This window comes from Athene noctua, chromosome 11 (genome assembly GCF_965140245.1).
Source record: "Athene noctua chromosome 11, bAthNoc1.hap1.1, whole genome shotgun sequence".
In the NCBI taxonomy this organism is placed as follows: domain Eukaryota; kingdom Metazoa; phylum Chordata; class Aves; order Strigiformes; family Strigidae; genus Athene; species Athene noctua.
This window is the reverse complement of record NC_134047.1, coordinates 12,919,124-12,985,780: the sequence shown is the minus strand read 5'-3', so window position 1 is coordinate 12,985,780 and position 66,657 is coordinate 12,919,124. Positions and strand designations below refer to the sequence as shown.

Sequence of the window (66,657 nt, the reverse complement as noted above, 5' to 3'; positions counted from 1 at the left end):
GCCCTTCACTTCAGGGGAGGCACTTCCATTTGAAGTAATGTAATTGCAAGGAGAATCAATCTCATGCATTTCAGAGACTCAAGGTCTGCACAGGGGGATCACCAAGGGCAACATCATGTCCCTAAAACACTGCACCCTTGTCATCATTTAGCACATGGCTGCCAAACACCACTTTCTGCTGAAAGAGTAAAGCAGAGAAACTCTTCTAGCCCTGGCTGTTACTAAAGAGGAGCGGAGAAATGGATGCTCCAAGGACAGCATGAAAGTCAGGGACCTCTCAGGGAATGGGTTTCTTCATTAACAGCAAGAAAGGCAGAGCACACTTTAAAAAGCCTGGAAAGAAGGAAGTCTTAAGAACAGTTGTCTTCCAGGACTGGCAGAACATGAAAAGGGACCTTCTATCTTTCTCACATCGGACTAGGACAACACCAGAGGGTCAGAGACATTAGATACCACAGGAAATGTAGTGTATATGTATAGAAATGTTAGTATACAAGTATATTAATGTAAACCATAGCTTTGTCTTTTATTTCCCAGTAAGGAGAGTAGGATAGGAACACACTTTTTTTTTTTTTTTCCCCTGTAGAAAAGGCTTTTCATACTCTTTGTTCAGCTGAAAGTAACCATGCAGACAACTTACCTTGAACTGGAGATTTCCAGGGCTGTTGTGTCACCACAGTTCACAGCACTCCCATACTGCAAACAAAGCTCAGCAAGTACATCTATGGTGCTCAGCAGCTTGAACAGTTAGGGACAATCAGTCCCAAACAAGTCTTTGTGGTTTTATCCCAATTAAGCTCTTAGATAAACCACTATTTCCAAAGTCTAGCTGGATGTCACTCATACCAGCAGGCACAGAAACCCTGATGGGTGTTTTTCTTCCTCATAATTACAGCAGTATATTCAGTTTTTAATAACAAGGCATTTCAAAATCACAGCTGTGGCCAGAGGCAGAAGGTTTTTTGCCAGCATGTGGCAGGCCTGTGTGACATCTGGAAGAGCACCACGCCAAAGGGCCACTGAAATGCAGCACCACCAGGTCCAGAGGCTAAAAGACTGTCCAGTAAGTCTGCAGGGGAAATTGATTTACTTCATTTTAGGCTCTTAATGGAGACAATCAGATCAGGAGCATCAACTCTCTAGTTTCTAGAAGAGGCTTAGGGATAAAGACTCCAGATTTCTCTTAGGAATTCATGCAATACGCAGTGTGTATGTGTGTGCGCGCATGCACGTGTGTGTAGGGGGCATGAAACGGGGTCTTTTTGCTAATATATACAGCTACAACTACAGTTCCATACTACTTTGAAGCTGGCAAAAGTCTAACCCTTACTACTGCAATAGGTAGCAGCTTTTCCAAGCTAGCAGCTACAGGTTAAATACTGATAAATTCATGATGCTTCAGGAAAAAGTCACCAAACTCAGTCACACTGGCAAGACCAGCCTCATCTGGAAACAGCACAGTTAACCTGTATATCTCTGGAGCAAGCCCTGCATGTACTTAAGCCAAAACCAAGTCCCTTATCTTCATCAGTTCAGGAACAGAAGCCAAGAGGCGCATTTTTTCTGCTGTAGCAGGTTAAAACCAGGAGGGTCTGGCTTGAACCCCTCCACCCTGCTGAAGACCCCCTAACCGTGCTGCCGATCTGTACTCCCTCCTCGGACCAGAAGCCAAAGGTGCAGTTAAGGCTGCCATCCAGGTGTGCTGAAGCCAGCCCAGCCCAAAGCAGGAGGAATGTCCTGTTGCTCTGTTTCAACAACACAACCTTCTCCAAGGACACACACCCGCTCCTGCAGTGGGGGGAGCAGGTCGGAAGAGCCTTGTTTCTCCATCTCCAGTTAGGAAACGTTATCTTTCTGTAAAAGCTGTAGGTAAATTTCAGCTTGGACTATCTGACTTTACCAGGATATGGATTCTCCCTGAATCTCCTTTACAAGAAAAGCACAAGCACCTCTCAAAGATGTTTCACAGTTAGCACTGGTTGATACTTGTTTCACTGCTGTTTATCTGCCTCCCTTATATTCTTAGTGCACTGCAAAGCAGATCATTGGGATCAGCGAGACATGCGAATTACATCACACAAGGAAGCTTCAGCCACAGAAACCACTCACAAGCTGGAGAGAAGGCCTAACAGCAAAAGATTTAAAGGACTCAGACCATTTAGGTAAAAAAAAAAAAAAGAAAAAAAGAAAAAAGTGACAACCATAGTGTAAAAGGAACCATCCAGGAGGGAACATGGCAAGTATGAAGGGCACTTGCACACAAGAAATAAAAATAGGAAAACTGAGGACTGAGCTGCAATCTAGACACTTTCCAATGAGAGTTTTGTGTTTGGGGGTGGGCTGTTTGGGGTTTTTTTGGAAGAGCAGTGAAAATTAAACCCTGCCAACGCTCTGAAACATCAACAGATGAGCTCCCTGTTTCCTGAAGCTGTCCCAGAGGGGATCCCTTAGCCAAACCCCAGTAGATGAGCCATACAGAGGTAAGAGGAGGAAAGCTCACAGCGATGTAGAAGGTCAGGCTAGCAGGTTCAGCTGGCTGTGAACTGCAGTTATGCCTATACTGTAGTCTCTTCTTGCTAGGGTAAATCAGCCTGCTCTAAGCTCTCTTCTGCCATGGGCACACTGCTACCACTTCCAGAAACAGCCCATTTAAAATCACTATGTGTAACTCTACAGTATGATCTTTTACAGAGGTGCAGTACACATACCTGTAGAAACAGTGATGTCTCTGAGGCAGTAACCTGCTCACAATATCCAGGCAGCCAATTTTACGGGAAGGTGATTGTACCAAGTAGCATATCAATTCTTGCCATTCCTATGACCGCAGTGGACTTCTGCCCAGAGGCATGCAGCCTCTCTGACCACTCCAGCTTGTATTTGAAGTTACTACAATGTATTCTTAAAGTTCTTTTAAATATTTTCTAGCCATGAAAAATGAGTCAACACCACTCCAGAGCACCGAACTCCATTGAACAGTTCCCATTTTTTCGATAACACTTTTCTCCTGTGTAACTATCTGTCTCCCATCCTTGCACTGAAGGTGGAAGGAAGGTGACTAACCCATCAATCCTTTGGGCCTTTGCCAAGGTGACAGAAAACCAAAGCCTCAGTAGAGACTGAACAGAGCTGTGATGAGTAGAAGGGTGTAAAACCACTACACCCATTTGTTACAAGGGAATCAAACTGGTTTTTCATGAGGTGTCATTACAAAGCACTGCCAAAATGCTAGACCTCACCTTCCTAATAGCAGGTAGCAGAACAGAATCATATATTCTTGACTACTTAGTGCTAGAATACAATAATCTCACCCATGGTCACGAAGACACACCTGCACAGGAGTTCAGGAGCTCTCAGTGCTGAGACAAAATGATCTTGTCAGCAAACACAGGGCAAAAGAGAGGCTGTGGCTAAGTGCCACAATGCCTGATGGCATTGCTAAGACAGTAAAACAACATGTGCAATCAGGTAACAGAAACACCTCAAACATGCTCTGTTGCAAGTAGGGAGATGCTTATTTATTTCTCATCACCAGCTCAGCAAGCTTCTTCTGGGCTCTGAGGCAAACAAGTTGCTTTCCTTCTCCCATAATAAGGACCAAGTTGCACCATCACTTACATCTGTGGACCTGGCACTTCCCAAAGACTTGCACAAGCATTAGCGAAACTTGGTAAACAATTCTCTCAAGGAGCAGAGTCCAGCCCACTCAGGCCATGTTTGGCTCTGCAGTGCCAAGGTGTGGAAATTCATACTAGTGCTTGGTGATCACTAGCATCAGCAGATTTGAATAACGTATGCAAAGATGTACCGAATCAAAAGGTGCCACTTTCAAATGCAGCCTTTTGTGAAACTGTGAGCACTGCAATGCATCCTAAGTCCCTGTATTTGTAAGTCACTGAAGGTATTGAGCTTCCACAGCGGTAACAACATGCTTGCATGATGCAAACATTATCTTCCACCTGAAAGCTCCTACATATCCACTTCAGGCTTAAGTTTGCCTCCATGCCTTTTTGCTCACTGGACATGCAAGACAATTTTGACCTGCTTTTTCATCGATTGCTCCTCTTACCTGTTTCAAGTAATCACAACCAAGCCACTCCTTTTCTTTTCTGGTGCTGAGGGGTACCTGGACAAGAGCTTCCTCCACACTAAGGGCAAGACTGAAATGTATTTCTTAGATTGTAGCACTCCTCCTGTGCATGTATCCCCTTTGCAGCCTCTGTAAGAGGGGAAATGGAGTTCCTGGTTAACTTAACTCAACCTAGAAAAGCACTTTTATTCTTTTCTCTCTTTCCCTCCCTCTCCTTTCTCTAGGGTAAGCAACAAGAAGATATCTCCTTTATCTCTCCCACTGCTTGTCAAACCAAAACCCATCTCAGATCAGCAAAATTAGGAGCTGCAGTAAGAAAAAGCCAGGAAAGCAAAGTGAGAGAGATAAGAAGTTTGACAAGAGTGCTACAGGAGTCTTTGAAGTCTTTAGCAGCTCCTGTTGAGCATTACTAAGAGCAACAGACTGCAACTGAATTTGACCCTAGATATTTGGAAGATTATTTTGATAATGGCAATTTTGCTTCGTAGCCTCCTGCTTGCTTGCTGACACACACACAAGATAGTTTGTGAAGAGGTGGCATGATGAATAAATCAGTCAGGAAAGTACAGAGGGATCTCATTGACTTGCCCAGAAAACACAAGATGGGACTTACACAGGTGCTTTTTAGGATGAGAAAATGAGTTGAGAGGAGGCGGCTTGACTGGGGATAGGAGAGGCTATGGATAAAGCAAGGTTCCTCCTCCGTTGTGGCCGGGGGTACAGGCACAGCAGTGTCAGGCTCCACTACAGCAACAATGCCTGTTTACTTCTCTTTTGAAAAACAGAAGCTAGTCAGCCTGCCAGAAGAGAAGCTGGGAACTGACCTAATTATATAGGGAGTACCAAGTCAAACCAACTTCAGCATGATGCAATGCTTCTTTCCATGCCCAGCTCTGGGAAAATGCTTAACCCCATACAAACAAATGTCTGGTTTATCCTTCTTGTATTAACCAGACATGTGAGGGAAACCATATTGCCTGCTGCTTTTTATCCAGAAGACTTGAACTTCCAGTGCCTCTTGTTTCGGTAGTACCTTCTGGTTGTTACTTTCACCTCTTACCTTGACAGTCCTCCACACACAAGGATGAGTAACCCTCCACTGGAACTGTGTCCAAGGACAGAGACAGCATTTTTGGGACTGATTGAAGCTCTAAGGCAGATCTAGCTGGGAAATGCCATCTAGAGGCCAAAATGTGCTTTAACCTATACTTTTATGTTGGACTTCAAGTAACCCTAGTGCTTGCTCCTTCCACTTAGTCAATCCTGTTCTCACACCACCTCTCTGTACAAGGGCAGTGTTATCCCCGCTTTGCAGATGAAGAGCTGAAGATCTCTGCTGCGCTGCATGATGAGTCCCAAAAGCAGTACCACCTTTTCTGAGCAGCACTGCCTCTGAACTTTCTGTACTTACCAGCTACCTCTCCTACACACAGCAGAGGTGCATCTGAATTGTCCATTTTCACAAAAGACCATTCTTCTAGTAACAAGTTACAAGTTTATTGTCAGTTGACTACATTACAAAAACCAGAAGTGGGCCCAGCTTTATGGAAAGGAGCAAGGAACATACATACTCCAGTCCTAACTCACCCAGTGCAATGCCTGGCCTTTTACAAAACCTTGAGAATAAAGCCGCCTCCCCGCCAGATGTGGTTTCATCATATGAATTTTTTTTTTAAATATAGATGGAGCACTTACACAAACTTACAGAAACAGTGGGGAAAGAAAGGGTCTTTCCATTAACACTGAATTTGTGCAGCACATTGATGCATCACACAGAGGCCAACACAGCTCAGGTCTTTGGAAGCAGCATCTGTTTCCCACTGAAATGGGATCTGGGAGGACACAAGCAAATTCCAGAAAACCTAGGAAATACAGGGCTTTTTTTGGAACAACACACTGCTGAAGAGTTGCACTCTAGAATTCAAGCTTTAAATATTTAACCCTACAGGTGGGGGGGGGGCGGGGGGGGGGGGGGGGGGAAGAATAGAAAAGAAGAAAGGCCAAGGTGGCCAACTGGTGCAAACCAAAACTATGTGAACTGCTCCAAGGAACTTACTAGTACTTACTTCAAGATCAAGCAAGGCAAAGGTTGGTAAAACTAGCTAGCTGTTAAAGCAGCAAATAAAAATTTAAAAAAAAATAAAACCCAGCATAAAATCCTCCAGAAAACAGCCAGAAGTTAAAATAAAACTAATAACTATAGGATTCTAGCAGTATATTGAGGTCCCAGATGAGGTAAAGGCTCATTGAGTGAGGCACTTCCCATACTTCTGAAATTTGAAGCACCAAAACTCCTGAGGAACCAGGAACTGGCAAGGAGGGAAGTTCCAGCTCTAACCTAAACTCTTCATTTAAAAACAAAACAGAACTGAAGCACTTAGAAAGATTATAGGGTGAATCACACTTAATATAAATGTCAAACTAAATAGCTTGGTGAATACATTATTGTGATAACCATTTTCTTGTGGAAAGGAGTTCTTTCATATACTAAGTGGTCAAAGCAATAAAAACCACCAGTACCAGCAATAACATGACAGACAAGATGAGAGCTTTGTGCAGTAGGATCTTCCAACCAATGTAGTTCTTATGAGAAGCAATGAGCTATGGTAAAATAGTATGTGCTGACTGACAACAGCCACAGCAAAGATTTCTCCCCCCACAAAGGGAATGATTAAAACCCTGTTTATGCTGAGATGTTCAGAATGTGATCTGCCCTTTCAAAGACAGAACACAAAATTAGGAAGTCATCTCTTCTTGATTTATTTGGGTTATTTTTGAATAGAAAGAAATAGGATCCTGCAGAAACAAAGGCACATGTTTCCTTACAAAGAGAGGCCTTTTCTCAGGTTTCATTCTGATGCCTCAGTAAGAAGCCAAATCACCCACCAATCATGGAGGGAATAACAAAATTAATTGCAATGATTTAAGAGATGGTGGACAAACTTCTTTTTGGCATGAGCCTCTCTTTCATTACTCTTGTACAGAAAAAAGCCGAACACAGAGAGGAACCAGTCGTGAGAAGTATTTCATTAACCAGTCTGCCGCTATGAGAAGAGGCAGCTGTTATCACCAGAGCAACAAAACAGAGGACAAGGGCGGAGAGAAAAGACGAAGGAATGCTGATGTGCTGGGCTGGGATTGAAGAGGACACAGGAGGGTGTTTATTCATAGTCCATAGGGTTCAGCAGCTGTTTCAAAACAAGAAGTCACATCAAAGAAAAGAACTGTTAGCACAGCTCCAACATGAGTTCTTTTCAACCCAGATAAAGCTGTCTTGATAATGGTGAGGAGGAGGAAGGACTTTGGGAAAATTCCCTGTTCCAGAGAATTAGTGAAATTTGCTTCAGTGTTCACATTAATATGTCAAAGCAATTATGAAAATCGAGTAGAAAAAAATCCATCTCGGACTTCTCAGGCCTTAGCCCGGCGTAGGTGGGGGTAGCTCTGCAGAGTCCTGTCTATTGCTTCATCCAAGCTCACCACTGGTTTGTAGCCCATGTCTCTTTTGGCCCGTTCACAGCTGTAGTAGTGAAACGTTCCAGCTAATGCAACCCGCATAGGGGTAAAAGTGGGCTTGATGGTGACCAGTGGACTTAGAAGCCACAGCACTAGAGACAGGAATAGGGCCAGGTAATATGCCAGCCAATAGGGAATATGGTACTTGGGAGGATCGTAGTTCAGGCCAGTCAAGATACGGGACATGAAAGCCCAGAAAGGAACTGGTTCATCATTTGTGATATGAAATGCCTGAAAGAGAGGAAGACAAAAAGCCAGATGATAAAATCATTACAGTTTCCACAAAATTGTCTCTGTGATGGCCCATCTCATGTTCGTGCTGAGAAGACTGACGTCCCTGACTTGACTGAGAACACTTTTTCATGAGAAACTGCTTTGCATTAACCACCTAAATCTGAAAAGTGATGAACCCCTTCTTTGCTGAGGAAGCCAACTACTTCCAATGCTCCAGACATAAAATTACTCATAGATGGTCAAACTGAATGATGCAACACAATGCAAACACATTAAAACATCCTAGCTGTATGTACACTGCATGCCCAGAGCACGGTGGTGCCACAAAAAATATATACAAGTTTCTTCTGTTCTGAACTCTGTAGTAAAAGCTAAATAACTATGCTTCTTATGTACGCATCTTGGCTGCCCTCACTTCTGCCTGGATATAGAACTTCTTTCCTTTCCTGGATTAGAACTTCTTCCACAAGAAGTTCTATAGCATGAAGTTAAAGTATTTTCATACATCACAGCCCATGTGGCTGCAAACAATGGCCACCAGACAGGCAACCATTCATTATACCCACAAACAGAAAAAAACAGACCCATTTGTGTGTGCTAGTTCAACTCAACTCCAAGATACATATTCAGCACAGATGAAAATGAGCATGAATTACGGAGCACACATGAAGCCAAGCAAGGCTTGCAGATGAAGCCTGGCTAGGGGACACCCACTCCTCTCCCCTTGCTAGGTCCTTCCTTACCTTTCCACACAGAGGAGAGTCTTTCTGAAGATTTTCTGCAGCTAGGATGTGTCCATGGACCACGTTTTCCACATAAGTGAAATCTACCAAGTTCTTTCCATCCCTGCACAGACAAAATGAAGGCGGTTAGCCCTAAGGCAAGTTTGGCTGAAAATGTGCTTGTGGCAAAATGAAGGACTTTCACACAAGATATAGTTATTCCTAGTTTCCTCTTCGCCCACTCTCTTGTGCTGCAACTTCAGGCTATACCCTGTCAGAGAGATGAAATTGCTACGTATTATTTTGGAGACAGAGAAAAGGCTGTTATTATCTCAGCTCTTGCCAAGGCCCTCAAAGTTTACAGTCCCGTAACAGTACCATTTTTAAATCTCACAAGTTACCAAGTTGACAGGTGTTGCAGATCCTACAGGTCTCAGGATCAGCAGTGATCCACAGAAGCAGAACAAACAGAAACAGAGAGGTAAGTAGCACAAAGAAAGTCATTTAAGGACAAGCTTTCAATAACTGATTTCTTAGATGATGAAATTCTAACTTACTTCCTTAATAAGACAACTTCACATGTAGCTGAAACAGATTTAGGCCACTGTGTTAAATCTATTTCTACACAGGTACAGCAAATGAAAATGGATCTGCACATCACTTTCAACAGTCCAGCAAAATCAAACAAGTGGTTTGTTACAAAACTCATTTGGCCATAAAACCAGAATTGCCGCAATCTAACATTCTGAGATAGAGTAATTTTCATCTCCTGTGTTCATGGATGAATTGCTATTTTATTTGCCTTCTTGGAAGGGATATACAGGTCTGTATGGTAGGAAAATTCAAATGAGGAATGCATGTTGGAGCTGGAACAGAATGCAGACTTGCACAGAGTGGAAACCTTGAGTTTGTGTAGGTCTGCTGTTCATAGATCAGTTTGAGAGATCAGTTCAGAAGGGAACTGTAAGGAAGAATAACAACAAAACCAACCCCAAAACCCCAACACCAAAAAAACCCACAACCCTATTCCCTTTCTTCCTTCTACCCCAAGCACATATTCACATGTGCACATATACACACAAACCAGCTGCTTACATGTAATAAAAATCTATAATCAATTAAAAAGCACATTTCTTTTCAAGCCCATAATACAATTGATAAAAGTATCCTTAGTAGTAGATTGAACTATTTCTTGCTCTATAATTTCAGTGGTCCACTAGAAGCTCTGCAAGATTCAGTATCTTTGATCTTATAATCAGAAATATTAAAACACTGCCATATAGGCTTTTTAATTGCAGGAACCTCAAATACCGGAAGTATATATTAATTAAATTAACAGCAAGTAATCTGAGCTCCCTCATATTTAAAAGGGCAGCTCTTTAGACAATGCAGAGACAACTCAAATGTCAGCTTTCCCCACTGGTATTCTTCTTGCATTAAGAATACTTACCATGTGAGTGCACGAGTCCCTAACACAGCAGGATTTTTAAAAAAAAGAATCCTGGATCACAAGTTAAAAATGAAAGAAACATACTTTTTTCCATGCCATAGCAACACTACAGATTCAGTATTATTCCCTTCCAAAAGGGCTCTGTAGATTCAGCATCAATTTTAACAAAAGCTATAAAATGACTGAGCCTTGCTCACCCAATTATGAACTTCATTTTGCCACTCTTAGCTGCTTGGATGAGGATGGGAACCAGCTGAGGGTCTCTAGGACCAAATATTCCATGGGGACGAATAGCAGTAGTGAAGAAATTGTTGCCTGGGTCATTTGCACTGAGCACCTCCTGTAGGGAAAAAAGATAACCAAATCAGGAGAGAAAAGCTGGGAAGAAAAATATGGCTTAGTAATATATTCCATGACCATCACTAAAGCGGGTGGGTGTTTGCCCATCTCTTTGGAAAGGTATCAGTGGAAGAACTATTGCCCACTCATATCTTTACAAGTGATCCTTCCTTTGTTCCCATCTCTTCTCCCATTTCTCTTTAATGAGAAAAACAGACAAAAATCTGTTCTCATTATTGAACACTTAATGAGCTGACAGGCAAAAGAAGGGAACTCTTCGCCTCTCTCATTTAACACCACAGAACCAGAGGAGCTTTAAAAGTTTCTTCACTCCATGAATTCTTTATGGACATGCTGGAGAAAAGAAGGACACTAAGCACTTCAATGTCTGTCTCTCTCATCAAACAGTGGAAGATTTCCATCACAGGCCTTCTCAATCTCCATCTTCCTGACAGCACCAAGTGCTAAGCAGATTTAGCAAGGCATCTCTGAAGAAGATTTAATTCTACTGGGAGTTTCCAAACAACATGTTCTACTAATTTTTAACAGCTGCTGGATTTTCTATTAAAAATCCAAGAACAACACACACAAATAAAGGCTGAATACTTTCACTGTTTCACCCAAAACAAAGACATAATTACAAGCATATTGGGCTAGACTTGATTGCTACTCATAAGCTTCCACTTTATTCGTTCACTTTACTGCAAAGTGGTTACGCTTGTGAATGAACAGATGTTTTTATGCTGCGTTTTCAATTAAGCTCTTTTCAAGGAACATAAGAAAAATTCTTAAAGGCTAATATCCGACTTTAGAGGACACACTGTCAGCTTCAGTATGAAAGCAAGTCTAAATTCTTCTTGCACAAAAAGTGTATATTCTTTCCACAACTGAAATGCAAGCTGCTGAAAAGTTTGATAAAATGTTTGTTCGCTTTGATTGTTATAACATATTTAAACCACAAATACTGCAGCATTAAGAACCTGAAACAGAACAGATACTGGTGATCTGCAAATGTTCAAAGTAGAGGACATTCAGATGTAGGGGAAATTGTACATCTTTTTTAACAAGAATATCTTCAGTGTATGGCCGATAGCATTAGCTTATGACATGCTATTCAGGTTGCATTTCCATCTCATCTTCTCCTTCCCCAGTGACTTGTTCACAATCCCAACTGTAACTTCAGGCTGCAAATCGGGTAAATGAGGTTCTGAAACAGCCTTCCAGTAGGAGCAGAGAAGGCAAAAATCTCCCCTCAACTGGTCTTAAAACAACACTAGATGAGTTAAGAAACAGGATTATCACATGGCTCTTGCAACAAGTGACACCTCTGCCAGTTCTTCTACTCTTTGTCTAGAAACAACCTCTGTAGTGTAACACACTACTTCATTCAACTTTCTTGGTAATTTATGTCATAGCTCTATTTTATTCTCTTTAATTAAGTGAACACGCTACTTAGGAGTTTCATCAGCCAAGGAAGACATAACTGAGTACTTATGTATTTGAACCGCTTAGCGGCTAGGGAAGCATCCCCTGGACCAACCCATCAGCATGCCTACGGAGAAGTAATGCAAGCAGGTGGAAGATGCAAGCGGCAGCCACCCGTCGTACTTCTCTGTAAGAGAATAAATGAACACACAGCTCGCTAGCCTCCGTGCTGAGAATAAGAGGGCTAAAATCAGACAGATTTGTCTAAAAGAAGGGAATTTTCTACTACACTCCAAAAACTCTAGCAGGTGTTACTACATATGCATGATTCTGTGCAGATTTTCTTTGCAACTATAAGAATGAGATGACTTCTTTTCAATGAAAGAGAAATTTTGGAGAACAAGAGATCTGTTCAGTCTTGAAGGGTCTGCTGGGTCCTCTACGGCATGCCCTGCTTTTAGAAGGGCAGTTTTAAGCATCAGAAATAACAGCGTTAACCATACAATACCTTCTCCTGTAGGATCTTCGTCTCTGTGTAATAGTCGATAGGTTTTTTGGCGTAAGGGAGATCTTCTGATCCATTTTTTATGTCTGTGCCCTCAAAAACTACACTTGCACTGCTAGTTAACACCAGTTTCTGCAATAGATGTGAAAGAAAACAGTTGTTTAAAGCCTAAGACAAAAGGATCGTTATTTATGAAGACTGAGTAAAAACAATAATAATGTTTAATCAACTGATTCTACAGATAATAAACAAAGACTAGAAGACCATGGGCTAAGAAAACATGATCTGAAACTGCAGGTAAGAAAACTCCCACTCTTAATTGACTTTGTCCTATTGTTTAGTGCTACCTAAAGGAGATTAAAACACTTCAATAAACACCCAAGGCAGCCAGTCAAGGGGAAAACATCTCCAGGAAAATCAGAGTGCCCACTTGGCTTGGTACATTTTAACACTTAACATGCAATTAGTATTTTTAAGATGTATTTGCTCATCTTGACAGTAACAACATCACGGTAGTTTAAACCGAAAAAGAATTCTTATCTTGGATGTTTTTGTTGGATAAAAACATACCCTAGTGGATTCAAAACAGGAAGTCAGTAATGTATCTGAGTAATCAGAAACATGTTTTTGAACAAGATCCACATTGTAATACAAAAATGACAAGATCCAACAAGTTCCAACAAGACTTAACTCCTCGTTCTGACAGAATCCAGGCTAAGCCTGAAGGTAAACACCACGTGATCCATTTCCTACACAGTTTATTACATGAGGGGTGGAAAACAACCCTAACAAACAACAAACTGTGGGGCTGGGAGTCTTACGAGATAGACATTATTTAATTCTAAACATTATTACTTCTGTATTCATACATGGACACTGTGCAAAATGCATGCTTTGGAGGCAACATCTCCGCCCAGAAAGTAAGAGATCTTCACATGCATTGTGCTTCAAAATTTGCTAGGAATTCAAATTAAAACTCACGTGATATCAAAATATCATAAAGTGAAAAAAAAACCCAACCACAATCTTGCCTGGACAGCAGCCTGGTTTCCTCTGGCTCGCTCTTTTGCGGGCAAATGACTTTCTAAACCAAATCATACTGAGATTATGGCACAAATGTGTTCCTCCTCATTATATGTCAAAGAATTCACATAGGTAATAGATGCCATGAATACTTCCACTGCTGGAAAAGCTATCTTTAGTGCTGTCCCCCTATTAAAACATGAAAGAATCTACTTGCCAGTTGTGGTTCTCCCATGTGTGATTCTCAGATGTCTAGCAGGACAAATTTTAACAAATGCTTTTCCTGCAGTCAGGAAAATTGCAATGTGTAGGTTTTCTGCGGCAAACATGGACTGAGCTAACACCAGACACTAAGCAGGAGACCAACAGAGTCTCTCTGTTCTAAAAATTTTCACAGAGCATGCAGGAATTCAGCATCTCAAAGACCTCTGCCCCTCTATCAAACTAGACTGAAATTGGTCCGTGCTGTAAAGGTTACAAGAACACATCAGGATCTTACAGACTCCATGTGCTTTTCTACCCTTACCTGCACTCCAGCTTCTTTGCAGGCTTCAACGACTGCTTTGGTTCCCATAAAATTCACTTTATAAAACAGTTCCCTGTTGTCACTTGAAGGTGCTGGTGATGCACAGTGAAATGCCACTGACACACCTTGTAAAGCTGGGAGCAAAGCCTAGAAGATACATCACACGAGACAGCAATGAAGCAACAGCAATAGTGTGTACTCAGGAAAAAAAAAAAAAAGGAAATAAAACACTGTTCTTTTTCTCACGGAAGCAAAACCGCTAAATTTCAAGTCATGTTCCTTCCATAAAGGTAAGCAGCTGGAGTAGGATTAGCATCCAGGATCTTCACAATGTCCTCTCCTTTTTGCTAGGCAAAAATGCATGACATTACCTTTTCTTTCCAAGGAAGAACCTAGGAACCTTCAGAGACCTGGAGGCTATCTAGACTTAACTACTTGCAACAGTCTCAAGTGCAGGTATGAGACTCAAAATTACCTGGAGACAGGAGTTAGAAAACTCAGCAAGCAGGAGGTTTAACAGCCAGCAGCACCCCATGGCACTACCTGTGTATGAGATGACGGTCATAAAGCTCTGAGACATGACACTTCATAGTGGTGGATAGATGTTTTTGCCAAGGCTCACATGTGTGACCGAGTTAAAGCAAGAGGTCTCAGCATGCCTCAGCTGTTAGGAATAATGCATCCTGCCATTCTCATGCAGCTGAGGTTAGCAGGGGGACCCACATTCAATTACCAACAGTGACTGTAATTAGATTGTATAACTTAGCTAACAGTAATGCAAATCATAGTACAGAAACAAGTTCTGTTCTTTTCAGCTTCAAGCAGATGTCAAGTATATTCCTTTAAATGTTCTAGATGAGGGTTCCACAGAAAACTGCTTAGGCTACTGACTTCATAGAGAAAGGCTGGGGGGCATATCTGCACACCCTCTTACAACCTGTGAAATGCCTTCAGGTGTTTCACTGCTTCAGGCAAAGCTCAGTAAGCTGTAAACTCTTTGAAGGAACACGTATTAAACAGACATCCTTTCTATCCACTCATGTCAGGTACTGTTATTAGTCTGTACCTCTTTGTCACAAAGGTCCCCCAGGAAGAACTGCACTCGGTCATTATCAAATCTCTTCTGAATATCGAACACGTTGACTGTGTAACCTTTCTTCAGGAGCTGCTCCACCATGTGCTGGCCTAAGAATCCTGACCCACCGATCACTGTACATTTCTTACCAGCCTGCAGAGAGAGAGGGAAAAGCACTTCAGTGAGCAGATTCAAACTGTCCAAGTAAACTGATCTGAATTTCCCGAGATCTTAATGTGCTGGAATTTTGCACAACTAGTTATTAGTTTGTTTGAATGGAGGAGTCTAAATTCAGGTATCAAAAGACTCTTCAATATGTTATCACAGTTACTTAAAAGTTCAGACACACTAACGGTCCACACAGCTCACATGCTGGTTTGTATTTTAGCAGGACTCTGCCTCATAACCAAGTGGCTCACGTAGTAGGGAAGAAAAAGAGGACTGGCTCTGACAAACTCTGCCCTGATGGTCAAGCAAACAGTATTTGCTTCAGCCACATGGCACAGATAATTTGGAATACTAATACCATCAGCGATAGCAAGGACAAAACCATTTTCAGAGCATGTGAAAGTTAGGCTTCTCCAAGCCAAGAAATCAATCAGGTAAGGGCAAGGATTATCCTTTCTAGTTAGTCATTAGTTCTTACTTTCTTTTTTTGCCTTTTAAAAATCAATGGCTAGAGTCACTAGTTAACAGATTCCAATCTGATCACTCATTTAACTGGGCTGAGATCAAAAACATTATCAACACAGAACATACAAGCAACAACTGTGAGGAAGCTTTTGTACACAGATTGCTCTGTCCTGGTTGGAAATATGCTCCTTACGGTTGGTACACAAAAACTCACCTCTGCAGTTATACTATTGAGCTGAAGGGAATTTTAACCCAGTGAAGCCACACAAAGACAACAATTGTTCAGAAGTTTCTAATTGCTACATCCTTAAACAAAGTTTCTACTGCAAAGTGCCAATTATCCACAATAGAAAGTCGAGTTCACTGCAGTTGCTCAGTTACATTAAAGCATTACAAGTTATTTAGAATAGTGCATGAAATGTACAGTCTGATTAAAATAATTTTTAAAAGTTCCAGTGGGTTGGCCCAGTCATCTGTTTGGTTTTGATAGTTGCAAGAGAACAGATGACATAGGGAGAACATGTGAGTCTAAAGACTCTCTGCAGTTCACTCTCCTTGTATTCCTCTGCTACAACAGTTTTGCATTTCCTTTACTTGTCAGCTTCCCAGTTCTCTAAACTCAGTCACATTCCTCTGCTGTGTCCTCTCTGCATTGAGGTGTAGAGCCTTTTCAGCTTCTCCTCAAAAGGCAGTCACTCTGTTCCACCAATATTTTCACTTGCCTTCCCCTGTACCCTTTCTCATTCCAGTGCATTCCTCATGAAATGAGAGCACCCAAACTGCACACTGCACTCAGATGTGCCAGACCAAAGTTTTACAGCGGCAGAATGACGCCCTCTGTCTGGCTCTGAATATCAGAATCATTTTCTACCAGTACAGATGAGATAATCTAGGTTTTTCTGTACAGTAGTTTTCTACTCACCCAAGCATAAGGGCAGTATTCTAACTGGTGATGAGAAGCAGACTATTTAAATAATCTTTAGTGCACATTTATAATACGCAATACGATCTAGTACACACATCTCTTGGGAAATTACTAAACAAACCAACTCAATGACCAGAATCAGTATAACTGCAGCTAACAGTGCTGCACCTTGTTTAAATACTTGCTTTACAAAATGCAAGTAGAAAGCCAGGCTACGCACAACTACATTGATTTTAGGATATGAATTACTACATATCTAGTGTTGTGCTGTGAAGATACAACTGCTTGTTCACACTCTCTACAGTGACACTACTTTTTTGTTTCTTAAATATCTGAGATCCACTGGTCCTTCATAATCTCCATATGAATTAACGAAAAGATAGTTCAGATGGCAGAAATTTCTCTATGAAGAAGATCCACAGCCAATGCAACAAGAACATCTTAATAAGTTGTACTCCTAAAAGTAACGTCCAAACACCTCTCTGAGCTAAGAAAACTGTTACTCCTTCCGTATTCTAATCTCCTGTATTCAATGTAGTAATCCTAGAAGGAGGTTACAATGGCTCGGTAGATTTCAGGGGCCTCAACTGGGCCTTTATCTGCACTACAACATGGAATAATGTTACAAGGCATGTAGAAATTAACTTGGAGTAACTAAATCTCCAGACCAATTGATTTGGCAGCACTGACAAAGCCACTGGTGTTCCTGGGGGAGTTGGAGAATTCCTGGATGTCTTGGGAACTGACAGCAACAAACTACTCCTTAGTAAATCACATTTCCCCCAGCAATATCTCTGGAGTAGGCATTAAGGCAGAAACAGTCTCACGTCTTCTCTGGTAATGTTCATAAGAAATATCTATGCAAATACATTTCTGCAAGATAAACCTTCATAAAGCATCATTTAAGTCCTCAACTTACCGATCTGAGGTGTGTGGCCATTTCTCAGATGACTTACTATCAACCTGATTCCTTCAAAAATGGAGAATATTATTTCATTCACAATACAATACTTAAACGTGCCATTAAAACAAACTAAGCCTTTTTTAAAAACACCTTTCTAGTTATAGAAATCAAGGTTTGCAGCCATTGTACTAAAGCAGAAGTGTGAAGAGTGAGCTAATTCTCCCTGTCCTGCTGAACAATTTATTACAACAGCGGTATCAAATAACTTTCTCAAATGCATAATTTTAATATGATAAAATATCCTTGATAACAAAGGCACCATCTCATTTTAGCAAGTATTAGCTTCATGTACTTCCTTTAAGTCTGAATATTTACACTCCAAATAACATGAACACAACTGCAGTTTTTGGCAATGTCCTCTTCAAAAATATAGCTGCTCTAGGATGTTGGGAACAAAAAATTAAAACTGAAGTTCAAGCATTTCAGCAGCACCATGCCTGCCTGTTCCACAGCAGCACAGCACAGAAGAAACGCTGGTGCTCAGTGGTGCTCATGAGCAAAGAGAGGGGAGCCTGTGGTGAGATTTTCCAAGTTTTCAAATCGCAGGCCACCACTTCCATTAAAATACACTCATTAAAATACACTGTTCCTCCCAACAATAGCAAATAAAATTCCCAATTCAGCTAGGATTCTACTGTGTGGGGTATAATCAAAAGACAGAAAAAGACAACATGCCTATTTCAATCTGTTTTCAACATAAAGTGAACACAAAGACTTCTGATGGCTTTACAGTCACTTTAAACCATCACTATGATCAACTGCTGCTTTAGAGGCTGATTTGATTCTCCTTATTCCTAGTCAGTGCTTCCCACTACCTCCTGCTATTCACACAGTAAGATGGATGAAGGCCATGACTAGCTGAAAATTAATCATTTTCTGCTTGAGTTAGTTTTCAGCCAGAGCAGCTCTCTGACCCATCTCACTTCACAAACACTAGTGCCAACACAGCTGAATGAGATCCAGGAACAGCTACGCCAATGTTGCTATAAAATTATCACAGTATCATGCCACACGCAAGCAAATACATCCGCTGGACTGACTCACTCTGCAAGGTACAGAGTTTAGCACTCTTCAGTTTTTATTTTTCTGAAAAGCCCCTTGAAATGGCAAGGAAAGAGCCAAAAAGGGCAGGTCCAGCAGAAACACCAAGCTGGTTTGGAAGCATGGGCACAGGATGAAGAGTTGACCCCTCTTCTACCCTAACGTCTCCCTTAACCCAGGCTTTACCCCTCATCAAAATTAAATTTATGAACGGCTCCATCTCCAGTTTCCCTCCAGCTCTTTCAGCCTCATCATCCCAGAGTCCCCCTTCCCACTTCAGCCACTCTCCATACAGCTCCAACTTCTCCCACCCCACTACAGCTTGCCCTTCCTCACACTGCCCATCCCTGAAGCTTCCCACACCCCCAGCTTCCCTCCCCACACACCCCGCAACCCACCCCTTCCTCCCCCACAGCCTCCCCTACACCCCCCTCAGCCCCGCAACCCACCCCTCGCCCCAGCCCACCTCATAGCCCTGCAGGCTCTGCTGCCCCCAGCCTGCCCCTCCACAGCCCCACGGCCTTCCGCACGCCCCAGGCCCTCCCCACTCACCGCACCGCCGCCGGCCTCAACCCTCCACAGCCCGCACTCACGCCCGCCCAGGCCCCGCCCCGGCTCGAGCCCGTCCCTCCCGCCCACCAATCGGCGCGGACGCTTCCAGCAGACCCCGCCCACCCCGCCGGCTCCCGCCTCTTCACCTCCCGCGCGCCCTGGGCTGAGCATCGCGCTAGCCGAATATCGCTCGCTGATTGGTCCGCGGCCTCCTCCCTTCGGCCAATCGCGTTGACGGAAGGAGGAGAGGCTCTGCTCTCCCGTCAGTCGCCTCTTGGTTCCGCCCCAGCCACCTGTTGGCCAATAGCTGCCGCCAGAGCACCCGCCGCGCCCGGCTCTCCGCCAAATAGGAGCGCGGGTTGCCATAGCAGCGGCGTAGGGGCACTAGCCAATGGGGGAGGGTGGTATTGGGCCTGGGCCTGCCAGGACTGGCGCGGTCCCAAGGCACCGGCTGCCGGAATGGTGAGTGCGGCCCGGCCCGGCCCGGTGCGGCGGGGCGGGGCGTTTCCCCTCCCTCACCTCCACGGCCGTGGAACTATCAGGGGAAGCCCTTGTCAGCCCGGAGCAACCCCGGGGCCGCGATGTGGGCTGGGGGCTGAGGCGGCCGCTGTCCTACGGGCCTCACCTGCCCTTCCCGGGGCGGTGCGTCGCCGCCGCGGCGGCCTGATCTTCCTTTGCTCTTGTGTTGCTGTGCCAAGGCCTCCAGCTTTAAGAAGCCCTCGCTAGGAGCCGCGTCCCAGAGGAAGAAAGCGAGCCCCAAGCTGGAACTCACTGAGGAGCAGAAGCAGGAGATCCGGGAGGCTTTCGACCTGTTTGACACAGACGGCACCGGGAGCATAGATGTTAAGGAGCTAAAGGTAAGAACTTTCCTAGTGCTAAAAGCACAGTTCTACTGAGGTAATAAAATAATAGGGGCATACACCCTAAATGACCTTAAACAGGAGAGATTCCCCCACCCACCCCCCAGCATAAAACCTTGTTGTCAACAGGTACGTTTTTCTCTTTAATTACAGCTCTTTACTGTTGTTATCATGTCTTTAGGACTGAGCTGACCAAAACACATTGATAGTTCTGTATTTTTTGTACTGTCGTCTTCTCTGTTACTAAAACATCAAGAAGAGTTTGTGCATATAAAAAAGGTGGGGTTTCTTCCCCTCATGCGTTGTTGAGGTTTGCATGCTTTGCAAATTAGGTTATACAAGCTATGGAATACACCAGTTATTAATTTTAATGCTTTTATTTATTGCAAAACATTTTCAGTCCCTCCCCACTGCTGTCCTTTGGGAATAGTAATAAATAAATTAGGAATTACTTTGATTTCAGAATTTGTCTTTCCTGTTTGCTAGCTGGATGTCCATATTATTTAAGACCATAGGGAGAAAACGTGATTCCAAACTTGCTGCTTGTCCAAAAGGATATCTTGTATAAAGATGAAAGGAGGAAAAACTGAAGTGTGTAGGTGTGCTTACAGGTGTCTGCAAGTGAACGCATCCTTGGATATGCTGCTTAGTGTTATGCTCACAAAGCATTTGAATTGTGTTTTCCCAGCATTCATTGAAAAACATTTTTGTCACAAGAATGAAAAATTAACTGATATAAATTCTCTGTGGTCTACCAGCTTAAGACCTTCCATGTTTGTGCCATCACATCAGGTTGTCAGAGTTTGATAGACTTGCAAGCATGATGGAAACTTCTTTCATAGAGTCACTTATCTGAAGTTATTTTGTTGAGACATTTCTGGATCTCCCATTTAGCCATCTTGCTTACAACAGGGCCTGAAATAAGCGCTTTTTTTTTTTTGGTAATTGTTCGGTGTCTTGTTTTTCATTGCAAATGGAATACTAGTAGCAATTCCCTTGACGGGAGGGGAATAACATTCAATTTTCCAGTAGTTTTCCTATCCATAGCATTCTGTGACAGTTTGGGAATTTTTCTTGCAAAATATTAATTGAAGCGTGACTTTTATGCTCTGAGTGCCCATCACAAGAATTTTTAAAAGTATATACCAAAACAGGTATGCTATGACTTTATTAAAAAAATCCAAGCTTTCTTAGAGAAAGTATTTATCCCAACCAAGACTCTGTTATATAGCCTTACCCTCCAAATTCTTGCCAGTTCTGAGCTATGGGTGGCAGATATGATGGTAAGCATGTATTTAGGAAATTTCTGAATTAACTGAAGGACAACTCCAGAATATGAGTGATTGCATTCCCATTTTCTGCATCTTGATGTGCTCTTGTGTGTAGAGAAGCATTGCTCTAAGTCTGTCCTTACTGTTTTTCTTGAAACATAGAATGCATGTTTTAACATGGTGTGGCATCAAGTTCAACTTTCTTCCTGTACCTGTGGTTTTGTTTATAGTTTTGTATGATTTATAAGGGGTTTTTTTTTCTTATAGGTGGCCATGAGAGCACTAGGGTTTGAACCTAAAAAAGAAGAGATAAAGAAAATGATAGCAGATATTGATAAGGAAGGAACAGGAAAAATCAGCTTCCATGACTTCTTGGTAGTGATGACACAAAAAATGGTATGTAAATTTTAAAAGTCAAAGTGAAAGCAATTTTGAAAATGGCTGAGTATCTTTGATCTCCTTCTGATTTTAATGGAAGATGAAAGCAATATTTTAATCTTAACAGCAAAGTATGTAAAAGTTAGAATTGCAAGACAGGGACTATCCTACCTCATTTTTCAAGGTAAGGTTGAAAAAATTATATGTCATTAACAAGTTTCTTTAACAATCAGTTTTGTGTGTATGTGAGAAAAGGGGAAAAGTGAAATCAAGCCTCTTTATCACAGATTAAAACCAGCTCTGGCCTGCAGAAAGCTGTCAGGAGTATTGACACGTGACATGGATGACTGTGTAGCACTGCACTGTATTTTCTTGAATATTAAGATATTTACAGATTAAATCTTTGGTTTTAAAAGTCTTAAAACATGTTGAGTAAAAGCAGGTATTTAATAGTGGAAGATCCTGATACCAAAATCCTAAAGACTTATGGCTAGCTATGAAAGAAAAAAAAATTCCCTGAAACCCTGAGGTTCAGGAAGCATCACTGTGTCTCTCTCTACCTTCAGCATTTTTATGTATACTTCCTGTTCTCTGGGATGCTTTAAATTTGCTCTTAAGAGACTGTTTCTCGGTCTTTCTAAGGCATGTCCTTTATAACTTTGAGTGTTACCTACAACATAACTACTACTTTTTTTCCTTAAACTTATGGTTATTTCCTTAAGGCTGAGAAAGATTCCAAAGAGGAGATTCTCAAAGCTTTCAAACTCTTTGATGATGATGAAACTGGCAAAATCTCTTTCAAAAACCTTAAACGTGTTGCCAAAGAACTGGGGGAAAATCTCACAGATGAAGAGCTGCAGGTTTGTACCTGGTATATGAAACCATATCACACACGCTGTCTGCCCCCTTGTGTGTAGTGAACATAGAATGGGCCAGATTCTGCTGTGCCTGTGGAATAGGAAGGCAGTCACAGAATGTTCATGTTCACTTGCTTTTGTATTTACATTTGTTTAAAACCTGTGTAAATAGTCACAGTTTAATTCTCCTTCTCCACGAAGAGCTGAACCATCTCTGATGGGTCTGCTAAGGACTAGAGCTAGCAGCGAGAATAAGGAATGGGAATCTCTGTCTCTGTGGCGGAAGGAAGCCCTCTCAGCGTCAGTTTTTAGATAAAGGCAGCGATCTCAGTTTTAGGTGCTGTCCTCTAGCGTCCTGTGGGATCTTTACGCTTGAACTGTTAGGAAAATCTGCCCGGTCTTTCTTGGCAGAAACGGAAGAGCTGCTGTCCATTTGTGATTGGGAAATGGATTCTGAGGTCAAAGGTGGGTTCAGCATACGTGGCTGGCAAAATCGCATCAGCAGCGTTGCAGTTTTATAGGGTTACGGTGATGTAAAAGGAACAACTCTGCTCCAATCACTTTGTTTCTTCCAGGACAGTTCCTATAATACAACATTTTCTATACAGATTTTTGTATAAATATATAGTTAAAAAACCATACTAGTGTCTAATCTAGTATTTTGTAGCATAGCAAGTCTGACATCCAGCTAACACTGTCCCCTCCAATACAATTTACTAAAAAGTGTTTCTAATTCTGTATTAATGTAATAATTCTAATCTGCATCTAATTTCTGAACACAAATATCTTTCAGGAAATGATCGATGAAGCAGATAGAGATGGGGATGGGGAAGTGAATGAACAAGAATTCTTGCGGATCATGAAGAAGACCAGCCTTTACTGAAACAGAATTTTATTTATTTTTGCACCTTTATATATGTTTGGTTAGTTTTTTACAGCCTTTTATTTCTTCTGAGACAGCAGAAAATACAGGTCAATATTTTTTTTTAAGTGTATGATCTTAAACGTGTTTGAGGACAGTTACCAACTGCTACCTTGTTTACAGGTAGCAACATAGTTGCTTGTTTGTGCTCATAAGATGTTTACACTGGTTTTGATACACAAATCACATTTTTCAGTGACAGTATTCAGGTCCTTCTTTGACTAAAAAACATGTTGAATGATTGTGGTTTGGTAAAGAGAGGACTGAAAACCAGATAGTGTAAATTTGTTTCCCAGCAGTTGAAGTTTTTGGTGTAATGTCTTGTTTTGGGCCCAGCTACAGTGAACTCTTTATATGACGTATTTGCAAGGATCAGCTTTTTATACTTTCTTATGGTGATTACTCCCCTTTTTTAGTATTTTCTTTAAACTGAAAGAAAAAATGTAAGTAAATAGACTGCTGCATCTTAATTCACACGTTTAAAGAAATCTCTTTGCAAAAGAAGAGGGAAGATACTGGTGCTGCTGCTGAAAGCTCTGTATGTTTGCAGGAATATTCAGTGGCTGCCAATATGATTGTATTTAAAATAAAGTGTCTTTATTTTAAGCCATCAGAGTTGTGGAAAGAAGTACACAAAAAAGCAAACAAATCCCCTGCTACTGCATGGCCTCTGATGTGCTGACAAATAATAAAACGGTTTTCCAGGTACTTAAAGCTGAAACTCTTCAAGTCCTCAGAAGGGCCCTAGTTACTAAATGTTTCACTCCAGAGGCAGCAGCTGTAGCAGAGTCTGTCTTTGAAGTGGTGTCCATCTGAGGTAAGAGCATTGCTGCAGGATGGCTTTTGTCTTGTGCTGAAGGAAACAACTGCCAGTGCTTTGTTCCGCTCCTCCCTCTGGTATCCTTCAGCTTGACTCTCAGGCAAGGGCAGGACAGAGTCATCTTTCCAGAAATCTAGACATCTTCCTGACTCAAACCCAAATTTATTCCTTTGTGATTATTGCCATCTCTTGTGCCTGTGTATGGTAAAACACCCCCATTACAGAAAACTGTAAAGAAGTAAAATCAGATTTCTAATTTTAACACCATGTGACAAGGGGTACATCAAAAACTCTTGACTGTTTATCAGCCAAGGTGAATTTACTAAGTGCATGGTGGGGATCGTTCGCTCTCAGCACTAGCGCTCAGCTCTCCACAGCACCTCAGGCCCGCGCACTCCGACATTTTCTCTCGCAAGGCCTCGCCTCGGCGGCACATGCAGGGACCAGGCCCGGGCCGCCCCGCGGGGCTTATCCCGCCCCCGCGCTGCGTCTCGGCCAATCAGCCTCGCGGTTTCCCTGAGGAGCAGGAGCGCTAGCCAATGAGCGTGGTTGCACGGAGCACGGCCGGCGGTGGGATGGTGAGCGGGGTGGCAGGGCCTGCCCTGCCTCTCCCCGCCCTGCCCCGGGTCTCCTCAGCGCGGGCTGCCCCGGCCGGGGCTGCCCTGCGGGGGTCAGGGAGCGGGTGCTCGGCCTCTCCGCCTGCGAATCCCACCACACACACCCCGAAACGCTTCAGGCGGGTTGCAGCACTGCTGAGGGAAACGGGGGCGGTGGCTCCGTGGGCTCCGAGGGAGGGCGGGAGGGAGGTGGGGTGGCTGCTGCCGGTCCCGGTCCCCGCGCCGGCCTCTTCGAGGGCTCTGGACCTCTCTTCCCCAGGCTTACGGCAGGGAGGGAGGCGCCGCCGGGGGGAGCTCCCCGACAGAGAAACCAACCGCCGCGTCCCCGGTCACCGAAGATCAGAAGCGGGAACTGCGAGAGGCCTTTGAGTTGTTCGATCCCGAGGGCTCGGGCCTAATAGATGTCAGCGGTTTGAAGGCAAGAAGCTGTAAAAATGCAGCGTGCTTAGTGGTGAAAGCAAAGGCTGTGAGGTTTAGTGACTCCTCTCTAGTCCTCATGCCCCCCCGCAATCCCATGAAGCCCCGCGTAGCCGCATTGCTTCTTTCATATGCCTGGGCTGTGGAGGAGAAAATGGTCGGGAAGCGGAGCCTCTGGTCACAGTGAGCATTTAGCAGGTGAAGTTGTGCCACCACTCTAGAGGCACAACCTTCTACTTTCCTACCCTGGTTGGGAATCTCTTCTGTCGCATTTTCACTGATTCACCAAGATAGCATTAAACTGTGCTGCAGGGACTTTGTTTAGGCAGGCTCAAAAAATGGCATGGATGTGGACTTTATCCTTCATAACCCATTTCACATGGAAGGTCGTATTACTGCAGTATTGCCTATAGTATTACCACTGTGCCTGCAGCAGGAGTAGTGGGAGTTTATAGCAGCATGTAGAGCTTGTCATCACTCTGCTGCTGATTGAGTTCAGCCCAGATCAGTAGGAGGTTAAGGTCCTTTTTCTGTGATGTTGCAGAACAAATCTCAGAAGTCTTCTACCTTGTCTTTCTTTACAGTGACCCCCATCCTTAAGAAATTGAGGAGGAATGACATTTTGCAGGCAATTCTCACAACCCCTGTCCTCTTAGTGGCCTTTACAAACATGGTACAAGTTTCTGTAGCTGAAGGCTGTTCAGTCTGCTGCCTTCGGGATGTGTTTGCACAGTCTGAGTAACCCAGATCAGAAGCCAGAATCCCCTCAGGCTGGTAGAAATGACACGGTTGCTTTGGAACCACAGTTGCTTAAATTACTGTAGTCAAACAGAAATTACTGGCAGTAAACATACATGTTGCAAATGGGTCTAATCATTTACAAACACCTGATAAACGCTGCTCAGCAGCAGGACATCAATTGGTGTTTGCCACCTGTTGCATTTGGACCACTTGCTGTGCTAACACACTTTGCTGTCTGAACTCCCAACTCGTTACACAGCCATCAGGGGTGTAAGGTCTGTGCCAACTTGCTAGCCAGGTATCCTTAGGAGGGACTGAAGCCTCCCTTCTTGGCCCTTGCTGACAGCTTCTCACTGCTGATTTTTCACAGCCTCATACTACTGATGTTAGACAACTACAGAACCCTGTTCTCTAGAGGCAAAATGGTGGATGAATAGCTGTTGATGAAAAGTGGGGGCTTTTCCACCACTTTCAAGTACCTGCTTGTTTCAAACATCTTTCCCTTTTTTTCTGTTTGATTTGTACACCAAATGTGTTGGTCTGTTTTCTCTTTTGGCAGATAACAGTAAGGGCTGTGAACTGGGGAGAGAGAAGGTGAAAATTGTCTCTAGATTCAGTGAAGAAGGGTCAGGGAAGCTAACCTTTAAGTCGTTTCTGCAGGAGATGAGTTAAAAAATGGTATGTGAGCCCAGCTAATCACAAAGAGTGAAATTCCTCTTGGCTAGCTTTACAATGCAGGTAGCCACAGTAGATTGGGTCACTGGATCCCTGCAGGGGAGAAACAGAAGTGTTTCAGGAGTTTCATCTGAGCTATTTTAGAGATCTACCTTCAGATGAATTGTCCTTACACTTCTGGCCTCTTATTGTGAACTATAGAGGAAGTGGGATGGCTAGTTCAGATAGACAGCTGCATCTCAGCAGCCAAGTCCTTCCCATCCTGGAGTGCCCTGAGCACACACAGCACCTAGGAGCCCCAACTTCCTTCCTTAAACCTTTCCACATGAAATTTCAGTTTTGTCTTCAGAGTCACAGGGCTATTTTTCTTCAGTTCAAGACATTGGTGAGCAAATGTCATACATCAGATGAACAATTCACCATCTGTAGTAAAACCATTCCTCACTACCCACTGACACTGTCAGTACCTCTGGCAGGCAACAGCCATTCAAGCTTGTGCAGAGTCTGAAGAGCTGCTGTTCAACACCAACTCTTTACTTTATGTCCTCTCATCACCCATCTGAGATTCCTGTGGCTCAAAAACCTCCATATCATCCAGTGCTTGGCTGCAGGCAGACATAGGCCATTCTCAAGAAGCACCAGCTTGCCTGGTTCTGTCTCTCCCATCCTTCCCATTTCCTTGCAAGGCTTTGTGGGAGATGACTGGGGCATAGTTAGCATGGCGTCAATGTGATCATAGTTGCCAGGCTGTGTATTGTATAGGCATAGGACTCATGCTAAGGGGGCAGTGAAGATTCCCGTTTTCCCCCCTAGTTCAGTCAAAGTCCACACCCAACTGCAGGCTTGTGTATGCATTCCCTCTGTGTGAGGTGAGTAAAGGCAGTAAGAGCCAGCACTGGCCTGACTCACTTTTGAAATAAAATAAAGCTGTAGCCATTGGATCATTCTTGGCAGCTGCTTCCTCTTCCAGTAGTAGTGCTAGTTCCCTTTGTTCTGACAAAGCTTGGCCAGTATATTCCAGGCCAAGCCCCCATGCTGCACAGACAGCATCTCTTGGAGTGTTTCCTTTAATACACAGTTATGTGGGGTGGGGGGAAGAAAATCTGAAATAACAGCAGATTACCCTCTTCTATAGCCATGTTTTCCCCAAAATATCTTGGATTTGATTGCAAATGTTTGCTGGCTAAAGTGCCTGCCTAGGGATTGTAGGGTGGTATGATGTCATGTTTACACAATGGCATTTTTCATTTCCTTGCTAAGGCAGAGCCGTGTTTGGAAAAGGAGATCCTGGAAGCTGTTGAGGTGTTTGACTGTGATGGCACTGGTGAGATCTTTGAGAATCAAAAGGTGATGGCTAGTGAGGTTGGAGAAGACATCATGGATGAGGAGCTGCAGGTTTTTGAATTACAAACATATTCCTTTTGTGCTCTTGGGGAGGGAGGGGAGCATCTAGCTGTGGGAAAGACTGGTTGGGGGAGTGTGCTGTGTTGCTTTGCAATGGACACAGTCTCTGTCTCGCTTGGGCCTTGCCTGAGACCTTCGTTGGTGTTTGCACTTTGAGAGCATCCACCTTCTAAGATCCAACCTAAACTGGTCTCCAAGTCTTTGCTATCCCACAAGAGATGATTGATGAAGCAGATGTGGATGGAGACGGGGATGTGGAGTTCCTATGGATTCTGACACTGACCGACCCATAACTACAGGATTTTCTTTTTCTCTCCCATTCCCATATAAACAACTAGTTACAGTGTCACTTTTCTCCAGCTTCCTTATTTCTTGTTTGTTGCCTTTCCTGAGTGTCAAAACATACCAAAATACTGTTAATATTTCATCTTTGGGGTTGATTTTCATGCTCCGCTAGTGCAAACAGTTTTCTGTGTCCCAGCAGTGTTACTAGCTTTGTGTCTGTGTGGGTTGGATCTAAGTCAGAGATTAATTCAAATTCTTTACCCAGTCCCTGGAATTCTCCCTACTGTATTTACATCCTGTAGGTTTTCAGCCTATCTGAGAAGTCAGTCAAAACACTCTTAATCTCAGAAAATCCTGTATAACTCTCAAAAGTTAGTGCTTTTGGCAGAAACTTCTGTACCTTTCCTGAACTCCTGCGCTGTGCAAAAGACAAGAGTTCAAGGGCTTGGAAACATTTACATTCCATAAGGTAATGAACAGTTTAAGCTGTGGATTCCCCTTCAAAAGTAATAGTATGGGAAAAAACTGCAGCTCTGAGGCCTGGTCTCCTATGGATTTGTGCTTCCATCCTGATTAAATGCTAATTCAGACTGAATGATACTCTGGTTCGGATGTTCCCCCCAGTTCTCTCTAGGGGTTTGTCAAAGGACCAAGGGAACTGGACCTTTTGTGCAAACATTTTCCTCCTCTTCCTGGCAGCTGTTGTCCCAAAACTGCCTGGTCCTTTATGTCTTGGAGGCTTTCACACCTTTGCAAAGGGTTATGGAAGGTGGCCAACAGGGTGAAAAAGATTGGTAGGAGAATCAGTGGAAAAAAGTAACACAGGAAAGAGTGACTGGATAAGCTACTTTTTAATTAAGAAACCTGGGAAGAATTACTGTATTATGCTACTCTGGGCTGTTCTGTCACTGCCAGATGTGTTTGAACCTCTCTTTGCAGCACCATAGCAGCATGTGGGTAAATTTCTTGCCACTCTGGCCACCAGTGTAGTCTCAAAGGACCTTGCCATGATGATGAGAGTGCAAAAACACGCTGGTGTTTTGAAAAAGATGTAAAAAGTCTGAAGAGTTTGCTAAGAAAAGCCTCAGAAAATATTTGCTGGCTTAGAAAACGTCTTGCACTGAGATAATTAAACAACTCAGTCTAACAATTATATGATATTAACTGCATAATAAGAACCTACATAAGAACATACCAGCTACCATCTAAAAAGCTCTTGAAGCTAATGGAGACAAACCTGTCAGCATCCAGGGGCTAGAAGTTAGATCTTCAACTGTAGGAGAGAAATAAAGCACGGCTTATCTTAAATGACGTTGGTTAACTGTGAGAATGAACTTTCAAATACTACAGCGGTGTCTTCAGATCAAGACTAAATCCTCTCAGCAGGCTTGCTTCAGCCCAGTGTAAGTTGCTGTGGTCTTTAAAGCTCCTGCAGAGTGGTCGGGTTACATGGACAAATGGTTCCCTCTGTCCATAAAAACCAGTTGCTGGCCTGTTATCTGAACAACTGTGCTACTCTGATACTGGGTTATTTTTAGTGCCTTCTGCTTGCCAGACTTTGCTCTTGCTCAGCCAGTTCACAGCTTGCCATTCAGGTTTCACCTAGATGGGTATCTTGTCTGTCCCTTGTTGCAATCCAGAATTGTTGCTTCCAGGTTGTTTCTAGGAATTTTCCTAGAGACTGGAAGGGACTGGAAATTGCACTGCTTTCTCTGGTATGCCTAGACCTCACCCTGGGCTCTTTCTGCCTTAGAGCAGTATGGAAGGCTGCTTCCAAAATACTCCGTAGTATCATAGCAGGCCACCTGATAATACAAACAAAGAATTTAACCTCTTCCCATTAGACCTGGATGCTAACATTGGTTTGAGTCTGCTTTCACCCATGCCATATTCATGCCCAAGTCTGGGTTCTGACAAATCATAGCAAAACAATTGGGGTTTGTTGCTGGTGACTTCTTCCTGTATCATTTTTGCCATTGGCCAACCAGTAGCACTAAAAGCATGTCCTAATCCAGAATAAAAAAACAAAAAATGAAAGCAGAAATCAGCCCATATAAAAAGCATCAGGTTTTATTCAATAGCAGAAACATGTTCCTTCCTTTTGCCACTAACTCATCTCTTCTGTGAGGTGGAGGTGTGTGGGGAGCTTTGAAGTGCTGGCAAAGATGGATGTGTAAGGAATCTCAGAAAGGAAGGAATCTCAGAAAGGGACCGATTCCTGTTGACACATGATATGCACATGTCAGGTCAGCACAGTCACGGCTGACATGACCCAGGCAATTCCTCAGCCACTCAGAACCAAAGACAGGGGAAACAAAGTCCCATGGAAATGTGGCTTCTGCATGCCAGCTCGGTTCGTGCCCACACTCCAGTTACTGCCAGTTTGCTCTCAGTAAGTGGTGTCTCCTTGGTAGAACACGCCAACACTTCCACTGCTCTGAAGTTGTCCCTCCTCAGCAGCCACCTGTGGGCTGCTGGGGGGGGAGAAGTCCGTTTGGGTAGCAATTTGCCTGTTTAAATGTGAGTGTAAGAGGGGAAGAAGGTTATCTGAGGCTCAATGCCTGCACTCCAGAGGAGATGGATTCTGTGACTTTGTGCATTCAGGCAAGTCTGACCACTTCTTTGACCATTTTTCCAATGCCATCATAGATCTCATGAATGGGGGCATTGCACATGAAGGCGCTGGTGGTTACCAGCTTGTTCTTCATATCCACATGAGTTTCAGTGACGTGTTTGTTCACATGCTTGCAACCAAGCTCCTTCATGGTCTCAGCAGTCTTTGCGTAAGGCCACCTACAAGAAGAAAAGAGAATAAAGACTGTGTGGGGAAACCATCATTATGCAGAGTGATTTGACAAAGGCCTAGAGTGAAAAGTATGTTGATTACAGAGAGACAGACAGTCCCTAGAGAAAGCCTGCTGAATAGAATCCAAATCTTTTCCTGTCAGAGAATTTTCTCCAGGACTATAGAACCAAGAAAACCTCTAGATTACAGAGAGTTAAAAATCTGAAGTAAAGCCAAAATAAGACCTAGAAGTTCCACTATTTAACTCTGCCCACTCCAGACTTTATGTTTATGTTTGTTTGGGTTTTTTTCGCTAGATTCCTACAAGTGACATTACTTCCTAGCCCTAGCAAGAGCCATCATAGTTCCCTTCCCTGCCATTGGGACAATTCAGTCACAGCTTTCCCATATGAGTAAGGACAGTTTAACTCCCTCCCTTTCTTAACGTTGCCAAGCCTTGTGTAACCATCCTTCTCCTACCTAGGATCTGCTTAACTTTGTGAGTCAGGGGTCTGATGTCTCTCCTACCCTGGGACCAAGAGGTGCATGAGACAGGGTGCTAGATACATTGGGGAGGCAAATACAAGATTATATTTACAATAAAGTGTCTTATTTTAAGCCATGGGGTTGTAGGATGAAGTATACAGAAATGCAAACAAATCTGCTGGTACAGCATGCCCTCTGATCTGCTGACAATAATAAAACTTGAAATGTCTCAACTTTTAGGTTTTAACTGTTAAGTCTTCCAAGGGGCCCTAGTTACTAAATGCTTCACTCCAGAGGCAGCAGCTACAGCAGAGTCTGCCTTTGAAGTGGTGTTTGTCTGAGGTAAGAGTGTTGTTGCAGGATGGCTTTTGCCTTGTGCTGGAAGGAAACAAGCGCCCGTACCCTTCTGATACTTCTCTTTGTTCCACTCATCCCTCAGGTATCCTTCCGCTTGACCCTCAGGCAAGTGAAGGACAGAATCCTCCTTTCCAGAAATCTGAATGTCTTCCTGACTTAAAATCTAATTTATTCCTTTGCAGTTCTTGCTGTCTCATGCCTGTGCATGGTAAAACACCCCCATTACAGAAAACTGTAAAAAGTGAAGTTAGATTTCTAATTTTAACATGAGACATATGTAGAGGAATATATAAGTGATAAGTGGTGCATCAAAAACTCTGATTATTTAATCTATCAATCAGCCAAGGTGAATTTAATAAATGCATGACATGGATCATTTGCTCTCAGCACTAACCATCACAAGACTTCAGCTACCCGCACAGGATAGTTGAGACAGGATGCTGCGTACATTGGGGAGGCATTGCTGATTCTATGATGTTCATGGTGTGATTTCATATCAGCACCCCAAGGTTACTTACTTCTCACACTCTGTGTCATGACCCACGGTCAGCTCACAGCCTGGGAAGATTTTGGCTGCCAGCACTGGGGAAATGCAGCACAGGCCAATGGGCTTTTTGGCAGAGTGGAATGCCTTCAGGACATCCTCCACCTCTTTGCAGATGATGCAGTTCTTGCCTTGGGTAGCCCAAGTACTCAGGTTTTTAGCCACTCCAAAGCCACCTAAGAAAAGGGAAACAGGTTAGATCACAAGATTAGTACTCCAGATTTTTTTCAGATATTACTTGGTAGAATGCTAAAATGGATTTGGTGGATGGCAGCATTTGTCCAATTTTGATAAAAGACTTAAAAACAGACAGGCTGAACCTCTGTGAGCTGACTGCCAGGAGATGAGACATCAAAGCACCTTCATTGCTTCCATACAGATCTGAAGTGGGGAAGTGTCCGTACTGTGTTGGGTACTGCATTTCAACCTGAGTAATAACTGAATTATGGTAGAACATGCTAACAAGTTTTCACTTGTCTCTTAATCTGTGCTGCAGGCCTAATCCATCCCCCCTGAAATCACATGGTCATATTTCACTGAAGGTGAATTGCCAGAGTGACCCAGCTTTCTGCTTTTGAGTCACCCTCTCTCTGTCCCAGTCTTTTCTTCTCCTGATAAGGAGGTAGGCACGTTGGTGAGGCAGGGGTTAGTTTTACATCCAGTAATAAAAAGCTCAGTAGATGGTACAAAGGATAATTCAGTTGGCAGATACCTGCCCCCTCTTCTTGGGATAAGCGTCTGCATTGCCATATGCTCTTTTAATATAAATCCGAGTTAGCATGCCAATGCCAGCACAGATGGAAGATGTCTGTCCTTCCAATCCCTGTTTCCAGCCTGTCATCTTCCCCAGTGGCTCTGCCCAGTTCCTCTCCAGCCCCTGGCTGCCATGTCATTCAAGGCTTACAGCATACCTAAGCTGTTCCCAAGACGCTGGGCATGCAGACCCTGCATGCTGTCCTACCTGGTATGATTAGGGCATCCAGCTCCTTGACATCCAGCTTAGCTAGATCCTTGATGTTGCCTCTGGCTATTCTGGCACTTTCAACTAGCACATTGCGCTTCTCCTGAGTGGGCTGTCCTTTCACATGGTCCACCACATGCATCTGGTCAACATCAGGAGCATAAACCTCTGCCTGGGGAGGGAAGGGAAAGGTCTGTTATCCTTCAGTCATGTATCCTAAGCATGTTAAAAATCATAGGCAGTGAACGAAAATGCTTGAGTTACTTTGTTAGGAAAGAACTTCGTTGGTGAATGCAGTGACCTTCAGGTGGGAATGGTTCAAAGCTGCACCAGGGGAGGTTTAAACTGGACACGAGGAAAAATTTATTTACCAAGAGGGTGATCAGACACTGGAACAGACTTCTTAGAGAGATGATTGATACCCCAAGCCTGTCAGTGTTCAAGAAGCATTTGGACAATGCCCTTAATAACATGCTTTAATTTGGTCAGTCCTGAAGTGGATAGGCAGTTGGACTAGATGGTTGTTGTAGATCCCTTCCAACTGAAATAGTCTATTCTAGTCTAGTCTATGCTAGTCGATGCTATGCTATTGTATTCTTTGTTCCTTAGGCATGCATGACTGAAAAATAAAAGGAGAGGATTGAAATAATGCCTGAGTTTCCTCCACGAGAGGTCCCTGCTGATCAAGGGATGAGTGCAGGATGGTGCTCCAAACCTGCCAATTCGGGATATGGCAGGAGGGAAGCAACTGTAGCAGCTCCAGGAGAGAAGAGGCAAAATTACACACAATGGAGAAGAAATTTAGGTAAGTCTCAGCTTTAAGCCACAATGAATGAACACTTTGAACTCTTTGGAATGGGGTGGGGGGGGTGGGGGGGGTGGGGGGGGGGTGCCGCTGGCTCCACAACACATATACCTCACCACTGTGTCTTTGTATTTAATAAAGCGATTCCCATTCCCAGGAGAATGGCTCTACCCAGATTTGTGGGTGGCTCAGAGCTGAGGGTAATATTATGCAGGGCTTCTCTCCCTCCTTTCCAGCCTCACAGAGTGACTATTGTGACTCATAGCATATTAAAGTGGCTGCTTGAGGGTCACCTTTTTTACCCCTATTCAGGTTCAACTCACAAGAACTTGTCTATTTTCAATTCTAATCTTTGCGGGTTTAAAAAGATAAATTTTGTACAGACAAAAACAATACGAGTCTTTCAGGCAGAAATACCAAAGCAGAAAAGAGGAAGTGCAAGCCAAAAAGAATAGAGAATACATTTAGGAAAGTTTGTTTTAGAGCTTGGATACACTCAACACAGAGCACCAAGCCAATTCTCTTGTACAGCAAAGCTCTGAGAGCAAAACAGAGACCAGGGAGTTCTCTACGCTCACTGTAGCAGCTCCTACACTGTGCCGTTTGCTTTGACTCCACTCACTTATGCTTTACTATTACCCTCGCAGCAACTGGGACCTTGTGATTTGTCTGGCAAGCTGCAAAGCTCCTTAGAGACAAGTACCTTCTGCAAGAGAGAGATTGAAAAGCAGAGCAGAGCAAAAGGAGCCCGAGATGGGGCAGGAGCCTGCCAGGGTGCCTCTTACCTGTGCCCCCTCCCTGCTGAGATGCACCATCACAGCAGAAGACTCATGGATCTCACTCCCGTCATACACCCCACAGCCAGCCAGCACGACAGCCACTCTCTTTCCCATGGTCACAACCAAAGCAGCAGGATTCCCTGGAGAGCCCCAAATTGCTGTGCATCTCTGTTCACTGCCTGGAGCCTTTTATAGCAGGATCCCTCCCCCAGGAGCAGGTGGGGCCAGGAGGGTTGGGCTGAATTTCTTACTGGCAAGAAGGTTTTATTTCCAGTACCACAGGCAGGGCATGTAAATATTATTTGTTTCCTCAACTGACTGCTCCCTTTCAGATCTTCTTCCTGGCATGTTGTCTCCAAAGCATCCACAGCTGATATGACCTGTTCAGCAGAGCAGCTATGTTTTTCCTTCTCAACTGTCAATTTTCTGTTCTATTTCAGACTGAAGTACTAAAGTTTTTGCACATAAGATTGTATGAAAGGGAGCTTGTCCAGAGCAAGTATTCAAGCCAGTGCATTCCTCTTTGTGCCCCATTTTTTTAAACCCTATACTGAATAGGCAGCCTCCATCTTTTACCACCAAAATTTCCTTTTCTGACCTTAAATGTTCTTATCTTCATATCCCATCTCTCAAGAGCAGACATTTTGCACTCCCTTGTAGTTTTTTCCTGGCCTTTGGGTCCTGAGGTTAGAAATTAATAATTTGATTCTTCATCAACAGCACAATCTCTCCCTTTGCCAGGAAAGTGGTGTCAGGAACTGGCTGATCCCTGACCTCTAGGGGCACAAAGGCCACAAAATCCACAGCATGTGATGGGGAGATTCCCTTGCTCATGCAGAGACTTGTTCTTCCTTGTCCTTGATATGCTCACACGTGAGATGATTATGTCCCTCTCTATTGCACTGTTGCGATAACTGTGGCCTGTTGAGGTTGTCTTGCCATTCTTCAGAGAACAAAAAACTTCATGCAACATGACTGAAGAATATTTTTCAGGGGTCATTTAGAAGAAATTTTCCTTGGGTCTCTATGATGTTTGGAAGAGACATGATATGTCTGTATACAATGAAATAGTGTTTTGAAAAGTTCATTAGTCATAGCAGGTGTGAGGAAGATACTCATTGCTAATGCATGTGACTTAATTTATTGCATGCATCTCTTAAAACTAGTGATATCAGGCACCACATACTCCTAGCTGCTACTTACACAAGCAGGAACAAAAAGCACGTGAGAAAGGACTTGTAGTCCAGTTATCTAACACAGGCTTCTCATTTCAGTTACTTTTATTACCCAGAATGGGAATTAAACTGTGAGATATATGTGGAAAACACCAAAAGCCTTTTCACTGCTATTTGTTTTGTTATCTAAGGTACTCTAACTGTAGTTTAGAAATGTATTATTTCCTCTTGCATGAAAAAACAGCTGAATCATGCTGCATCTTGAAAAGATAGTTTCTTCCTCCTTCAACTATTTAGGGAGCAGTCCCGTTAATGAGGGAACAAAGAGAGCCAGAGGCTGATGATTTAAACAAACTTACTGTTTGCTGCAAACCACATCATTTAGCTCTGCCTGTTGCAAACTGACTGAGCTGGTTCCCCTGACTGATATATTTGGTGTAACTGGACAAAACAGGCTTGTTCCAATGCTTGCTTCCCCATGTAGTAAGATCTATCTCAATAGAAATATTGAACCTAAAGATCTATCTATCTGCAATAAACATATTCTTGACAAATAATACTTTTCAGCGGAATTATTCCATTCTCTGTGGAAATGTCTGCACACACTTACTACAGTAGAGACATTGGGTTTTAATATTAACACCTTGCTTTACTCTGCATTAATATTCTAGTGAAGATGAGTGGGAAGGAACCCTGTTGCCTCAAAGCTCTTCTTGAAGGGTGAACACAGTTAAAGATAAATGTCCTCCAAAGCACTGAAGAAACCAGGAAAGTTTGGGAGCCATTATAGTGATCCAGCTGCACAATGGAAGCATGACATCATGTTCCAACTGGCTCAGAGAGCAGGACCTGTGGACCCTGACAGTCTGTGGTTGTTCTGGATGCTGCTACAGATCTAATGCCTCTTGGATGATCCTGGAGGCCTATCTTTGAGCTTCAGTCTGTGCAGCTCTAAGTCCCATTTCCAAGAGTTTTTCTGTCCTCCAGCCCTGGCTGTGGAGCATGACTTATGGGGGAACATAGAGCAGGATCTGCCAAGAGGAGTATCACAGCTTGCTGCTGTAGGGCCTCTGCAGAGTCATCCTTGACCAGCCCAGTTATATTAGTGTGAAGCTCTTTACACTGTTCTGCATCTTTTATCTTGTCAGGAGGCTCAAAGTGGAATTAACTTTAACTTGGGCTGATGGAAACAGAAGCTGAGTCCTTTACAGGAATAGGCCCTACATTGGTCCATTGCACACAAACAAAACAATGGAGGAATGTGCATAAGTGCAGGCAAGTGTTGCTTCTGTTTTCCATCAAAACTCTGTTAGCTCTCACAGAACAGTTCTCTGCCTAATTAGCACTTGCCGTGTGACCAAAAAAGATTGCGAGGCCAGTGTCTGCTGCTTTCTGCAGCCTCTTCTCCACTGGTAAAGACCTTTATGCCTTGATCACATATTCTCCATGGGACACAGTAGGAAGCTGTCAGTAGGTCCCTCATGCTGCCTTTGGGACACAGCAGTGATCATGGCAATGACTGACACTCACTGACTACATGGTTCTCTTGGAAGGCCAGCAAGGCTCCTCTAGATTTATCCTCACACCAATGGTCTCCAGACTGCATTGACCCATCACTCATGAAAACCACTTAGGAGGAGTTCCCTGTGAGTGTATGCAGAGCAGTTGGATTGGGTAGACGTGGAGTGACACATGGACAGAAGTCACCTTTAAGGGAATGGCACTGAATCTTACCTGGGCTTGCCCAGCACAGGACAGTGGTGCCAGGCATTCATAGCTGTGTCAGGGACAAACAGCAGGGCCATGGCCAGTGTTAGGAGAAATAACAGGTCCCCAAGGAGTTCCTAGGCTTGCAAAGTACTTATTTCCTCCAGAAAGATGGATTCCTTAAAAAAACTTAAATTTATACAGTGTAATTTCCTCACTGGCAGTAGCAAAAAGGCAGTAATAGTAATAAACCCTCAGCGTTATTTTTCAAGTGTCTTTTTTAACAAGGGTTAATCAACAGTAAAATTAACAGGCCCCTGGGGGGAGCTACCAGCGGTCTGTGCTGACTCACAGACTGAAATTTATTGCAAGGAACTCGTTTGCGTTTCCTCCCGCATGCAGAAAGTAATACTAACAGAAGATGTTTGTAGGGAAAAGGGGTGGAGAGCAGGGAGGAACGCAGGCCAGTAGAGTTGATTTGGTTATAAAGAGCTAGGGAGGCAAGAGAGGCAGCATTTCAGCCCGCATCTGGGTCTTCAGCAGACTCTGCGATGGCAGACAGAAAAGCTGAGTCACTGCATTCTTCCATAGGGCTCTTGGGCATTTCCGCAGGTAGGGATTGAGTCTTCTTGGCATGGGAGGATGGGGTTGGGACTAGCTTTCATGGACAACCCCCTTTTCAAAGGGGGCTAAAGAGTCTGTTTATTCTGAATTTTCTCTGCCCTGGGTAAAGCTTTTAGATCCAGAGATCCCTGTGCCTATTTCAGCAGCCAACAAGATATTTGTCTTGGCTTTAAAGTGCTGACGTGAACTTTTTATTTGATCCATCCTGGGTGGGAAGCAAATCAAAAGTTTTTGCTAGTCATTTTCATAAATGATCTTTATTTGGATGCACTTTCCTCTCTTTTCCTGTTCTAGCCGCTTTCCCTGCAGCTCTGTTTTCTGTGTTCACTCCCTTTCATTTGTTTCTTCTTCAAGTTTCATCTTTCTGAGTGCTGCCCCTTTTCATTTTTAGGCTAGTTTTCTGTAGGCACAAGGCTTTTGCAATCATTTGTAGAGTGTGCATGTGTCTGTCTGCCTTTTGTGTAGTTGGAATCAGAGAGCTGATTTTTATTTTTATCTGACAACAGGGGAGCCCTTTCAAACATGATTAAGTTCAAGATTCTTAAAATCAGGGACCCAGAAAGAGGACATAAACCAAGTTACATACACACCCCCCAGCTCCTTAGCTTTCATTATTTTCAGATCTTGTACTGCTATTTTTTCTCTATTCCCTGCTATTGCTACTCTGGTTCTCTCCAGAGAGAAAAACTTTGGGGCAAAGTTTACAAGCTCTTTCTCTTTTCCATCTCCCTTGTCACCCCCAGGATCACTCTTACTGGCAGTGCACTTCTACAGTTTACCCAGAGCAGCCCCTCTGATCCCCAACACAGCTCTAGGAGTCCTTCTGTTGATTTTATCATCTCTTTTGGCATATGCAGGTAAGACTCAGAGTGTGCCCAGCTTCAAGGCCTCCCCCTTCTATAGCTTTGCATGTTTTTGTTCTGCTTTGCCAACAGGTTTGTACAAACCGTCAGCCTTGCCAGACCACCGATTCATTCTCCTGGAGCAGTATGTCAGCACAGCAGATTTTTCCTATATAGGCAACCAAAGAAATCAGTGTTAGTTTTGAACAAATGCTTTACCAGGATCTCTGAGAGTTTTAACAGACTGAATACCTGATTTCTCTAAATACAGTTCCCAGGCTCTCTGAGAGTACTTTAGGCATCCATGGATTGAAATGGCATGTCAATGTGTAAATGCCGAGAGGTCTACTTATCTGAGAGAAAAAATCACTAGCTATAACAAAGTCCACACTTCTTAGAATGAATGCTGAGTTATCTCTCCTTTTTAACTCAAGCAATGAGGACATGAAAATCCCAGATTTGATGCTGGTATTCTTTCCTCTACAGAGCAGACAGGTTGGGAGAGGCACTATATATTTTAACCCATAAAACATAGCTCTACCTCTTCTCTCAGTCAGTGGTGGCACAAAGCATTAGTAGAAAGCACTTAGAAGCAGCTGTATTGATGGGACTGTAGGGAATGGACCACTAGGCAGGCAATGTTTCACAGCTGGTGGAAATCAACGTCCTCCTACCAAAGGCAGGAATACCTGTGCTCCCTTGTTCCAAGAGATGCATACCTGTGGAAGTACAGAAGTCCCCTCTGTAGCCTGGGGACTTACACAGCAGAGCTCTTGCTTCCCTTCCCAACTTGAGGCTGGCTCACAAGGCTGCGTCAATTTGAGGAAGAAATGAAGCATAGGTCCATGACAAAGCTCCAGCTTGCTAAGAAGCTTTCAGGTCTATCCATGCTGATCAGTATCCTCACATTGTGAAGTGAGAAAGCATAGCTGTAAAAATAAGATACATTGTGGTATTGTTTGGGGGTAGTAGGTGGGTTCCATTCAACTTGAAGTATTTCAAATTAAGGTTTCTTTGCCATTTTGGGGATCAGGATACTTAACAGGATAGTTCTTGAGAAGGAATGAGTTTTGTAATGATGATGCTTCTGTCTTCTGAGAAGGCCATTATTTATGGGGATCCAGCAGGTTGTATGACGCTTGTGGTTCAGACATTGGACCCGACGGCTTACAGCAGGAACAAAACAAACCACCAACAAACTCAAAGGAAGATGTGTCAGGACTTTATTTGCATTAATGTGTCACGGTCTTGTTATTGAGTCTTGTAGGCATCATGAGGAAGATAAGAAAATGTCTTGCTGAACCTCAACTTCATTAGGGCAAACTGTGCCAGGTACAGTACTTAGCTGAAGGAACTCAAGTACTTTGAGCTCACCTCAGGCATTCTGATGAACACAAAGTGTTGCACTGATGGAGTATTTACGGTTATGTCTACACAATATAATGGGGCATGGTGCAAACCTACCCGAACCTACCCATGATAGTTGTGCATCATGCAGGACCTGTGCAGCTCCATGCTAGTATAACAATCATGCTTCCAACACACCATGTGACTGTAGTACGCTGCCTGTCCTAACTATCACTTTCCATAACCTACTGACTCAAAATCACAGTTCTATCTCCATTATCATTTGTTTCACAGGAATTCGGAGAAGCCTAAGAAATGCCTTCCTGTTCTTGTCTCTCTGCCTGACTGTTTCAGTGTTCTGGTGTGGCTACGGAGTGGTCTTCATCCTGGGAGGGCAAGGAGTTTTGAACGACACTGGTGATTTCCGCAATGCCTTGGTGCCTGGCCTGGTCACGTTTACTTTGGCACTACTCATGATTGCAGTGGTGGGCTTCCTTTACAGAGAGGTCGTCCTAGCTATGATTGCTTTTGCTGTCTCACTTGCCAGTGCTCATGAAGTTGCCATGCATTATAGCATAGCTTTCGGTTCCTCTGCTGTAGCTTGCAATTACATGATTGTCTGCTTGGTTGGTGGTTATTTTGCTCTGGGAAGGATTCTTTATTTCTTAACCAAAGAGAAAGTTGCCCTCCCTGGCACAGATCTGGCCAAGAAAAAGACCCATGAACAGATCCAGTGCACCAGTGGCAGCATGAATTGTTTTGCAGTCACTGGTCTGATCCTGAACATGCTGTCTGCCAGCGTCTTTGGCTGTAGACTCCTGGGTGTCACTGGCAAACTATTTATTGGTCAAGTACCCTGGCTGTGGGCAGCTGGGATCTACCAGATTGGCATCTGCATTTTATCATACCGTGCAATGGATGTGCTAATGGCTACATTCTTTGGTTTCACTTCCATCCTGAAATTTGCTGGAGGTTATTGCCTTCTGTACCCGATCTGGCAACCAGAGGAGCCGTCTTTCCCTACTCCATTCCTGGTGGTTTTCTCAATTCTTTTTGTTGTCTTGGCTCTTTTTGTCACTCTTAAGAGCCCAGTGGATGGCCTGTATTTGCTCTTTTATGTGGCCTACTGTATTGCATTAGCTTGCTGTCCCAAGGGGTTTTTTGAAGGTGGACCTCAAGGTGTGGATGTGGCCATCTTTGTGGCCTCAGCCTTGATGACTCTAATTCACCTGTACAATGTGAAAGCAAGTGCCAAGATCCCAACAGGGGAGGGTGCTGTGAAGACCCTACTTGCTCGGAGCAGATTTCTGAAGCTTCGTGAAGGGGCAGACCTTCACACTCCCTACCTAGGGTATTCCAAGTATGCAGATGCAGAAGTACTTGGCTATGCATGCAGTGTCCTAGCTTCTTTTGCTATAACAGTGACAGGGGACCCACAGGCTCCACTTGCTACTGTTGTAATTCCATGGGTAGTGGTAGCTGGGGGGATCCTTAAGCTTCTAGGTGGCTCAGTGGCCTTCGCCCGTGGTAAAACCCTGGAGAGCAGTGCCTTCATTCTGTATGCTGTCATGTGGATCATCTGGGGCTTGACAAGATATGGTGGCCTCTATGGCACTACCAGGAGCTTCCACACAGCAGTAGGCATCATTGCTTTCATGCTCTTCAATGGCTTCATTATCTTCTGCACACTCTTCTTAAACACTGCATGGTTCTTCTACTCCCTCACTTTCTTGCTCATAGCTATCAGCTTCTTGCTGGATGCCATCCATGCTCTTCCAGCTGGCTATGACATTGCTGCCACTCTCATCTTTGGTCTGGTCAGCTTTTACTGCTTCCTATCTGCCCTTTTCAACAGCATCTTTGAAGGTTCTTGCTTACCAATGGGTAGGCCCATTGTGCAGCTTAGTGGTGTGGGGGGAGGAATGACCAAGTGCCTTCACCTGCCTGCCAGAAAAGCTTCCTCAGTCAAGAGAATTGCAGGTAAGGGAAATACACAGGGCATAATGTGGGGGTGGAGGGTAATTTTTTTACACTATTAAAGGGACATTGTTCCAATCCAGATGTGGAAACCATGACACTCTGATGACATTTTGGTGAAGTGTGCCAAGTTACAAGAGTCATTAGAAGCTGAACACACTATGGGGGAAATAGGACCAATTCCTTGATAGGATCTGGGTTTAGCAGTGAATTTGCTGCTGTCTCTCCTGTATCCTATCCCTGTCTGCTCATCCAGTCTGAGTTACATGAATCCTCCAGGCTGGGGTTACCACAGAAAGCTTTGTACAGAGAAAGCAGGGCAAATGCATGCTTGCTCTCTCCACAGGGCTGATTGACTTCTGGCCCTGATGAATGTGGCCCAGAATTCCCCTAAATGCCAGATGTCCTCTTGGATGAATGCTAGAAAATGCACTGTCAGAGGAAATGCTTTGTTAGTTGGGAAAAGGAGATGACAGCACCTGATTGACTGTGACAGCTCTCCCATGAATTACAGCCCCTCAATTCTAGTCACTCAAGGGGTTCTGCCCTGTTCACATGCCAACAGATATCCTGAAGAATGGAGGGACTTGCGGCATCCCCACAGATACTGTGTATGTGCTTGTGGCAGCCTGTAATCGGCCTGATGCTGTGGAGAAAGCTCACCAGTAAGTATTCGTCATGCTGACCCAGTAAGGTCTTCCTTGGCTAGTCTAAAGAAGCCTCTAGGACTTACAGCTTCTGCTGAGTGCTGGCTACAGCAACCACTGAGAGCAGTGGGACGCACACATAGCTTAGCCTTCATGGGAGCAACAAGGTGATGAGCTTGCAGGAGAAAATCCAAATGAGGAAAGGAGGCAGTTGAGCTGCAATTGTCTTCTAGGATATTGAAGGCTCCTGGCAGGTGGTGGAGCCAAGTAGCTTGACTATCACAAGGAAACCCAAAGAAATGGCAATTTGGGCAGGGGATTATTTTATGCATTTGTAGGTATATACTGTCACAACCAAAACCACTCTTGTGTTTAAAAAAAGCTTCTAGCTATACTTTGTAAGCAGCTAGAAACCTTCATATTGGTGGGGTTTCCTCAGAGAGTCCCATTGGGAAAATGGGACTTCTACCCATCAGTACACAAGCTAAAACCTTGATTTGGAGCAGATATTCCTGGTTGGGAATAGTCATTAATGTCCCTTCCTTTCAGGTCATCTGTTGAACAGTCCTACTTTTACTACAGACTGGTGACCTGGGACAGAGCCTACACACCTTGTCTTATCTCTAGGCCTCACCAGTACAATTTCCTTTTCAGCTTGAAAATAAATCTCCATCTTACTTCCAGGCTCATTTTTCTTGCTTTCTTTCCAGCTCCAAGCGCCAGGCTCAGGATCGCCCCATGTCACTCTGGATTTCTAGCCTAAAGCAACTGGAACCTGCAAAGCATTTGTTCACTCCCCTCCTTTGGGACTTCATGGAGGCTGCCTGGCCATCTCCTATTAGCATGGTGGTTCCCAGAGGTGAGGAAATACTGTGACTTTCAAGCTCTCTGGAGGACTTTGGCTTTGAAAGTCCAACTTTGTCATGCATCCCTGCAATGCCACATACTCCGTGGCGATATTTCTGGTGAGATCATTGTGTTTGGACTGATGTACATCCACAAGTGCTGTGTGACTCTTCCCTGTGCAGGTGAATGGGTGGACTTCCTGGGAATGAAGGACTCTGCTAAATATGTTGGTACTCCTCAGAGCATTGCCATCCGCATCCCGGACTGCTCTGTCACCACACACCTCATTGACTTGGTGAGTGACAGGAGCCCACTCATCCCAGCAGCACTGGCGACCAGACCGTGCCATGCCACTGCCTAGGGAACGGGCTTCGTGTCAGTTATAGCACCCAGTCCTCTGGCCTGATGGAGGGGAGAAGGATTATAGGAGGCTGGAGCACTCTGTCAGCCCTCTTGGAATGTCACCTCTCCTCTCTTGTTTCTTTTCTCAATGAAATGAGGATCCTAGCATGTTCAGACAGGTTTGGAGTGTGAAATGCGCTAAAATGAGAAACTCCTGCAAAAACAATATCATTAAGAAAGAGTGGGGTATGCAGGCAGCTGGTAGCTCTTTTATTGCAGGAAAGAGGGTAAAAGAAATAACCACCAGTTCAGAAAGCCAGAAAAGATGCAATTAACAAACACTTTGTCTGATTTCCTACACAGAACAATTTTGTTGCAAACATGGGCTTATCTGAAGTCAGAATAACTTCAGAAGGTCCAGAATATGGCCAGGGGGACTGTGATACTCTGCATGTTCTGCTCATTTCTCGGACAGACATTGTAGGTCTTTGGCAATTGCCATTGCTGGAAAACAAAATGTTCTTTCTTGATCAACATCAGTAAACCCCAATTCAGGAGGCTGTTAGTCACTCAGACACAGATTTGATGGGACAGTAGTTGGCTACAAAGTAGGTGTCTCTACCTGGGTGAGACACTGAGTTCTCTTTAGAGTCACAGACACTCACAAGTGAACTTCAGAGTTCAAGTCATCTGCTTTATACAGTAAAACCTGCTCAGAGCTTTTATTCCCATTTTTCTGTCACCAGGTTGGCCCAATTGTCGTCACATCAGCTAACCCAACGGGAGAGGCAGACACAACACATCACAACCAAGTGTATGCCAAGCTGGGAGATAAGGTAACTGGGGCTCTGTCTTTTCATTCCAGCTGGTCCCAGAAGATGTGGTGATAGAAGAATGCAGCTACTTTGTTTCTAGCAGGCAAATCAATAGATGATATCAAGAATCTGAGAAAGCACCTAATTTAAAAAATCCCATGGACACTCCTCATGTTGGTGTCATAAAGAACAGTGTAAAATACAGAACTTGGTGGCAAACCAAAATTCTTCTGATTTATACAGTATAGTTACGGCTTGGCAATGTGAGTTAGTTCGTCTTCCAACACAGAATGATACGAGCAGCAAAAAAATGCTTTTTTGCTTACAAGCAATAAAACTACTGATGCCTGAATGCGCCAGGGCTCCAGCTGGCGCTGAGCTGTCAGAACACAGGGGATTCCCATCTAAAGCTGAAGCTGGTCTAAAACTGGTGCCAAAGCTCCAAAATATGCCTGGCTTTTAGAACTTTCATAAGTTCTAGAAGTACAATGGTCACGGCCATTCAAATGGCTGTCTTTTATTTCACTGCTACATCCTGAGTGTACTACATGGCAGCTTATGTGAGGGCAGTTTTAAACAAAAGTTGGTACAAGTCTTCTACCTTTACCTCCTCAAAATTCTGGTTTTCTACACATTTGCTTTGTGGATGGGACTTCTTCAAAGCTCCTCAGCTGATGCAAACCTGTCTTTGCTGTACTGCTGACCTACACCCCATAGAACTCTCTCTCTTTTTGCTTTTATTAAGTGCATTCGTTCCAAATTCAGCCCTTAGTGTCAATACAGTGGGGTAGGATGGAGCAGAGTTGCCTTTGATAATAATTATCTGCTGTTGAGAGGGGGAAACTGCCCTCTCTTTTCCCAAAGGCCCGAGGGGAACTTGGTGTGAACATCTGTTGCTCTTCAGGTGGATGCAGTTCTTTGTGATGGGCCTTCTCCAGAAAACATTGCTTCTACCGTTGTGGACTGCACCAAAATTGACAGTGGAAACATAGGATTCTTCAGAGTTGGTATCATCCCCAAGTCTCAGGTAAAATGAATCTTGATTTTGTTTCTGCTCCCTTTCTCCATCTCCATTAAGTGAGTTTCAGACTGGGGGTTTCCTAGTTCCAGAAGGAGGTGAAGAAAGCCATGATAGCATGAGGCATTATCATACAGTGATGTGAAAGTGCAGAAAAACAGTTCCATGTTGCCTGTGTCCTGTCTCCAGATCCCATTGGACCACTCTGTGCTAAGCTTGTTGCTGGGCAATGCACAAGGTGAGACTGATTTGTTTGTGGAAAGAGCTCTGAGATCCAAGGTTGTCAACATCCATGTAGCAGGCTCTCCATTTACACTTGTCCCAGAGACCTCTAAGCACTCAGAAATGCTTAGTATAATCCCAAGGCTGAGCCCAGAAAGAGAATAGGGCATTATTTCAGGATCTGGAGAAGAAAGTAGTGCTTTTCTTCATTTACTAACCCACTCACATCTGTGTTTACTAATTCCAGGTGCTTCAGGTACTGGAGCAGGTGCAGAAGAAACACACATTGGTTCCTAACAGCAGCACTTGCACCACAAAAGGCCAGGAAGAACATCTGGATCACAGTCGTGCTGTACACAATGGGGTGGGTATGCCTGCCTCGGAAGAGGGGGTGCCAGTGCAGTCCCCCAGTAACGGTTGCAAGAATCACACTCGCTTCTGAGTCCCTTGCAGGTCAAGCAGTTACATGCTCACTAGAAAATTGTTTGCTGGAAAATGACATATAGGTCAAATTGGGGAATGGGAGAGATTTCCCAGCTGTTGTGGTGACTTCTTCATCTTTCTATGGATAGTGCTAAAATATCCCAGTGCAGAGCTGACTTACAAACCACAGTCACCCAGAAGTAAAATTTTCACTTACAGAGACTGCCAGCTTTCACTGAAGATCAGACATGACCAAAGAAAGTGTTGTATCGGTGACAGACTGGCCCCAGAGTACCAGAGTTTTATTCCTTTCACTGGGAGTTAACACCTTTGGTTTGGGGCACAGAGTGACATGAAGTGTTTCATAATTACACGTTGGGGAAAAAACACTGCATGAAATTTGAAGTTGGAGAGGGAAAAGGGAAGATGTATTCAGGTACTGTGCTGGTGAATACAGTGGCTTTCTAAAATAGGTGAGGCAAAGTGTGGCCTTGGGAGCTGGGGCTGTCTTCTGATATGTCTTCTCAAAATGGAGGTCACAGAACCAGACACTAAAATGCCATTATCTGAGATGCCATTTTCTGTATTTCACAGTCAGTGTGAGGGTGGAAATGCTGTTTTGATGACTCCAATACCTCTTTACAAGTGCTGCATCATTACGGAAGACTCTCCCTTCCCATGTTATCTTATGCAGGAGAATCATCTGCACTGCATTTGGGGATGTTAGAAGCTGGTCTCTTGCCTTATAGCATAACTGTCCACATCTCATGGTGCATTTCCTCCAGACTGCAGATTTAGTGCAGAGTGGTAGCTGCTGACTGGGAAGAGGTGAAAAGAACTTCAAACTAACATGAGGCATTTTTTCGTTAGCAAAGACTGCATGGCTGTGCAGTTAGTGGCTTGTTAAGCCTCTGAAAACTGTTGATCTTATTCTTACCTGACTCAGGTGCAAGGTGCTGATCCAACTCCAGCTGAAACCAATGAATTGATTCATTGATTTCACCTGAAGTTCTGCTGGAACTTAAGTACAAATGCTGTGCAGTCAGAGGAGCTCAATCTCTATGAACTATGGTAAAACCAGGTCTTCTCAGCTTGTTCTTATGGAACTGGCTCTCTTCCTGCAGAGAAAGAAAACGCCAGATAATTGAGTTTGTTAAATAATTTTGCTGGTCTACTTACTGTATCTCTTTGGAGTATATTAAAACTCATTTTTAGAAATCAATAAAGTATTTTCAATAAACATATTTCACACAGGACTGTGCTATCATCTGCAGTAAATACTTGGAAAAAACCTTGTGGGCCAAAGGGTTATGGATTTCAGCACATAAGGGTCCTGGCCATGCACAAAGGAGCTTACAAGGGAATCAAATTGCATCACCTTCCAGGGTGGGGAAGAGGAGGGAAAGAGAAGATAAATAAACCTTAGCATCAACACCCTGGTGCCAGCTCCCTTGCTAAGGAATGCTAATGAGCTCATAAACACCAGGGCTGAATTTTGCCCCTTAAGTCAGTTTAAAATCCTGATAAACAGTGAAATCTGAGGGAGTGTGGTAAGAAGCATTAATCTGGAGAAGCACTGAAGCGTCATGAAGCCTTTTGCTGTGTGAAAACAGCCCTGTCTTAAATATACCAGGGATGCTGCTGCTCTGTGCTGCAAATAATGATATATTTTAGTGTGCCACATGTTAAAAGCAGTGGTTTAAAAAGCTGAATTCTTCACAAGATGCCTTGCCTGGGTCCATTTTTCCTCTTTCAGTCTCTCTTTATGGTCCTTGTTTCTTACAAAAAGTTTTGATCTCAATATCAGGACACAGGGAGAACATGTCAGGAACTATTTCTCAGTTCCCTGAGTGAGGTGCAAGAGGGGGAGATATTTCATTTGAGTTCAGTCCCTATTTTGCCCCACCTGCAGCGCTCCTGCGTACAAGCAAACTGGAAAGAAATAATTTAGTAAGGAGAAGATTTAAATGAGATGTTTCAGTTTAATCAAGGTAAAAATATTTCTAATATTTCCAGAGTTTTCCCAGAATTCAAGGTGAAGAAAAACACTTTTAAAGAGAAGTGGAGAGAGAGGAAAAGCCACTGTTTTAAGTGGCAAATCCAAACCAAGTATGAACTGTTGAGAAAAATATTTGAAGTTTTTTCAGCATATTTTCCAAAAAATCATAGATCAAATCCATTTTGAGGTATTGACAAGAACTTATCAAATATTTTCATCACTGTAAAAATGTAGGTTTTATGCAAAAATGGTTGCCCAGCCCTCCTCAGAGAAGAATCTCATCAAGCCCTTCTGGTGCTGTTCCTCTCCTGTCCTGCTTAATGGGAAGGAATTGCTCCATTGCAGTGTACCAGATGAGAGGGACAGAAGGAGACTTGGGGTCCTCAGAGCTCCATCACAGGAAGAGTTTGAAGTGACTGAGAAAATCAGAGACTTCTGCAAAAGGCCAATTTTGGTTGCATTGTCAATGACTTGGAGGCCTTTAGGCCTGACAGGTCACCCTGGGAGACAAAATAAGCTCATGAATAAGCTCTTTGTGAAATAGCCAATGCTTTAATCCCACTGGGGTTGGAAACAACCCAGGAAGAAGGGCTGTCCCACCTTGATTTTGCCCTTTGTGGAGTCCAGACATCTGTGTCAATGGAAAAAAAAAAAAAAAAAAGACTAGAAAATAAAGAAGTGTGTTTTCCAGTCGCAGGAAAAAAACAACTCACCCTTCTGAGAATAGAGCTGTGCCATAGGAACAGGAACTGACTCACGACATCTTTGAGAATGCATGTTGGTATAGTGGGTGGACCTGATACTAGAGTGGGTAGAGTGGTTCAGAGAGGAAGGGCAGTATCACAACCACTTCTTGAGTGCAACCAGCCAAGCAGAAGCTTTGAGACATGGGCAGAGTCACGAATGTCCCTTGACCACATCCAATGTAAAGAAACACCAGGAACAGGTGTAGGGACAGAGCCCTCTCCTCTTTGGCTCCTGCTCCTGAATTATGAAAGTGAAAGTCTGCCTATAGCTTGGGATGGGACATGATGAGGTGGAGGAACAGGCAGAAGCAAAATCCTGTTTAATTGGGTGATAATCAATCAAAGCAAAACCCTTTGATCTTGGCACTGTTGAGGGCACAGCATCTGAAAAAAACCCGAAGTGATTCTATGTCATACTTATCTTGCTGCATTCCTCCTGGTACTCCTCCCTAACATCAAGGGCCTAGGGTTATTACTACAAAATGACCAGATAATCTGGTTTCTCGCTTTTTTGGGGAAATACCAAGAACAACAAAGAAACAATTTATTTCAAAATCCTGGGCCAGATCTTCAGCTGTTCCACAAAACACAGCTTGGATTTACATACCTGGTAGCTGAGTTGCAGTGCCCAGCCAAGAGCCAGACAACCTCTAACAGTCTAGAGCCATCTGGGAGCCCAAACATTCGTGCCAGCTATAATATTGAATTTACAGAGCAGCTCTGAGACGAGGCTCAGAATAAGTCAGAACAGAGGTAGCTGGGTGACAGCAGCCAGGCACTTAAGCAAAGCAGAAAATAACTCTGTTAAAGTTGTCTTTTGCTGTGTGTCTCTCTCATTGTAATTCATGGTGCACCTGAAGTTGTCTGCTGTGGAACAGCAGTTGAGAATTTATCAACCTCGTGAATAAAATTGATTGTGTAAAAAATCTTGGAGGAAAAAGCAGCAGTCTGGAAATTGAGCTTCTTGAATCATAAGAAGAATTAACAGGATTAACTTCCAGTTGTGACTCCATTATATTCTTCCTCTCTGCCCCAACTAGAAAAGTGTCTGATGGCTCCAAGACTTTCATCTCCTTTTTATGCACAGCACTGTCGTAACTGGGGCTGAGGAAGGAAAGGCTTTGTGGTAGCTGCATCTTTGGACAGGGACCGATGGGTTTATCGGATCACTGTATTCCCCTGCTCCATTTCCACAGTTGCTGGCATCTCACTGCCCACAGAGCTCAGTTAATAACCAACTATGTGTGTGAGGGCTTGTGTTCAGCTCAGCAGCTCTGTGGAGTTTTTCTGTTACCTCTGATGGAGGCGATCCTGCACCTCCAGCTCTGTCAATGCAGATGCCTAACCCAGCAGTTCTCCATTTAGATACAGATTGCATCGGTGGACTGTGAAGGTGCACAAAGACAGCCAGGCACAGTATCGAGCCTTCTGCATTGGTCCCTGGCTCAGTACTCAAGGGATCCCACAGCAGCACTGCCATGGGTCCCCAGCTCCTCAGCCCCATGGACTGGATGAAGATAGACAGAAAGCGCTGCAGAGCAGTCAGTGCGAGGGGTCATGTTAGGGGGCTGGATGGGGAAGTCTGTCCTGTACATCCAGTTCAGCACTGCCTCTGGCCATGGCTCAGCAACTGTAATAAATACCGCAACTGAAAAGCACATGTTCAAAGGCTCAGAAGTGTTAGTTCTTGTGAGAATCACTTTTTCATTCCTTCCTGGAAAACTCAAAGAGAAGATATTACTCGTGTGATTATCTCTTCCTACATACCAAAAAAGCAGCAATTTCAACAGATTCTTCTTCTCTGACCATGAGATGGATGTCAGGGTTCAGACAGTTATCCTGACATAGATGTATCTCTCTCAGCAGCTGTGAAACAGAGATGCTGCAGTCCCTACACGACTAGCCATGCCCAGGCAGCTTTGAGGAACCTCACGTTCTCCGTGTACTGCTTCAGAAACAGAAAACCCACCAACCATCTCACAAGACAGCCTGTCCTGGCTCTATACAGCTCTCCAAGGAGCAGTGGTTGTAGGATCACATCCCAAATTTAGAGACATTCTCTACCTGAGCACCTCCATTCTCAGACCCTATTTTTCATATTATCCACCCAGCAGGAAGTAACATGGACTTTCATAATGAGATATTTATTGCCAAGTTTCAGTAAATAAGCAGCTCTGAATTCCTTCTCTGAGATAACACTGCTTACTAGAGGTACTACAACAACCTTCCTCCTTTGACCCAACTGCTGGTTTACACCAAACAATTGCTCTCCTATCTGCTGAATTGGTGACGGATGCACATAACCAGTTTCTCACTGTTATGGGTTCCACTCTGACCTTGTGGTCAGTGACAACACCCTAAAGTAGCAGGATGTGCTACTTTATGATTTCCTTTCAGTGCACTATTCTTAAGAACTTGGAGGATGGGTACCAGCAGCACTGACTCTGCCCCTGGCCAAGATCACCTTATCTCCTCAAAATTCCCGTAAGTCCCCTAACTGCCTCTGGCATCCTTTCCCCTGCAGCCTTGCTAAGGACCATGTCTTCCCACACTAGGTTATCAAATCTGACATGACCCAAGGGGTATCACAGCCCCCCCCCCTCCCCCATCCTCCTTCTTACCACCCCCTACAATTGCTCCAGGCCCTCCTTGCCTATGGCTCCCAGCAACTCCGTTCACTTGCAAAGTAAACAAAGTCCTAATTAGTAATAGAGGAGTCTCTTGTGAGAGTAGAAATGGCAGCAGAGGTGAAGGAGAAATAAAGAAGGAGCAGACATAGCAGCTTGCTACAGTTCCAGGCATGAAGAATAAACTGAATCCAGTAGGCAGCAATGACTGTGATGGCTGGGACATGAGCTAGAAGCATGCTTCTCCTTGGCCACAGAAAGAGCTGAGATGGGAATTTCTGCAGACATAATTAATGTTGATTGTGTTCTCCATCTCGCTTCCAAGCTCTAGCACTCCAAAGACACAACAAAGTGTGAGTCAAAGGAAGCTAAAGGCCTTATCCATGTCTTTTCATAGCTAAACCTCTGATATGAAACAAAGCAGCTTTAGGGGGTGTTCATAACTGAAGACCGGCTTTACACAGAGGTTGCCTTGTCTGTGATGCTATAGGTTTTGGTGACTTTTTGAACTTTATGGACATGCTTTGCCCAGAACAGTACAATTCATTCCATCTGTTGAGGAAGTGAATCCCACCAGATCTCTGGTGGAAGGGTAAGAGTCGGGTAGGAGGGTGCATGCACGTGTACAATAGATGCTAGAGACTTGTTGTTTTTTCCTTCTACTCTGCACAAAATTACATTAAATGTGCATTAATAAAATGAAAATTCGTGGAGTTAGAACCTCACTGCCTCCAGGGAGATCCCCTTTCCTGACTCATAAAGATATGTGACAGATAAAATGAAATAATCAATAAGTGAAAAACAAGAAGAAGGAAGGAGACAGGTATGGGTAGAGCAGAACCGAAACCAGACAGTGCAACTCTAGACATGGGTCAATTCCAGGAAGGGAGTAACCAAGTCGTGGGACCTGCTGTCCTGGCTTAGGAATGATTGTTCCTTATTTTCAGAATAAACCACGACTGGTGAAGGTTACCAGCTGAGAGTCCAGGAGAGTTGGTTTTCTGTGCTGAAACAGAGATGGAAAGTCAGTGCTCTGGGAAGCTGAGCTGGCCAGATCTTGCTTTCCTGAGAGAGCAGGCACTGCAGAAGCACTGGACATGGTACATGCATATGTGCTGTCACCCCCCAGGTGTTGGTCTCTTGGTCACAGAACGGGCCTATCCGTGGAGGACTGGATGGTCATACCCTAATGTTCCTTTCACCAGCATCTCTCCTGGAACAGAGATGTATGCCCTTCACCACCAGTGGCATTTAGTGCAATTTACTTCCTTGATGATGTGAGCAGACATTCAGTTTTGCGACAACATTTTTTACCAGTGTTTCTTTTAATAAAATAATGACTCTCTGTCCTCTTGCCTAAAACTTCCTCTCCCACCCGCGCCTCTACACCTCTTTCCTCTCTCATCTGATTGTACACACAAGTGGGCTGCTCATCTCTGCCAGACCTGGTGCCCCATCCTTGAAGACGATTTCATTGGAGCTCAGCTCACTTCTGAGCAAACACTAGGATGAGAAGGGGGAAAAAATGAAGAAACCCATCCACAGGAGAGATTTAGGGACAAATATGACATGGTTTACATCCTTCACCCCTAACTCTGTTAGAAACCAAAGGCCTGGTTGCTCACTGCTGGTTCCTATTTGGAAATGAGTCTTCAGCAATATATATCGTCTCATAATGGGAAACACAGCAAGTAGCATTAAATATTAGCAATAGCCCTAATGAAAGGACTCTGTGTTTAGAGAGCTTGAATAAGAAATTGAAGGCTCCTGTTGTTGATCTAAGGGAGGTGTGTTTGTTTCCCTCTAACCTTGCAGAAACACTGGCACGGGCAGTCTGGACTTGGGGAGTTTGCTTTGAGTCCCTGGGAAGAATTGTGGGTACACAACCATGCAGACATTGCTCCAACTCCCAACCTTCTTGTGCTGAGTTTATGGGAAACAGAGACCCGTTATGTTCGTGGAGCCTTGACATGGTGCTGCTCACTCACATGGGGGTTGGTGACTAAACCATTTTCCAGGTTAACTTGTCGTGATAACTGTTCAGAGCCCAGGGACAAATTCTGTCTTATATTTGGCTAAAGTGGCAGAATTGACAACCTGATATACAGACCAAAATCATGGTCTCTGGAGATCCGACAGCTAATGCTAATGCATTGGGCAGGATCTTACCACACGTGCTCAGGATTTACAGTTGTTGCTATTGGGAATACAATTGAATTAAACCTTCTTGGAGGAAGACATGGGTGACGACCTTGGAAAATCTGGACTTTTCTTTGGCATTTGTCAATGATATCTGCTGGGCATGAGCTCCCAAGACAAACACATCTTCAATCAGTTTAAGTTTTATAGTTCCTCTATTCCCATGGTCTTGCACAAGAAATCGGCCATTTCTGACCAACATCACTGGAGGCTATGGAACAAGAGGTTTACTTGTCAAGAGGAGAATCATGATAAATCTCAGCTAAACCAGCAAAAAAATAATGTTAGTGTTCAGTACTGCAATTCACAGCATTTTAACAAAAAAGGCTTTGTTGTGATAATAATTGGGATTTACCCAAATATGTTTTGTAAAGGAAATATCCCACTCTATTTAGCAGCAGTAAGACAACACTGAGAAATCTAATTTATTTCCTTGTTTGCAGCAAAGACAGATGCATGTTTGTTCCCAGCACAAATTGGAGGAAGGTGAAAATGATTGTGTGGTTTATTGTGTTAAATAAAACCCTCTATTTTATTTTTATCATGCCACACCCGATGTTGGAAAACAGGCACAGTGCGAACACCTGTCTCCCATAATTTCTTATAAGACAGAAGAATACTTATGAGACAGGGAGTGTCAAGGTAAGAAGCCCAGACTATGGTGAGTGGTTTCTTTTTTTCTGTAGCATCATATGTTTGCTTTCTCATTCAGTAAACTATAAAAATCTCAATTAGTGCATAAAAGAGTTACCATATTTACATCTCTGGCTTTCAACCTGCCCATAAGTACAGATGATTTACTGATTTCATTGTGCTCTGCCAGTAGGCAATTCTTCGGAGAAGCATGTTGTCAGAGGAAATACTGTTCATGGTTCTTCCTGAAACGAAGCCGTTGTTTGAAGCCAAGAGGCTCCTGTAATTTTCTTATCTTGCTCCATTTATAAATTATAGAATTGTCCATAGCTCTGCAGTTGCAAAATAGTTCTTAATTTAACCCCTGATTTTCCAGTCACCACAATGCTCTCAAGTACTTTCCTCATCAAGGGCTGAGACATCCCAGTTTTGATTTACCTGCTTGACAGCAGCAGTGCAAACCAAGAGCTGCTACTGCTACAAAAATGCTCATGGTTCAACATCCCAGGAGCCCATGGCCTCCATGGTAACTTTTCCAGCTGGGCCAAAACTTGCCTTGATTTATCAAATTGTGGGCCATTTGGTGTGTGCACTAATCATGGCTGATGGGGAACTCCACATCCTTCCCTTCAGCTGAAATGTCCTGTGCCACTGACATGGAGATGGTCTAATGTAAACACGTCATAGAGGTGACAAGTCAAGAAGTGACCTTCCACTTTTTTTTGTTCCAGCAGTTTATGGCCAGTGTTAAAAAAAACTCATTTACCTGGAAAGGTCAAGTAGTTTTCCAAGTATTAAAAGATGAGAGAAGTCCCATGTTGTGGGACTTCACCACATGCTTAAAGTTAAGCCTCTGCTGGTTGGTGGTGGACCTCAGCTGGCACTTATATGCTTTTATTGAATAAGTGCTTTATTGTACTGGGGCTTGCAGAAGTTTAGCAGCTCTTTGCGCTACACTAATAATCGAATGTTAACATTGGCCTCCTCTCCTTTTTTTGTCTAATATAGTTACCTAATTAATTTATCCATACATTTAAATAGTCTTTGGCAGTGCCTGCAGCTGGGACGCAGATATACTGGAAGCACAAGGACCATGGCTAACTCTGTCCCAGTGAAGCAGTAGGATTTTATTGCACTGGCTTATTGATTACTTTGTTCTGTGCCTTTTTGGGTCCAGGCCAGAGAGATGATGGTATTTTAAAACTTCCACAGAAAACCCCACAGTAGTTTTCAGTTTACCCAGTATCCTGTGGTTTCCTGCTTCCTCCTCAGCTGTCCCACCTTGTCCTGGCAATGTGGTGCTGCTGACTTTCCCCTTATGCCGGATAGAGTTGATCACTCTGATCCATGCTGGGAGGTGCAGAGTGTCCTGGAGAGGACAAGGGGCTGTGGTTCAGCCCACAATGAGAGGGGGGATGCCTGGTCCAAAAATCAGGGAGAACTCTGCCCTGGGAGAAGGGGTGGCATGAAGGTCCTCCTCCTTGGCCGAGGCTGCACATACAAGCAGCAAGGCAGAGTTGTCCTTGCTCACATTCTATCTTGGGAGTGCCCTGGGCAGCCTCTGAAACGGGCAATGAGCAGATGTTTGCTCTGCTCTTGCCTCTGCTGTGCCCGGCCACCACGGTGCAGGCAACGAGGGAGGAGGGACAGCACTTTGTGGAGGTCAGAGGGACGTGCTGTCCACTTACAGCAAGAGCAGGGAGCTGATTTTAACCTCCGGAGAGGAACAGGGGCTCTTGACACAGACTGGTCATATAGGTCCCACCCAGCCAATGGCTCAGTGAGGCAGAATACACTCTTGTGTGCGAGAGAAGGGCCCAGTGTGTGCAGAGGCTTGTTTAGCTGTCGTAAGGTATGTACAGGGAGGAGAACATGACTTAATTTCACTTACAGATGCTGGCACAGGCTGGGAAACCACAGGAGGCTGGGAATACCCAGCTGTGCCTAAGCGGAGTGAACAGTGGCTGCCCTCAGCCCTGGAGCGGAGGGTGCAAGTGAGTTTGCAGGGTCAGAAGGCTGCGGGGTGAATGGGAGCCTGTGTTCAGACCTGAGGAATGGCTGCCAAGGCTTTTTAATTGGGAATTTGGGGAGCTGCTTGAATGAAACAACATGCATCACCTGGAGCCAGAGTAAAAGCTGCTATTTATGGTGACTTCTGAGTGCAAACTAAATAGCAGGCTGTGCCTCGTGGAGGATTAGACGGACAATAACGCCCGTGCCAAAGCAAGCTGAGCACAGTTAAAACTGGAGTTACTGTTTACATGTTAGTAATGAAGCGTGGGAGGAATCCAGTCCCAAAGCTCTCTGGTTTGGCTGCTCAGGTCCCAGAGCAGTGTCGGGTGAGCAAGGAGGGAGTGAGCTCCTGCCCAGAGATGTAGAGGGGGTATATGGCATGAGGGAGAAGTCTATGAACAAAACAGAAAGATGCTCTAAAATAGTGATAAGGAAGAAGGGAAGGGACTTCTCCCTTGGGTGGTTGGAGGTGGTACTGTGGCTGTACTGAGGGAACCATCTCCCTGCCCAGAGCAGGAGGGAGGAGGAGGAACAACTTTAGGGAACTGGCAGAGATCTGCCACTTGGACGCTGCCTCCAGTACAGGAAAAAACATTACAGAAGACATCCAGATCTGTAATGCACATCTTGGTGTTTGGAAGCCAGTCTCTTGCCTTTAAGCTCTAACTCATTGTTTCCTTGATTGAGGTTTGTCTTTTGTTAAGAGTGAATTTCCCTTGTCTCTGACTAGCCCTGGGTCTTATTTCTTTCGGGGGAGACAAAAGTGCTCCTCTCTGCTCTTGGCAGAAATCTCCCTCCCCTTCCCACTGTGTAAATCAGGTCCATGTTCTTGGGGACCAGCATGGGGACAGCTCTTGAAGCAGTGCAGCCAGGGGCCACCTGACCCTCTGCAGCTCCCAGCTTGGCCACGGACCCACATCAGCCACATCAGCATGTTGCAAGGAGCTGAGTGCCCCAAGACCAGCTGGGGACTCACCAGAGCCAAGCAGAGAATGACTGTGAAGATGCCAGAGAAGGACAGGGGGTGACTTACTTGCTGTGAGCTCTGTCACAATTGCACCTTCCAGTGTTTATTCCTTCCTCTAGTTTTTAGCCATGGAACCTTTCAATTTTTGGAGCACAAATAGCTCAGTGGAAATCAAATGAAACTCAAAGCTTTTTCCCTATGTTCCAAAAAGAGGATTTATTTAGTGGATTTTAGCGGTTTAAAATACACAGATCAGAGTGTTGTGGGAGGGGATATACAAGCAGGTATGACATTCACAGTTCAAGGCATTTAGGAAACACGGGCGCTCTGGGAATTCCTGCAATAAAGCATCAGCTCCTGATCCTGCTGGCACTCTGTGGGCAGGTCTCCCGGCGGTTTCAGGCACTTACTGGACATAAACAATGAATAGCCACAGAGAGCTCCCAGGAGAGACACTGGGTGGGGAAGTGCTGCTGTTTCCCAAGGAGGTAAGTGCTTGATTAGAGAAGGTATGGCTTTCACAAGGCCATGTGCTCCAGTGAGGCATGGGATGCCTCATGTGCTTTAGTGAGACCAGATGCTGTTCCTTTGCTCAGGGGAAGTATTCTTTGGTTTCAGACTGCTCTGTTCTTCACACTTTCAAATATCTGCATCACCTTGCCTGCTGGTATGCAGCCCTCTCTCACGATGGTAATGCCACCTTCCCGGGGGAAGAATGAGAAAATTAGGATAATCCCCAAAGTGTGAAAGAAAGGGATGAGGATATAAAGGAACATCTTGGACCAGTAAAGCCATCCAAATGCTCAGGACATCCAAATTATAAAGTTGTGTAGCAAGAAGACCAGAAACTGTCAGAAAATAAAAACATCCACCAACACTGATCCCGCACTTTGCTCAAGAGTTTAGTTTTCCATTAGAGATTTCCACTCAAATGACACCCCAGATCCAGCTAACAACACCTCTGCTTGTGCTGTTACATCATTGTGGATGAGCTCTTGTAGCACCTTCATTCTGGTGGTCTACAAGAAGTATACACCCTTCCTTTTAGAAGCATTCACCCTCCCACTTGAAGCATTTTTGCTCTTATAAGGCCGATTTTGCTTGCACAATCATGTTTCTCCTCATCACCTTGTACTCTGTCAACACAGAGGTCCTCCAAGGACATCTTTTGTTTGTTCCACTTCATCAACATGTTTGCAAATGTCCCAGCACTCAAGAGCTGTTACTCTTGGAGCACACTGTGCTGCCAGATTGATACTATTGAAGGGGATGAAAATATCCCAGGAAAATGCAATTGCTGACATATAAAGGGTGGTTCTTACACTCACTTTCATCAAACTTTGTGCAGTTGACCACAGTTGATGCCACCACCTCATCAGATTCTCCATCACAGAGAACACCCTCCAGCTTATGGCCAAGACGTCTGTAGGGAAAAAAAAACCACAACAACAAAACGACACATTACTTGATATTATGTTGTGCTGAAGTTCCCCTCAATGCAGGGCATCAAATCATGATCTATACAATTTGATGGCCGCCCCCCTGACAGGGGGTTTGCACTTTCCAGCTGAACATGAGCCAGCAGTGTGCCCAGGTGGCCGAGAAGGCCAGTGTATCCTGGCTTGCTTCAGAAATAGCGTGGCCAGCAGAGACAAGGAAGTGATTGTCCCCCTGTACTTGGCAATGGTGAGGCCACACCTTGATTACTGTGTTCAGTTTTGGGCCCCTCACTACAAAAAGGACATTCAATTACTCAAGTGTGTCCAGAGAAGGGCAACGAAGCTGGTGCAGGGTCTGGAGCACAGGTCATATGAGGAGAAGGTGAACTGAGGTTTTCAGTTTGGAGAAGAGGAGGCTGAGGCGAGACCTCATTGCCCTCTACAGCTACCTGAAAGGGGGTTGCAGAGAGCTGAGGATGAGCCTCCTAGCCAACAAGCGATAGGACAAGAGGTAATGACCTCAAGTTGCCACAGGGAAGGCTTATACTGGATATCAGGAAGCATTTCTTTACAGAACAGGTTGTTGGGCGTTGGAATGGGCTGCCCAGGGAGGTGGTGGAGTCCCCATCCCTGAAGGGGTTTAAGAGTTGGGTTGGCATAGTGCTGAGGGATATGGTGGAGTTGAGCACGATCAGTGTGAGGTTAATGGTTGGACTGGATGATCTTCAAGGTCTTTTCCAACCCAGATGATTCTGTGATAGAGTGATAGAGCAAAGTACTTACGAGATGACCATGTCATGGTGTGTGCTGTCCACCTCTCCACTAGGATTAGCAGATGTGATTGCCAAAGGTCCCGTCATGTCAATGAGGTGCACCAGGACAGTCAGGTCGGGCACTCTGATCATGATACTGTCTTGAGTTCCCACTCTGCTGTAGCCTGCTCCAACCCCTTGAAAGACAGACAGAGGATGATGGCAAAGGCAAGACTGACACAATACCTGGTATGGCATCAAGGGGAGACCTCCTGCTTTCTTTGTAAGTGATACTGATCCGTACTCCAAACAAAATTGAGTCTTTTTGTATGTGTTCAGAAAAGCAGCATTCTTGATCGGAAGTCCATGAGAGCAGCTATAAGATTTTGGAACTAACTGGGTAAGAAGAAAAAGGTTAATGGCTGGAGATCATCGTAGCTGTTTTCATGGATGTAGGATCTACCTATATCAGAGTCTAACTTCTTGTGATCATTGCCTACCCTCCCACCCTCTGTCACATTCCTCTGCCTGTTAAGCATGCAGGACTCCTACTGTTTCTTCAGTCTATAATATTTTCACTGATTCCCAGAAGCTGTATTTGAGTGTGAATCATACTGCTGTTCAGTGTTTTGACTTTGTCCATACAGTAGGAAGGAAGAGGTGATGAGAAAGGATGCCCATAGGAACCCTGTCCCTCCCCCCAGCGCTGGGACCCCTCATCTGTCTCTGATGCTCCACCCAGGGGTTGCTCATTCCTAGCTAACACCTGTGGGCTTGAAAGAGCTGACACCGCCCCAGGCCAGTGAGCCACCCTTGCTTCAAGTCGGGCTGGGTTAAAGAAATCATCATGCTGGCTTACACTGTTAATGAGTCATTCCAGCTCATTAACACCCTCTGCTAGCAAGGCATGTAAGAGCCCTAGAGATGATTTCTCAGGATAAAATTAAAAGAATCTCTCTCCATTGACATCCAAAGTGGTGTGTGAGTTGCAGACCTGCTGTGTTGAAAACATGAGAGGGAGAGAAGGGAGAAGGGCTGTCCTATTGATCTCACCTAACTTCTTCAGCCACTCTCCTTTCTTGATAATGCAGCCAATGCCACCAGGGTAAACATTTTCCATAAATTCCCAAAGCAGTGGGCTGATGGGGGGAGCAGCTGCTCGCAGCTGGTCCAGGTTTGAAATAAAGATGCAGATGGGCTTTTCTTGAGGCCTGTCCTGCAAAAATCAGGAAGAGAGGAGGGGAAAAAATGGATGAGGAGAGAAAGTTTGTGTTGAGAAGATCGAAGGTCACTGGAATCCTAGTTTGTGTGCTTCCCAGGAACCAGGAGTGCCAAGCAAGCAAGATGCTCTCTCTGCACAAAATGCTGAGCACAGGAGGGGACTATGCCACAGCTCAGATCTGCATGTGCAAACTGAAGAAGAGCCCAACTAGCGGTCTGCTCTTGAGATGTTGGTGGGGTGCATCCAAACCCCCTGCTTTAGACACAACCAATGCAGGGACAGCAATTCTCTGCTCATCGTTGCCTTTAACATCTTAAACACCAGGGACCTGATTTTCTTCTAAGTTATGCTGATATAAATCGAGGTCAAACCCACAATTTACAGCAGGACAATGGAAGGAGACCCCAGCCCCCTGGAAACCAACATCTATATGACCATTTCTACAGTTTTTCAGTGCTTTGAAATAAGCTTGCTGTAAAATGAACAGTGATATAGAAGGCAAATAAAAGAGCTCACAAAGTGGTGTAATTTCAGTCCTCAACTGACACCAGTTTCAGCAGGGCCAAATGACTAAGGAACTGGGCATGTATTTACATTCTGTTTATATTATCTCATCGACAGGGAAGGTTAGCATTGGCACCAAAGCAGAACAGAAAAGACTGCCTTTGTTGCTGATGTTCACACTAAGTGCCAGCTGAGATAGTCTGTTATGCTTATTTCTCCAGGCTAGCCAGGAAATTGCCTCATGGAGAATAGATGGGGCCGGGCTGCAAAAGTTGTATTGAAGGTGCAAACTTTGGGTCCAATTCCAGCACTGAATGACTCCAAAAGTCTGCAGAAATTTAGACCTGAGATTCTGATTCAGCACTTCGTAAGACAGAGAGGATAAATACCAGTTTGGACCCACTTGTGACAAGTGTTGGGGTTGGTCCAGTTTGGATTTGTGTTTTGTCACCCCAGTGAAGCAGAATGTAGCTGTCTAATTCCCAGTGCCCAATGCCCAGAGCAGAGGGTGCTCTACCCTGGGTTGCTCAGCTCAGAAAATGGTCCGTGACATTTTGGTGTGGCTGCTCATAAACTCTATCCACAGTCAAATTCTGAGTCTTAGGACAACTTGAAACAAGGGGCTATCATTTCTGCTTCTGTACATAATTCGTCTATAGGACATAAGCAAGATCCAAGTAACAAAATGACAGCCTTGTATCCACACCTTGATTCTGTAGACCTTCTCGATGGCTTCAGGGTGTTTGCAGGAGGCTGCCAAAGCATACACAGTGTCTGTGGGGACCCCACATACTGCCCCTGTGTTCAGCAAGCCAGCAATGGTCCTCAGACCACTCGTACAGTGGGACTTGGGGCAGATGCAGGGTGGAGGATCTTCAGTGTCCTTCTCAGAGCTCTCAGCCTGGCAATAATCAGGAGGCAAGAAAGCCATTACAGTGGGAATAAGCAAACGTAAAACACAGGGTAGGATTCAGTTCACTCAAATGCAGCTATCTCTGTGCAATGCTCCCTTGATAGTCAAAGGGCAGAGGCAGCACTTCTAGGGATGCTTCACATAAAATAAGTGGGTTGAATGACAAAGAAGTGATTAGTTCTCCCCCAGTAATAAAGTCAACGAGACTAGCTCAGGTGCAGACATTTGAACTGCTGATGCCTAAAATTACAGATGAATCCCACCCAGCACAGTGACTGCTTCCTGGAGAAATAACTGCCCTCCAAAATGACCTAAGGAAACTGCTAGGGAATCTTAAATCTAGAGAGAGTTGGGTAAGATCAAGTTGCAAGTGCTTTCTCATGAGTCTCTGTGGTTAGAAATGCTGATTTAATGAAAACGTTTCTCTGCAGCAGGAATTAGAGCTGTCAGATCAATCAATCCTAGTTTGGTGGAACTGCCTTGGTCAGACATAACAAAGTGGTAGAAAAAGTTTAAAGTTAACAGACACAGTGGAGCTCTTGCTGTCCACTTTGGGAAACTTTTAAAACTCCCTAATTCCCTGCCCCCAAGGTTATGGCCTTCAAAACTTCAGTCTGTCAACAATTCTTGGATTGGAGTTGGCTAATTCCACAGGATCATGGAGACAGGCATTTTGGAGTCAGGTAGGAGTTTTGTAAATGTCCCTGCCCTTTCTCCAAGTTTCCATACATGTTATTCATAACAAAAGAGTGTTTTCAGCTCATAGCTCCCTGAAGAAATGCTGTGACTGGGATTTTAAATGGTACTAATGGATTCAAAGGAAACATTCAATGGAAATTTGAACTCCCCTAGGTAAGACTAAAGACTCCAGGATGTCCCTCCAGACCAGGGAAGCTACAGCATCATGCAAAAAATTTCTTACTGTGAACAGAGGCGGTCCCATCATCATGAGATCCTTCCCAAACATGCTGTTTGCAAGTGATGCTGTTGCTCCGTAGAAGCAGATGATACTGAAGATGCTTAGCATCACAACTGGGAAAAAAAACAGAGTCAAAGGCAGGAAGGGTGATGACAAAGTTTTATTTTCTTCTATGTCTCATGACTTCCCAGCATTGCAAACTTACTTCAGTCTTTCCTGTCATGCAACATTTGCAGTCCAGCATATTTGTGGTCTAAAACTTCAAGGCATTTCCAGGCTTGTCTACCTGTGCATCTTTTGGCATATGGCTTTTTCTCTTTTTTTCTTTTTTTTTTCCCCCATGGTGGAAAAGATTCCATGAAGCATCTTGCTAAAACACTCTATGTAATTACAAATAAAATTCTCACTTGCTACAAAGCCAAAGCTTCAACAAAACTACAGCCATTCACGCCAGTGGCATGTTTAGTTCATCCCAAATCTTAGCTCACTAAACAACTACTAGAAAGTAGGACTGTACAGAACCTCAGGAGATTGTCATGGTTCAGCAATATCACCCACACATAAATGTTTTTTAGAAAGCTTAAGGACCTGAGGATGATACAAGGAAAGGTTTCCTCCTCCAGTCATGGAGCTGAAAGGTTCAGCATCTGTAGCTTGCACACACACCAGTCTTATAGGGAAAGATGACACACTCTTCTGCTTGCTTTTTTCCATATTGAACTCATGCAGAACACTGTTCCCTAACGAGGGACCCTCTCACTACACTCTATGGGTGAAGGTTTAATGACCAAGTTTGCCTAAAACTCACTTTCAAACGGCAAAGGGAGGTTCTCCAATGTAAAGAGCAGAAAACAAACGGTCAAGAGCTCCATTGCAAGGGTCATGCAGAGAAGTACCACATTAAAAGAGGAAGCTGTGAAAAGAAATAGAAACAAGAGGGACCCATATCAGAGAATGGCCCATAAAAATGTATGCGAAACAGCAGAAGAGTTCCTAAATCAACTTAATCTTATTTGATAAAACTGAGCAGTCCATGATCTGACTTCCCTATTCATGTTGGAACAGAGTGGTACAGATATGGTTTGTTCAGCTCTCAGCTTTCAAGAGACAAGCTGCCAAACCCTTAATCTGCCAGTACACTGTGCTCACATGGAAAACACTTCTCAGGCAGCCAAGAGGATTCTGATTTACAGCAGCTGGGCTTGAGGGTGACTGTGGATATATGCCACTGGCCCAGTCCGTCTAACACTTTCACCTTATTTGAACCTTTTATTTTCTTTGAAATGTTCTTCCGTTCCCTTATGACTGTTTCTTCTAAGCCCAACTCAGCTTCTGTTACTGGCTGTGGGCAAAACATTTCAGTTCTTGCTTAATCAGAGTGACAGAGAGAGCTGAGACTCCCTCACTTGTGCATCTCCACCACAGAGCGACCACAGATGTGATTAATGATCTGACCCCAGATACCCCTCAATAAACAATCACATATAGTACTGAAACTTACCTAAAATAATTAAAAATGCATTGAGCACCAAAAAGGCAATAGAACCAGCAGTGAATCCTTCATTGTTCCCCGCACTGATGTTCACCAAGTGGCCTGAAACAGGACCAGCAGATTTGGTTGTGAGCAAACCATTAAGTGCAGTGTAACAGAAGAGTGACATATCTGCAGTTGGAATGACTACAGTTCAAACTAGATGATGGTGGCTGCTATAAAGAAACTCTACTGCATCGAAACCCATTGCTTCTGCAATGCAAAGCTTTTGAGGTATTAACTGAGGAACTGATGATGGCTATTCAAAAAAGCTGATGATTTTATCTACAGCTTGTAATAAACAGGGTCTGGCTGAAAGCATTAATAGCTTCTTGCTATACCTCTTAAACAATAACTTTAACTTTCTCCACAAGTGCTCATTTTAATAGGACCTGGCAAGGAGGCTGTGTGAACATGCTGCCCACCTGGAGCTAAATAAGGCTTTTAAAAGCCCAGGCTCATCATTCTAAGATCTTTTTTCTTGGGTACTACCAACCAAGACAAATTGCTCCAGGTTTCTGAAGGATAAATCCAGAACCTGGAGTCTTTCACTGACTGAAAAGCATCTCCTGAACTCTTATTCTGAGATAGCAGTCTGGAGACAGTCTAAGTGCTGTCTTACATCAGTTTAGTAGAGAAATCTTGACCTCTGTTGGAGTCAAAGACACAACTTAGATTCCTGTGGCTGTGAGAGTACCAAGTGGCTGCAGCAATGGCAATCAATTACAAGAGTATCAGCTGGGATGTTTGGTCATTATCTTTTTACAAGGAGGAATATTGGTAAACCCATTGTCATTGAATCTCCTGGGAAAAGGAATTATGTTGGAGAAAGCAACGTGCAATTTCCTAAAAACGTCCTTTTTTTTTTTTTTTTTTTTTTTTGAGTAAGAAAAATTATAATCCTGACCTTGCATTACCTGCAAACCGAAGCCAGGTCCATGCTCCCCAGAAGGCAGCGTAGCAGAATGGAAGAATGCAACCAAACCTTCTCCCGCCTTGAACCTGGATCCTGCAGACATACAGCTGGATTAGGGCTCCTGGGATGAGCACAGAAGGTATGGAAAGTTGCTGTCTGATGGGGTCACTGAAAGTACCCTGGATGGCAGAGACTGCAGCCAGGCCATTGCAGATGTAGAACAAGGCATCTGGCACTTCAGCTCTGGTGCCACTTGGGAAATTCTTGGACCTTGTGAAGATGATTTTGGCAGCCATCAGTGTGGTTTGAAG

General features: G+C 44.1%; 4 protein-coding genes across 5 annotated transcripts; 2 read left to right on the top strand and 2 right to left on the bottom strand.

Moving 5' to 3' along the window:
• Window positions 1-6,831: 6,831 nt before the first annotated feature.
• Window positions 6,832-19,058, bottom strand: NSDHL (NAD(P) dependent 3-beta-hydroxysteroid dehydrogenase NSDHL). 2 transcript variants are annotated; one of them, XM_074915017.1, is made up of 8 exons: window positions 19,018-19,058; window positions 17,380-17,430; window positions 14,894-15,055; window positions 13,828-13,974; window positions 12,282-12,410; window positions 10,207-10,349; window positions 8,581-8,683; window positions 6,832-7,834 (listed from the first exon to the last, which is right to left on the bottom strand). In XM_074915017.1, the coding sequence occupies exons 2-8, from the start codon at window positions 17,398-17,400 to the stop codon at window positions 7,499-7,501; spliced, it is 1,041 nt and encodes a 346-aa protein (XP_074771118.1). In that variant the 5' UTR covers window positions 17,401-17,430; window positions 19,018-19,058; the 3' UTR covers window positions 6,832-7,498. The 2 variants fall into 2 exon arrangements, with proteins under 2 accessions (XP_074771118.1, XP_074771119.1); XM_074915018.1 differs by lacking the exon at window positions 19,018-19,058 and adding an exon at window positions 18,932-19,012.
• A 343-nt stretch (window positions 19,059-19,401) lies between these two features.
• Window positions 19,402-24,282, top strand: CETN2 (centrin 2). The gene is made up of 5 exons (XM_074914931.1): window positions 19,402-19,479; window positions 19,716-19,874; window positions 21,416-21,544; window positions 22,249-22,386; window positions 23,177-24,282. Exons 1-5 carry the CDS (start codon window positions 19,477-19,479, stop codon window positions 23,264-23,266), a joined length of 519 nt encoding a protein of 172 aa, XP_074771032.1. The 5' UTR covers window positions 19,402-19,476; the 3' UTR covers window positions 23,267-24,282.
• A 6,043-nt stretch (window positions 24,283-30,325) lies between these two features.
• LOC141964607 (glutamine amidotransferase-like class 1 domain-containing protein 3, mitochondrial) lies at window positions 30,326-35,381 on the bottom strand. Its single transcript, XM_074915206.1, has 4 exons — window positions 34,988-35,381; window positions 33,398-33,569; window positions 32,411-32,612; window positions 30,326-31,057 (listed from the first exon to the last, which is right to left on the bottom strand). Exons 1-4 carry the CDS (start codon window positions 35,093-35,095, stop codon window positions 30,865-30,867), a joined length of 675 nt encoding a protein of 224 aa, XP_074771307.1. The 5' UTR covers window positions 35,096-35,381; the 3' UTR covers window positions 30,326-30,864.
• Window positions 35,382-38,371: 2,990 nt separating this feature from the next.
• Window positions 38,372-48,137, top strand: LOC141964763 (uncharacterized). The gene is made up of 9 exons (XM_074915465.1): window positions 38,372-38,475; window positions 39,231-39,344; window positions 40,971-42,656; window positions 43,219-43,318; window positions 44,011-44,159; window positions 44,329-44,441; window positions 45,235-45,324; window positions 46,208-46,330; window positions 46,791-48,137. The coding sequence occupies exons 1-9, from the start codon at window positions 38,415-38,417 to the stop codon at window positions 46,983-46,985; spliced, it is 2,631 nt and encodes an 876-aa protein (XP_074771566.1). The 5' UTR covers window positions 38,372-38,414; the 3' UTR covers window positions 46,986-48,137.
• Window positions 48,138-66,657: the final 18,520 nt, after the last annotated feature.

What these genes read in the sequence shown, in the direction of transcription:
- NSDHL (XM_074915017.1), bottom strand. Translation starts at nt 17,400, where the DNA reads ATGGCCACACACCTCAGATCG. An exon ending in GCAAAGAAGCTGGAGTGCAG is followed by an intron (nt 12,411 to 13,827) that starts GTAAGGGTAGAA and finishes CATCTATTGCAG; the next exon opens with AAACTGGTGTTAACTAGCAG. An exon ending in ACTCTCCTCTGTGTGGAAAG is followed by an intron (nt 7,835 to 8,580) that starts GTAAGGAAGGAC and finishes CCTCTCTTTCAG; the next exon opens with GCATTTCATATCACAAATGA.
- LOC141964607 (XM_074915206.1), bottom strand. Translation starts at nt 35,095, where the DNA reads ATGGGAAAGAGAGTGGCTGTCGTGCTGGCTGGCTGTGGGGTGTATGAC. An exon ending in TCAGCAGGGAGGGGGCACAG is followed by an intron (nt 33,570 to 34,987) that starts GTAAGAGGCACC and finishes TTCCCTCCCCAG; the next exon opens with GCAGAGGTTTATGCTCCTGA. An exon ending in CATGACACAGAGTGTGAGAA is followed by an intron (nt 31,058 to 32,410) that starts GTAAGTAACCTT and finishes TTCTTCTTGTAG; the next exon opens with GTGGCCTTACGCAAAGACTG.
- CETN2 (XM_074914931.1), top strand. An exon ending in TAGATGTTAAGGAGCTAAAG is followed by an intron (nt 19,875 to 21,415) that starts GTAAGAACTTTC and finishes TTTTTCTTATAG; the next exon opens with GTGGCCATGAGAGCACTAGG. An exon ending in TCACAGATGAAGAGCTGCAG is followed by an intron (nt 22,387 to 23,176) that starts GTTTGTACCTGG and finishes AATATCTTTCAG; the next exon opens with GAAATGATCGATGAAGCAGA.
- LOC141964763 (XM_074915465.1), top strand. Translation starts at nt 38,415, where the DNA reads ATGGCAGACAGAAAAGCTGAGTCACTGCATTCTTCCATAGGGCTCTTG. An exon ending in GCTCTTGGGCATTTCCGCAG is followed by an intron (nt 38,476 to 39,230) that starts GTAGGGATTGAG and finishes TGTCACCCCCAG; the next exon opens with GATCACTCTTACTGGCAGTG. An exon ending in ATCTCTTTTGGCATATGCAG is followed by an intron (nt 39,345 to 40,970) that starts GTAAGACTCAGA and finishes TTTGTTTCACAG; the next exon opens with GAATTCGGAGAAGCCTAAGA.